The 71,816-nt window shown below is 44.1% G+C and overlaps 3 protein-coding genes across 3 annotated transcripts in view; 1 reads left to right on the forward strand and 2 right to left on the reverse strand.

The window, feature by feature from the left end:
- Positions 1-2,931: 2,931 nt before the first annotated feature.
- TMPRSS3 (transmembrane serine protease 3) lies at positions 2,932-29,235 on the reverse strand (the record flags this gene model as incomplete). Its single annotated transcript, XM_082490170.1, has 13 exons — positions 2,932-3,297; positions 13,733-13,885; positions 15,382-15,524; positions 16,668-16,763; positions 18,425-18,594; positions 20,125-20,290; positions 21,074-21,117; positions 21,830-21,955; positions 22,969-23,092; positions 24,918-25,034; positions 25,909-26,019; positions 28,012-28,156; positions 29,218-29,235. The coding sequence occupies 13 exons, from the start codon at positions 29,233-29,235 to the stop codon at positions 2,932-2,934; spliced, it is 1,779 nt and encodes a 592-aa protein (XP_082346296.1).
- A 2,106-nt stretch (positions 29,236-31,341) lies between these two features.
- UBASH3A (ubiquitin associated and SH3 domain containing A) lies at positions 31,342-55,318 on the forward strand (the record flags this gene model as incomplete). The annotated part of the gene is made up of 14 exons (XM_082498427.1): positions 31,342-31,454; positions 34,806-34,859; positions 36,463-36,649; positions 38,951-39,149; positions 39,836-40,005; positions 40,899-41,107; positions 41,964-42,090; positions 44,045-44,153; positions 45,947-46,069; positions 46,875-46,967; positions 48,034-48,178; positions 52,783-52,889; positions 53,402-53,508; positions 55,181-55,318. 14 exons carry the CDS (start codon positions 31,342-31,344, stop codon positions 55,316-55,318), a joined length of 1,881 nt encoding a protein of 626 aa, XP_082354553.1.
- Positions 55,319-68,778: 13,460 nt separating this feature from the next.
- Positions 68,779-71,816, reverse strand: part of RSPH1 (radial spoke head component 1) — a gene marked incomplete at its 5' end in the record, with an annotated part of 7,751 nt that continues 4,713 nt past the window's right edge. The window contains 3 exons of the mRNA XM_082497795.1: positions 68,779-68,966; positions 70,812-70,955; positions 71,414-71,630. Coding sequence (XP_082353921.1) covers positions 68,917-68,966; positions 70,812-70,955; positions 71,414-71,630 — 411 coding nt within the window. The 3' untranslated portion in view covers positions 68,779-68,916. The remainder of the gene's footprint in view (positions 68,967-70,811; positions 70,956-71,413; positions 71,631-71,816) is intronic.

Below are 71,816 nucleotides of genomic sequence, written 5' to 3' on the forward strand. Positions count from 1 at the left end.
AAAGGCCTGTCATTAAAAACTGAGGAGAACTGGCAGTGCTTCTGGTGCATGCTGTCTGCCTGGAGACAGGTGTGAAACACCAGGGCACGTGTGAGATGGTTGGGTCAAAACAACACATCTGTTATAGGCATTGCAACAACTGCCTGATGCCTAGAATCTTACGGTTTTCCCTTGTTTTGGGATGCACACCGCATTAGTTACAGTCTATCTAAAACAAAGGATAAGGTAAACAACATGTATATACATCTGTATGCCACGCAAACATATGCACACATATACATGCATGCATTTATATAAAAATATAGAAAAGCACAGAGATACATAAATATTTTTTCCTAAATAATCAATGCAGCCACTCCAGGGCTGCGTTTGATATTTGACCTGCCCAGTGAAATATCAAACATAGCTGTGAACTGAGAGGTATATTGCCTTCCACTATAAATAGGCCCAACACACGCCAAACCTTTAAACAAAGTGTTACTTAGTGAAGGGGGTTATGGTCTTGGCCTGCTGTCAGAAGCAGAATATGCTAATCTTCACAATTTTATAGTTTCTCTTTCTTCGCATTAGTCCCTAGCACCTATCTGTGCATATGGCCACAACGCTGCTGTGCAGACTGGTGCGCCTCTAAATGTCACCCCGAAGACACTCCGAGGGGGTGGCACTTGCGCTGCTCCGCTGCCCTGTGGAAACAGCCTGCTGACGGCGGTGGCAAGATGTCAATATCGGGCATTAAAACCTGGTTAGGTGCAAACATGAAGCAGGGTATGACTTAGCTGCACCGTGACAGCGATGACACCAAAACTGTGGGCAATGTGTCAGGGACAGCCGGTGTGAAAAGCAAAGGGGGCTCATGTGCACCAGCGACAATAGGCCTGGTCAGTGGGTGCCTTCAACCCCCTCTAAGGAAAAGCCAAACCTTTTCCCCTCCATCCGCTGCAAATGCTCTGCTGCGGCCACCTCACTGAGGATGCCCCAGGGACCAGAGGTTGGGCCAGAGCCACATGCATGGTCCGGAGGTCTGAGTCGTGACAGGTTGTCACACTCTGCCTGGGCACGAACACCCCCAGCAGGGGTCCTTTTTACAGATTTTGTAGAGTGCTGCCCGTACACACCACACTGCAGCCACCTGAGAGACACTCTGACTGGCCCTATGGCTCTCCTCTGCCAGGGGAGATGAAGGCACCTGCACAAAGAATGTTTCTGAGCTCTGTACAGAAAGGATTATACAGTGTGATGCCATAGAAACTTATTTAAATAAATCTTGCTTATGTTATTAAAACCAGATTAACTAAACATTTAGAAAATCTCCTTTACTTCCGAATATTGGCTTATTTTTGGAATTAGTTTAATTTGGAGAATGAAAATTGATTAGACCTTTTGTAAAGTAATCCTTTAGGGATGTTTCCAATGCCACTTAATTTTTCCTGATGTCATATACATAACAGAGTGAGGGGAACCCATATACAATCTCAAAGCAGCTACATATCTTCACTCCCTGAGTCTCTTCTAGTAGAAAGGGGCTGATTCCTTTGAGCTGCTGAGTGGTTTAAAACCAAAATCAAATCTGCTTTTCTCCAACTCAGGAAAGAAAAGAAAAAAAGCTGCAGTAATTCCTGATCAGATTCAGAAAAACGTTAGTTTTGAGCTGCGCAAAAAGCAGCGCTGCTGGGAAAGCAGACCTGCCTGCGACTGCACTGCCACAGCTAAGAGAAACACAAATCACTGGTGTCCCGATCTCTCCTCTCCCTCCTTCTGACAGGAACAACGTGGGAAGCGTCTTCATTTGCTGTGTCTGTCCTGTCTTTCGTGATCCCATACCAAATTACATTTTACCTCCGCACGTAGCTTTACAACTACGAGGATAACATTCACTTCATGTTTAGTATTTCTTGATAATGAAACAAACCCCCTCTGAAAGATGTTATGTAGCAGCACCCCTAAATAGCTCAGGCTCATTTCAGATGGCTTGATTTTACAGTTGCTGGATGCTGACACGCAAACTCCTGCACTTATTCTCTGGGGTGCCACCGAGCCCCACAGCCAGCGAGGGGGTGAGGAGCCAGAGCAACGTCTCCTGCACAACTGTCTGCAGGCTTTAGGCGGGATGTGTGTCCACAGAAAAAGGCCCCTTTTGAGGATTTAATTTTGTATCAGTTGTGTTTGTCCAAATACTCCCATTTGCATTTGCCTGAGGAGGAGCTTTTGGGCTGTTTTATTTTTTTTAGTCGCTCTTGATTACCGAGTTGTTGGCACATTTGGTGTCCCGTAAAGAGGCAGGCAGCTGATCCTGGGCAAAGGCTGGCAAAGATGTGTCAGGTCTGTGTGGTAGGGAGGTTCGGCCTTCAAACTGGTCATTCTCACCAGTGCTAGCCTAGCTCTCATTTATCAGTGGGTGTGTGTTTGCCAGTTGCTAAATAAGTTATCTTCAACACGGTGAATCACCAAGTCAATGCTTTTATGTGTGTGTTCAGTGATATTTTTTATTTACTTCTTAAATTATGCAGGTGATGGGGAGCCTTCAGCTCAATCCAGAGACAAAACGAACAAGGGCTGCAAGTGCTGGAAAAAAAGCAAGAAATTGGGTTTCTTCTTTGGTGAGGCACATAAGCACAGAGCCAAACATGAGCGGATTTGCAGAGGGGCTTGTTATTACGTCTCCTTTCTTTTAACAGCATCTGGGAGATATGTACTTCCAGGTAAATGGTGGGGGAGCAGTCTTGGAGCCCCTCCAGTCCCAGCTTTTACCACCTCGCTGGATAGCATACACAGGTTGTCGGTAGCACTGGGGAAAATTGGGGTTATGGGTCAGGTGGAGCTACACTTCTCTCCTTCATCCTGCGAAAACATCATCAGCAAAACAGTGCGGAAGAAGTCAGCTTCCCTCACGTGTCTGTGGTTTCTGTTGCTTCCCAGGAACTTTAACAGAACCTAAAGAAAGGCCTTTAAATTCTTACGGTCCGTGCAGTCGCAGGTGCTATCCATAGGGAGTGGGAACGTCTCAGTCAACATCGCAGAGCTGGTGACATCGGTGCGGTTAAAGGGGGGTGACACTGCTGCTCGCCGTGCAACGCAGGTGGAGGGCTTACGCTGGGCAGGGGCAAGCTGGGGGCAGGTGGCCCTTGGGGGCAAGCGGCCCTCGCAGGGCTGCAGGACCTCTTCCTGGAGGGAAGCTGACAGTGCAGGCTGGGGGCTCTCCCCTGGCTCCAGGTAGGCACTGGCCTTCTCCTGGGAGGGCCCTAGGCCTGTCCCTGCTCTGTCTTCACACTTCAGTGAGTGTGTGTGATTTATGGGATTCTAGCGAGGAACAAATCCCCCATGACGTGCAGGTCTCTGTAAAGACAGGTCTCACAGTGACATCCATGCCGCCTGACGAAAGGATGCTGGCAGTGCGTCTGGGAATTGCCGCTCTCCCTTACAGCTCGCCCATGTCTCAGGCAGGGATGAGCAGATTCAAGTCCCACGGGAGTCAGTGGTCAGCATTTGTTTACCAACCTACTGCAACATGAAGGGGAATTAATTCATCATCTGGAGCAGCACTTCTGAGACTCCAGTCCCAGTCTGTTAGAGACCAGAGGGTGATCTGCACAGCAGCTGCCATAAAAAAAAAAGGAAAAAAATTTCTTTATAAACATGAACACATCCCCATATGTACAGGTGGGTGAGCAGAAAAAGGAAATTAGCATAAATAAAGAAGCATCTCTACTTGTAAATAAAAAACATTTTGGGGTGCAAGGTGGTCCCTAGCTTTGTTTAAAAGGAGTCTGTGGCCTTCAGATTTGGGAAGGTGGGAACTGCTGATCTCAGCGTTGCACACATGCACCGTATCTGGCATTACACAGCAGGGAGGGCTGCCAGCAATAAAGATCTTGCGTTTGGCAACACGTAAACTGGGATGCTCCTAGTTTGCTCTGGCTGCTGCTGGCAGCGAGGGCAATGGCTCTGATTCCCTCTGACGGAGGCAGGGGCTCCACTCGGGGGATCCTTGCAGTCGCCCGAGGCAGCGAGGTGTGCTCTGCCTCTGTAGCCGCTGACCTGGGCTTGATCTTCTCTGTGGAGTCCAGTCTCCACCAAACACGCCCTTTGGGGGTGCTCCAGGGCTGTGAACTTTGGGGAGCAGCAAGGTCCTGGAGGGATGCTGGAAATGAACCACAACCATAAAGCTCTTCAACTTTTCCAAGGCTTTTCTCGTTTGTTTGTTTTGTTGGTTCGCTGGCCTATGTTGATTTGCAAACATAGCTGTTGTTTTGAGGCTTCATTCTTTTCTGCTTTTCATCCAAGAAGACAAACACCCTGAAGGCTTGATTCCCCGAGACCGAAGGGCGAGGAGGCCAGTAGGGCTGCGGTTGCCTGAGGAAGGAGGGGTGCATGGTGCCTGGGCATCATGGCCACTGAGGAGGGCTGTGTGTGGCCCCTCTCCCTGGAGCAGGGGACCAGGCTCTGCTGTGCATTGCGCCTGTGTGGGGACATCAGGAGATGCACTGAGGATGACCGAGGACCATCCGGGGCTGTCATGGGGACACAGGGGCAGTGTGACCAGAGGCTTTGCCCGAGGTGGGTGAGGAGTTGAGGAGCAGGAGAGGCTGTTACCTTTTGGGAGGGAATGAAGGTGTGAAGCTATCCCATGCTGTGGGGGTACCTGTAGGGTTTTGCCTGGTTTTCGCAAGCAGGCAGCACGTCTGCCCTCCTCCTGCCTGGCCTCCAGGTCCCCTAATGCTTCCTGAGCCTGTTGGACGTTTTAAATAAACTTGAGAGAGAAACTGGAAGAGAAACTATTGAAACACTCCTACCAACTTCTGACAAGTTTGGGGCAAATTTGCAGCTGGGACGCTTCAGAAAGAGATCTGAATGATTGTCCCCACTGAAGGAAAAGCAGGGAGGTTTTGGGCTTTGGTTTGGCATCAGCGGATCAGCCCCTGGGCTGACCAGCTGCTGGCTGGAGCTTGTCTCCTGCCCAGCCAAATGCCATGGGATGGGGACATGAGGGGAGCCAGCGACACTAGGGGAGGGAAGATGGGTATTTAGGGATATTAGGGATACAAGGGGTAGAGAAAGCAAAGGGCTTGTGAGGCAAGAAGGAGGTCTTGAGAGGTGGAGAGAATCTAAGGATATAGCAGAGGAGGCACTATAAAAAGCAGGGATTATCGTGGTGTGGGTGGACGTGGGGACGCAGAGCCACGGAGGGGCAGGGACGCAGAGCCTGACCGCAGCCTCCTGCTGACACGGCCATGCCTTAGTCCTCCCGCAGGGAGAAACAGGAGGAGGAGGTGAAGGAAACCTTAAACAGGTGACCGTCTTTCCCTTCACTCTCGCTGCGGCCACAGTGCGATGAAGTCATTCACTTCCGGAGAAGCTTAGTTTCCATTTGCCTACCGGCTTTAAGGGTTTCTTAAGATTAAGCTACATAATGGGTATCTGCACATGGCTGCGTCTATCACTGGGTACCGGTACATAAATATTTTTATGTGACAGTTATATTTTTGCCCTGAGGCCTGTAAGTTGTGATACCATTCTAGTCCTAGTAAAAGGAAGGTTGTTAAATCTCTGAATAAACTCTTCTTTCTGCCACTGTAAAGAAAAGGTTCTTTTTCACTGTTATTGTCTGATTATAGCTTCAGTCTCAGGTGGGAATAGCCTAACCAGATAGTTGAAGATGTGGATAATATGCTTCTTAACGTATCTGTCTGAATCAAAAACAGCTCTGCGGTGACATCTTACCGCTATTTCACTGTAATCCTTTAATATTTTAAATATGTCAAAGCATGAGAAAGCCCAAGGCTGTGATTTCCAGGGCAACCTGTAGCGTGAGGAGCCAGCAGCACCAGCACACAGCACAGCCACATGGTGTGGGGATCCGGGGCCAGCAGCCACCAGAGGAGACCTGGGGAAACTTATGGATGCTCTGACCGCGCTCCTGGGTGCCTGAGAGTCCCCTCCTCTGCTGGGGAAGCTGCATCTCCCCAGTAACCTCCCCTCAAATAGCCAAGAGAGCAATGGGGACCATAACTGTGTTCACATTACCCACTTGTGGGGGCTGAGGCAGGAACTGTTCAGTGTTTATTTATTTAATTTTAAACAGAGGATGTAGGCAAAATTTTGCTGTATGCTGCCATCTGCTGTGAGCTCAATATTATCATAAGCATTTCAAATTTGTTTCTGATAGATGTAATGGTGCTGAGGGTAAGGATGCCCAAATAAATGATACATGGCAGTCATACTGGTTGTATACAAAGGATCTAAAACGCCTTCCACTTGACCCGCTATGCAAAACATACTTTTTTATGTGGGAAAAAGTACGTACTTTTTTAAGTGGGAATGTACTTTTTAAGTGGACAAACTGTAAGAAGGAATTACAATTTACTGGTGATTTTATTTTTAAGTGCAAAAGATTTCCCCTGAGTGCTTTATGCTCTGGTGCTTCAAGACAGTCTTATTCTTTACTCTTCCCTTCTCATTTTTCACTCCCTCACTGCCCTCCCTTTCTCACCTGAAAGCTTCAGGGGGATCATATTCATTTTAAGACCACACCTCAGAGAAGGTGGTCTCATTCCCACTATTGCCATTGGGAGTCACTTCCATTTAATTCAGCAGGAATTAAGCAAATCCCTTCTCAGGAAACCCACAGGCAGTCACTCAGCCATCAGAGCTGCACCAGCCTGCCCTGCACCAGGCTCAGCAGGGGACAGTCCTTGAAAAATGGGTGCACAGGGTAGCATCCCACGTGTTGCAGATAATTTCCCATTTATTTAGTCCTCTGCTAAAGGATTAAGGCAGTCGTTTTAGCCTTATCTTCTAAGGATGTATTTTGCCAAGCTTGTTTTCACTGTGCAGCCGTATCCAGCCCTGGCTATGGGGACACACAGGTCCGTGCTGGCAGCCCCAGAGCAGAGGTCTGATGTGGGTGCCCGAGACGAGGCCGGGCTCATGGCTCAGCTACCAGTCATGTGCCTGCCTTCACCTTGCATATAAACACAGCCCAGAATTAGGAGATGGGGGATCATTAATCGTTTTCCTCGCCCCTTGCGCTTTGCACATTCGTATTGCTCAGACTGGCAGCTGCCAAGGTGCTCTTCAGGAAAACAAATCAGTTACGGAGTCAATATTCTTTTAATCAGGAAAAATCGGTCTGATTATTTTGTGCCATCTTGCCTCTCCCCTAACAAATCTTGAAGCAAACTGTTCAAAATCCTGCCCATCTAACTGGTGTCGAATCTGGGGACACAACCTGCTGTCCTCTACCGGGGCAGGAGATCCACCAGCAAGAAAACATGTGACAAAAGCAACAAAACAAACTCAGAAGCCTCTGCTCATGCAAAATACATGAAAACAGAGATATATAATTGAGTGTGCTCCTGCAGTTCAGATAAGAAACACTTCCTTGTACCTTCCCTAAAGTTAAACAGCCGCAGTAAGCTCACTTCTTACTGTGCTTTATGTAATCTCAGGCTCCGGCTGCCCACACGTGTGATACTGCTTCTCACGGGGCTATTTGTTGAAGAAAAGAAATTTGATCGGCACATCTTAAAACGGTACTGCACTCACAAAGACACTGGAGGGAGGTTTGCCACCACAACGGCAAGATCTACAGCCCAGCGCTTTTAGAATATAAGATTTTAACCTGCTTCGTTTGGATGTCGAAGGCAGTCAAAAAATTGGACGAGCCAGATCTAATTTTTTAAGTTTAATGTACAGTTCTTGAATTTGCATTTCCAGACTTACGTGAATCTTACCAGTGAGAGAGCCCCTACGAGCAGAGCTGTGCGGCATCCCCACCTCGGCGCAGAGATTGCTTCCTGGTGTGGGATGTGTTAGCATGCGAAAAGCCCATCACCTCTCAGAAAACACTTCGGTTTTCTCAGACACCAAACCTCTGCATCTCTTTTTATGCTTATCTCTGTATCTTTACAGAAATTGCCTGTTTATTTATACATCTCAAGTGAAAAAAAGAAATAATTTCAGACTGGCCAAAAGAGAGTTTCTATGTGTGATGTCTTTTTCTGGGAAAACTGCATATTGAATCAAAGTCACATCTGGTTCATCCAAACTTACCAGCTTTGTCTCAGTTTTTGGGCTTAAATATCATGATGACAGGAACAGGTGGCAAATGGCAAAGGAATTTCTTTTCATATGCTGGACATTTCTTGTGAAGCTATATGTTGGATTCATTTTTTGAGAGTCCGTTTCATGTGGATGCAAATTTGCTCCACAGGCTGTGCGTACAAGCAGGTCGTATTTCTAAGGGATACTATGGCTGTAACGTAATCCTCTGTTAGAGCAACAATTTTAACCGGCGATCTGAGTTCACAAGCTAGAAACTGTTTCGTCAGCCCTTTTAATAATGTACGAGATATACACTCCTCTAGTATAAAGATCTTAAATACTTCCAAGATGTTTACTGTGAAACTCCTAATGAGGATTAGTTAAACTAGGGCTGCCTTCAGCAGGGATGCCTCTGTACATGCATATGAGGCATAGATTATTATTATTTTCATTGAATAGAGAGAAGAAAAAAAAATAAGAAAAAGAAAAGGCTTGGTAACCTGTCATATAACCTCTTTGAAAAGTCATTTTACTGTCTACCAATTCATTCCAGCTCTAATACTGACTACCAGTAGAGACCAGCGCATCGATCCTACCTCTCCGAATAAAACACAATGCTCATCTCTGTACAAAACCCTTCCCACAGCAAATTTCCTGAAACCCCATGTATTTTCACCTGGGTTAACACAAAGAAATATGCTAATATTGTGTTTATATTTATTTTTAAACCTCTGGCATGTGTGTTAATGACATAAGTTGGGGAAGGAACATCCAGCTTTATAGAGTGACTCTTTTGTATTCTGCATATACCTAAGGCACCACAGCACGGTGCATACCAGAAATCAGACGAGATATTTGCAGCTCAGTGTGCCTGGGGGCTAGGTCTGCCCATAAGTGACTGTCATTGACAGTGGCTTCTTGTTGGGAAGTGGCTTCATGACAAGTGGCTTCTTGTTGGGAAGAGTTCACCAGCTTTCTACATTTTACATTGTGTTTCTCTTTAATATAAAGGCAGACCACAATGGATACTTATTGTACAGTCGGTTTATGGAAATAGAAGGGCTTCAAAATGAATTTTCAGGGGTGCTTTCAGAAATACAAAATAACAGCTCTGTGAGCTCAGAGAGTAGTGCCCTCATCTCCAGACTGCTGATAATACTAAAACACGAGCCACGCTGGGGCTGTGAAAATGTTATGATAACAAAGAGTGAACATTAAAACTCTTCTGAAAGTGTCTTAGTTACACAAGGTTTCAACATACTCTGTTTTAATTCTGTCGTGGTTCTGTCAAATTGAAATTTCCCCTTTCATTCCAGTCATTAGGTCAGCTTTGCAGTAATGCTTCCCTCCTCTTTTTAGCAATGTGTCGTTTCTGGAAGCGTTGTTTCCATTGCACTGCAGTTTCTTTAGCCAGGGTGAAAGGTATTGATGCAGCGTCCTCTGAGATCAAAGTTTGTATCCACGGAACAGCGCAGAGGTTGGCAGTTCATTCAGGTTTGCTGTTTTCTCGGTTCTGTCCTGACATGTTGCAGTGAGAATGCAGTTCCAATTCCACTGGTGCTTTCTTGCAGCAGTGGTGGATGACAGTGATGATGCAGACACTGATTTAGAAGCATACAGGCTGCACCCAAAACCACATTTCAAGCAGATCAGCAGCACTTGATCAGATGATAAGATCAATTTGGGCTGATATTGGAAAGCTCTGACAATATTATCCATTATTCAGCCTACCTAGTCCCTGGCAATCAATTCTAAAATTGACAACTTCCATCCCAGTTTTTTTACAAAGGGCAAGCCCAAAACACTCAGGCGTTTTCCAACCTAACAAAATGAGGCTGTTTCATTGAAATAGCTTATAAGACAGGAAACCACAACAGCACGTCAGATATTTTGTCCCTTGCCTGGCTGGCATCAGTTCCTCCTCATCACCGATGTCGCTAATAGGGACAAAGAGTGTGGGATCTATATTGTCCTGTCCACAGAGAAATGCAGGGAAAACGGGAGGCGGCTGAGCGTGAGTGCCTTGGTGAACTGTACTACATGATGTGAGCTTGGGAGTATTCAATGGCTATTGCACTGCATGGTGCATCGTAGAGAGAGCAATGCTTTTGGCTCTCTAGCCTATTGAAAGGCAGTAAAGATCTCCTCTTCCCTGTAAGACTGTTCAGTAATCTCAGAATTTTTCGGTAAAGTTGCAACCTGTGCGTTGCTCATTTCAGAGCTATTTACCACAAGAAAACACCTATGAATTCAATTTTTAGGGACTTTGTTCACAGCCACGTGATAAAAGGTTTGAATCCAGAGATTTTTTTCTAACAAGAGTTTAGCATACTTGCCAAACGCTTGCCAAAATTGCCAGCTGCTTGATTCCTGCTTGCTTTATGGCTTCAAAGAAAGCTGCTGCTGCCTGTGCAACAGAGCATGGACCTTATATATGAAGACTTTCAGGAACAAAGTCTTTTTGTAGTCTGGTTCTTGGAAGGTAAGTACTAAACTAATAGCTAGCAATCTGATCTGAATTTGGTCTAGTCTATTACTCATGATGCCTGCAAAACTTCATTGCCATAGCATCCTGGGTTATCAGTCTTAGCACTTTTTCCTACATGTGAAATTTGTAGCTGACAGTAAATATGCATGCCCATCATTCAGCATCCAGCTGCCTCTTCCATCCAAAAGAGGCTGAATGTGCCACAGTTTTCATTACGTAACAGTTACCAGTACCAAAAAGAAATGGTAAAAAGTAGTCTGTGAAGGTAGAAAGCTCAGAGCACGTGTCCAGAAGAGTGTGGTGGGTCCTTCTGTGAGGCTGGAGCGTGATGTGCATTTTCAGAAGCCGAGCGCACCGCCGCTCTCCTCAGGTCTGCAGTTCTTCTCTCTGGGAAGAGAGAAACAGTTACGCATCTATTCAAACATCCATGTTGCCGCCTATTGAACTCTGAAAAGGAATGACTTTTTTTTCCCCCCATTGTACTAAGATCACCAAAGGAACCACGGAGCTGCTGGAGCCAGTTCTGCCAGCTGAAGTTCTTCAGGAAAACACACCACCTTGACAAAAGAGGTGGGTTCCAACTCCCATTGCGCCCTGTGAAGCTGAGCAAATGCCATCAGTTTCTCTCACAGCTTTAGTTCACTAGTTCTCAGCCTTGTATAAGCTGAGACAGGAACATAAGGCTCATAGAGATACGCTCACGGGGGATGGAGGAATATATTAGTAAGAGTGGTAGATACTGCATGCATAGGACACATGAATACAGGGAGTTAAGTAGTCTTTGAAGGGGTTTATTTTTTTTTCCTCTTAGTTGTTCCATTGCTGGTTTCTATTTTTTTAGTTTTTTGCTGGGGTGGGAACCTCTCATGTCTATTCAGATTTAATAGCTGAAGCATAATATTTCTCAGACAGTAATGTATGTAGGTCACTGGTACTCCCCTTAGGGCTATAAATTTTTTGCTTCCTCCCTAGTGGGAGAACTGTTCAAAATGGGGGCAGCGGAAATTCTGTTCACAGTGCTGGAGAAATATCTTGCTAAATGACATCATCTAATTCTTACCACTTAGTGGAAAGCAATAAAAAACTCTTCTTTGCACTCACAGGAGAGACCCTTTAGGGGTCCTTTGTATCCTCTTGTAAATCTGAGAGACAGAAGTGCTTTATTCAGGTTTCAGAACTGGAGATGGAAGATCAGAAAACACAAATGCCTCCTCTTCACTTATTCTTTGCATTAGATGATTGGCCCTGACAGCTGAGCTGTTACAAAGCTAATTTCCAGAAAGAAAGCTTTTAAGGGCATGCTGATAGCCCAATTCCTTATCTTGCAGTTTTGCATCTCTTAGATCAAAATGGATCTCTTTCCTAACTCCTTTGCTAAGCCTTAGCTACGAGAGTTAATTTTGTTTGAAAAAAGCACAGAAACTTCTGGAGAGACCAAATGAACCCCAGTCCACCGTGAGCAACAGCAGGTAAGAGCGGATCAGGACTGTTATGCCACAATGCAGATCTGCCAGGTGCAAGTCATTCCCTTGGTCCCATTTTCAAAGGCACACTAGCTCTACTTTCTTTTGATTTGTTTCAGAGTTGATTAAAAGGTGTTCGTGTTTCTATGCTGCAGTCAAAAATCCTTCCTAAGAGGATAAATTGATGAATTAATGTTTACATCTGAAGGATGTCCCTGTGAAAAATGATAACGTTAGCATTTAGCTAAACAAAGATTTAGCTGTACTTTTTTCCCCTTGATAACTTCTTTATAATGGAGATCTGTGCTTTCATTGGATATGAACTCTTCATTTGAAATGTCTGGGCTTCTGTATCTGCAAATGAATCACAATGATGTATATATTTGGGGGAAGAAAATAAGTAATATTAGAGGTCTTAAAGATTTAGAAATGCTATCCTGTCTTCTTTAGCTTTGTTGAGTGGCGTATAGGCATGTGATAGCATAAATCTTTATGTGCAATATGGGTTGTGAAAACAGCGTGTGCCATACAGTATACAGATGGGGGCTTGAACTGAAATTGCACACATAACCTTATTTGGGGCATTTCCTTGTCTGTTTGGTTTGAGGAGGAAGTCACATATTTCACAAATGAGATGGGGGCAGGAGTGGCTCCATCAGGTGCCGTCACGTGGCACAGGCAGCTGTCGGGGCTGCGGGCTGTATTGCTGGTGCTGGAACAGCATCACTGCTCTTTATTCATTCATTCATTCCAGCAAACTGGGTGCTGGAATAGCAGCACCGGCACCACTGTCTGCACGGACCTGGCTAGAGCAGGATGGGACATACAGTTTGGTGCTTGGGGCGACTTCGCCAAGAGTAAAAAATTGACAAGACCCTGTGCATAGGTGTGTACCCGTGACCTATGTGTCTAGGCTCCTACCAGGGCAGTGGAGGATGGTTCACTTGCCTTGCACATGCACTATCTAGTGCCACTTGAGGTTTCTTAAGCACACTTTGCCTGACCTCCCTCACTTGGTCCGGCAGGCCTCAGATCTCCCATAGGTCCTCTATCATATCTGCGTGAGCTGTTGCAGGGTGTCTGAGACATACCCATGGGGGTGGTGGATACAACCAGGTCTACCTGCAAAGCTGTGCCTTTCTGCAGGGACACCGTAAACCAGTCAGGACAGCCTGGGGTCTCTAAAATATCTCTAGATGCCTCTGCTTAGGCAACACATCCCTGCCTGGGAGTCCACCTGAAGCACGAGGACTCTCCCTGCCCAGCTGACTGAACCCAGCATCTCTCTGGCAGTGCTGGAGGGGTGCTGACAAGAGAGGACCCGGTCTCCAGAGCGTGGGGCACCCTCGTGGCAGGTGAAGGTGGCTGCAGTGTCTCCACACTTCCTTGCCTCTGCTCTCCTCTCCTTCCAGCCAACACCATCTCCCCCCATCCCCAATTTCTTTGGCCCACTCAGCTTCCACTCCCCAGGCTTTTTTGTAGCAGCCTCACGGCTTCAGGTAAAGTCCCCTAGCATCAATTCCTTTGTCCCCCATCTCCTCACTCAGCCCTTTCACACCTCCCTGCCCCCTGCTCTGCACCTCCAGACCCCCTCCCCAGTCACTCCCACGCTCCTCTCCCCCCTCTACCCCTGCTGTGGCCTTATGACACAACTCAGCTGTGACAAATATGAGCTAAACCCTGTGTGGCACAGGCAGAGCAAAGAGACAACCAGAGATGGAGAGACAGGGCAGAACCAGACCTCCATCTGTTCGTGTATCCAGTCCAGGAAGGAGGTGGTTCGGCTGTAGACACCTGGCTTGTTCTTTTCTGCACATCCCACGCCGAAGCTGGTGGTCCCCACCAACTTCCAGATACTCATATCTTCACATGCTAAAGGGCCCCCACTATCTCCCTGGAACAAAGAATTAAAAGAAACGTCAGTGCTGCAGAAAAGGAGGGGAACGTCTATTTGAAGGGGTAGGGGGAGAGGTATAGTCCAGTAAATCAGTGTTTCCTATTTCTGCTCTGTTCTGGGTCATGGGAAAAGCATATGTTACAGCAGAAGTTGGAGACTTCTTAGAGACGTGTATTAGATCATGTTTTTCTTTCCCCAGTTAGGAGTACTGTAGAACAGAAGCAACATTGGAGCTTGCTGTTAAACAACATTTAGGCACTGAGGAGCGTGCCTGTCCTGCAGGCAGGACATCGCTAATCCTCAATTTCCGTGCTATGGCCTTGGTCTCTCACAGCTGCTTCTCTCAAAAAGCGTCTGGCTATTGAGCAGAGCTGAGCCCATGGTTGCAAGAGCAAGCTTGAACCCCACCTCCTGCCCTGCCTGCTCCTGCCTGCAGTCTCACACACTGCTTTTGTGGCCCTTCCCAGGCACTTTGCAAAGCAGATTCGACTCATGAGGCTCACATCTAAGTACTGAAAAGTCTCAATTTATTTTGCTGGGGCAGTTTCCTACCCTATGAGCATCAAAGCCAGCACAATAACAGGAAAAAAAAAGGGGGGAGAGTTTGGAACGAGCCTCTCCCTTTGGCAAGTAGGGCTCATTTTGTCACATGGATCCATACGCTGTGTGATGCCTCTGGGCAGCTCTCCCAGGCACAGTGACGTGCTGGTGCCCGGGTACCTTGCCGGGGGGGTTGTGCAAACAGGCACTTAAATGAAGATCTATGCACCTAATTGCCTTTGCTTTGTTTTGTCCCCTGTGTAATTGGGACTCAGCAAATCTGGAAACATGAAGTTCCTCCTCAGCCCTTGCTCTTCATCCATGACTATCTAGGTGAGTCCACATTAGTGTATATGGGGATGTGACCTGGCACAAGGCAGGCACTGTCATGACTCTATAAATGATTTTGAATCATCACTGCTCTGTGATGTGAAGGATCCTCTGATCCATTGCTGCTGTGAACCCCTCTACCCTAGAGTCATCACCAGTCCTCTAAGTTACTCAAACACCTCTCCCTTTCTTCCTTCCCCCCACCTCACTCTACTTTTTCCAAAATCACACACTTCTGCTTCTCCCTTGATATATGCTTTGGCTGCTTTTCACCTTGGGGTTTCTATGTCTCGCAGGTCTCTGGAGCTGCTCACAGTGCAGTGCAGTTCAGTGCAGTGCAGGGGCCACAGCCAGGGCAAAGAAAGGATGGCACATGCAAGGAATTAAAAAATGTCTTAAGTAAATTTGGTTTCAGAAGTAGGTCCACAGAAGAAATAGAAGGTGGGAATTGTAGCACATGAATGAGTGCAGTTAGTGATCGATAGTCACGGTAAACAGAGTAAACGGCACAAAACCAAATGTTTGCCCAGGAAAAGCCTGGGAGTGCCTTCTGATAACTTATCACTCATGTTTTTCCATTGCTGCTGTTAATGAGCACAGTTGCAATTTGGAAACTTCCATACCTGGCAGGTGTCTACCCCTCCCTTTAGGAACCCGGCACAAAGCATTGAAGGAGTTATGATCCCACCATAGACATCCCTGTGATTGCAAATTGCATTAGATATCAGAGGAACACCTGCATAATTCATAGTGTCAGATGTATCACCTGTTAAAAAAAAAAAAAAAACAAAAACAAAAATAAAACCAAATTCTCTATGCTTGAAACTAATCTGTAATTATAAAGAGAAAATATTTTGGTATATGAAGAATTGGCAAACAAGGGTGAAAGGAGTATGGTTAAAATGACAACATACAAGTGAGGCAACTAGATGTCTCATCACTTACAGATTCCAGCAACTAACAACTCTATAGAGCTGTGGATCATCACAGTATATAATATAAAGCTGTACATTATAAATTTCTACTTCAAACCAAACAAGCAATGACAGTGATGAACTTAAAAACTAGTTGGACACTGTATTCGATACTAGAACCAAAATTTGTTTCAAATTTATTCCATTCTGTTAATCAACAAGCCATCTGCAAATATCTAATTTATTTTATAAATATTTATTTTATTTTATTCAGACTCTGAATTAATCATTTCTACAAATGGGAGTATTTGCACAGTTTATTGCCAATTTATAGTTGACTTTTTATGTGGTACATCTTGCTTTCATTTTTTTTTTCACCTTTCACTATTATCTGTAGGTCAGGTAACATACTGTTCTTGTTCTCTGAACAACAGGAACACATTAAATGAGACAAATGAAGAATGAGAAACAATGACCTGAAAATCCAAGCATTTTCACATTAAAGTGATTCAGTACGTATTATTGACTAACAAGACCTGAGTCATGGTAAAAAAAAAAAAGATATTCCTTTTTTTTTTTGGTGACTTTATTCACAGATCCAATTTCTACATCATCTAACCTGCCTCAAAATGCATACATGCTTTCTCTGAAAAAATGGATGGTTGATTCTTGGATTCATGCTGTTTTTTCTGTGCTTGAAGTTGTAAAGGACACAGCCTGTTTGACTGAGGCCTGTATGGTGTTGCTGTCTACATGTCATTTTCAACCTTTTTGCAGAGTGTAACCATCCATTCCCTGTGATAAGGGTTTGTACAGCAATTTTGCCTCCTTTGACCCCATGCAGTTCAGTGAGAGCATAAAATTTAGGAATATGTCTTCTTTTTCCAGATATTCCAGAAAATTTTTATGTTGAACAATGCTCCAACCAAAATCTGTATCTACTGTATGTGAGATATCCTCATGTAGTGCAATTAACAGAAGACAATTTAAAATACCTCCTTCCACAGTTGCTCCCCATCCTGATACCCAACACATTTTCCCTTCTGGGAACTGTTCACCAAAATTAGGCAGACAAATTGGCTCTATGTGACCTATTTAAAAAAAAAAAAAAAAAAAAAAAGAGAAAGAATAGAGAACTGCTTTTAAAATTTAGCAAAAAAAAATTTGTATGCCTCAGTAAAACTTGAGGATTTGGCTTGCAGCGAATGTGTTATGAAAACCATCACCCACTCCCCACATAAATAGCCAGGCATCTCTGCAGGTCTTTTGTCTTATGGCCAAGGTTTGAAACAATACTTACCCCAGGCCTAATTGGTTCCAAGTATGAAGCAACAGAAGGAGGTGTTGGCAGGTCAATAAATTGAAGAATGAGCAAACTAGGACCACACCACTTTTAGACAGATGCCGGGCAGATCGGAGACCCCATGGCACCCTGCTTGGGCAGAGAAACGGCCTTGGCTAACCACGGCATGACTGCGTGGCACCTCCTAACAGGTTTAGTGCAGTGGCACGTGCAAAGAGCCGCGTGTGCACATCTCTGAGCTCTTCTGAAAGGGCAACAAGACGTTTGGGGTTCTCTGCTTCCCACCCACCAGCTCATAGAGTTTCAGGACCTCTCTCTTCTGGGGCGCTGGATGCCGTGCAATATAATCAGTGTTTGATGCTTGTGGGGATGAGCTTTTGATGCCTGTCAAGATGAGCTGGCACTTAGCAGAGGGAGGGAAGATACGAGGTATTACTGGGCAGTTCCTAGTGGTTCAGTTCTCCACAGTGCAACGATCCCAGCTCAAAGCATCAACCCCCCCGGTGTGGAGCCTCCAAGGCCCCCTGGGCTGCCCCCAGCCACCCCAGGGCATAGCGAGTATCTGGCTCAGCTGCGGAGCCATCACTGTTCTTGACAGCCTCCCAAACTTATTCCTGAGCAAAAGAAAACAGCACTAGTTGAGATATAAAACAGAACAAAATCAAGCTTAATTTTCATTCAAAGTGGAAGTTTAAAGTATTTCAAAGATAATTGATTTAGGAACTGACGATCTAGAGGCGTCAGAGAGAGCCAGGTCCCCTTTGCAGAGAGCTGACAGTGATTAGGAGGTATTGGCAGGTGATCATTTAAATTCATACAATATTATTATACATTATCTCACTTCACTAACTGTGTCAGCTGCAGGTAGCATCCTGCTGAGAAATAAAAGCAGTTTTAATTTAAAAAGCATCATTATCTTTGATTTGCCTTTTCTTCTCTTTGAAATTTAAGCTTGATTTTCAGCTTTGGACGCTGCTGGATCTCCCTACACTCACCATAAGGACATGATAAAAATCTCTGTGACCTCCAAGTAAATCGAGGTGGGATGTTTATTTTAGATAGGAAAAAATATTTAGAAAGAATAAAGTTAATGTTTGCCTATTATTGAATGCCTTCAGTAAGCCAATACCAGAATGGACTGGGAATATTTTGCGGAGCTCTGTGACCCCCTGGATGTCGAGTACAGAGGAGTTCCTGATACTAAGGCCAGAGTGGGTTTCTGCCAGTATAGTCCGAACAGGGCTTGCTGCCTTGCCATCACAGCAGCAGGCTGGCTACATCTGTGCTGCACATCTCTCATCACTTTTAGAGGAACTGGGGATCCACTTGGCTGTCCTGGGCCAAGCATAGAGCTCCAACAGATATTTCCCTGTCTGTACTGGGAAAGACCCTTCTCGCTTTTTGCTAGAAAGGTGACAAAGTCAAGTGAAAGCTAACAGGAAGAATTACCATTGAGAGCAAGCGGTGCTGCCAGTTTCATCAGCGCTATATCATTTCCCATTGTCTTGGGTTTATAATTTCGATGGTATATAATTTTTTCCACTGAATATGGGTGAACCTCGGTGTCTTGGTGAGTCACAAAACCAACCTGCACACTCCATGAGCTCGGCAAGTACAGGCTGAAAGAAAGAGGTAGGAGAGAGTGAAAAACCTTCAAGAAAACCTTCAGGTTTTCTAATTGTCTCCTGAGCTTATGAACAACATAAAACTCTACAGGCAAATTACTAGAGTCTGCTGTACTTGCCTGCCTATCTATTAATACTGGCTATGTTTTGCATCTAATTTCAAAAAATACAGGAAGGACGACTAATCTTAGCAACACACTGGGTCACTGGTTTATTATCTGTGCAGCTTTCTACAAATATATGAGAGTTTTGCATTGGTCTACCTTGAAAAAACTGTCTGTCTTCCTATATGACCCCACAGCAGTCAATGCTGCTGCCTGGCGTGCCTGTGCTTAGCCTTCTGGCTAGCTCAGCAGCACTTGTGGCAAGGCGTTTTCAAGCGAGAGGCTTTCCTTCTGGAAGGCGCTTCTGCCCCCGGTCCATGAGCAGCCACATCTTTCAGCCTCCAGCTCAGGAGCAGCTCCTCTCCTCTTGGCTTCGTCCCACCAGGCTAGCGGTGGCTTAGCGGCAGTGCTGGGCAAAGGCTCCAGGGATGTGGGTTGTGTTGCCAGCTCCCATCCCTGTCAACCTTTGAACACACCACAACCAGCTGGGTTGTGCAGGAAAAAGCTAAGGACTAAAGTCCTAAAACGCTTAATTGCTAAGTAATTATTTTTATGGCAACACGGGGCTCTAAATAAGGTCTAGGAGGGGGATTTGTCTGTCCCATCTCTTCTCTCCACTGAGTATAAAAACATCCTACAAGACTTGCTCAGAAGCAGGCAGCTGTGCTGTGGGCACCTAAAAGTGGTCAGACAAATCCCATTTTAGCTGTCTAAATCTTTGGTGAAAGTGGCCAGGAGTTTGTAACAGTGAGAAGAGCTCTCCTGCACTATTGGCAACAAAAAAGACTGCAAAGCCAGATAACCCATAAAGAAGGCTGTCTTTACAGTTACACAAAGAAGAGGAGTTTAAATAACTGTTTACCATCTATTTACAACTCCAGACTACTTTAAACAGCACAAAAAGGAGCAGTGAGTATGTGGTAAATAGCACTAAGCACAGTACAGCTCCCTAAGTACCACTGATTTATCCTGTCAACTTGGAAAAGATGGTGTAATTTATTTTGGAACTCCAGAGTATCAGAGCAGCTGAGTACAAATTCCTCCTGATGTGTTAACTCACATGCAATGTACAGAAATTGCAGATCAGGATACGTAAGATCTGACACTTAAATGTCATTTTAAGCTGATTTCTCAGGAAGCTGGGAGTGCACGGAATATCTGCAAAGTGGGGCCCTTGATTTGGACCTCTTCTTGGGGAGACTTTTTTTCAATAAAGACTTGCACTGGTGCAAGAAGAGAGAGAGATGGTTCAAAAGTTAGGGAGCAAGCCAGTGAAATAAGGACAACCCAATCTCTCCTGCAGTTTATTTTTAAGAGAAAGCATGGTGCATTAGCTCTACCCTGCAGTGCCCCCACTGCCCCAGACCTGTCACAAGCAGGGCTAGTGGGACACCCCAAGCAAGGCGATTTAGGGACTTACTCATAGACACAGTGGGCGGCTGTGATGATCCAGCGTGGGGTGATGACGGACCCTCCACAGAGGTGGTGCCCATGGAACTGCAGGCTGACCTGCCATGGCCACTGCCGGGGGGAGGATGCGTTGCCCCCCACAATCCGTGGCCCATAGCTGGCCCGGGTCCCGCACGCTGCCAGAAAGCAAAGGTTACAGTCCGCAGGGGAAACAGAGTCATGGTTTTGGTCACCTTCAGCCCCTCTACTCCCAGCCTTGCTGAGGCCAGGAGGTCTCTGCAGCAGGACTGTCCCCATCCCCATGGCCCACGTCTCCAGCTGTGGCTACCACCAGAGGTTTCTCCTCCTCCCTCCTGTCCTCTGCAGCATGCTGGCAGCCGGTATGGGGGCTGTAGGGCTCACATCTTGTCCCCTGCACACATAGTGCTCAGCTGAGCTGTAAAACCCACTGCTCTGCCCTCCTTAAATGCACCAGGGGCTCAGGGGCCCACATAGGTAGGCTGAAGCATCTCCTCCCCATCTCCTCTCACAACATCTCTGATGTTTGTGCTGTTGGTTTTTGACTTTTCATAACCTGACCTGAAAGCTAGCTGACATGGAGTAGTGTGGGATGAAAGTTCAAATGTTAAGACAGAATTTCCCTTTCCCCACCAAAATGGCAAAGGGTTGGAATAACAATATCAGTCCATGGACTCAACTCACAATCCTTGAATGTCTGCTTCCTATTGTGATTCTCGCCAAAACTCTCCTGCTACCTGATGCTCCCAATCTGTCTTCCCAGCTTATTCTCACTTCCTGAAATTCTTTTAAATTTTATATAAGAAATATAGTTTTTCTTTGGCGTGATAAATTGATGGTATGGTATGCCCCTGAGTACACACAGTTCCTCTCAACTCTTTCCCTGCAGTGCACGAAGAAGGACGGCTTCTGATTTTATTTTCACTTTTTCTGATTCTTACCCAAACATTTTAAGATGATCACATTGCCAGAAGTGCATTCCTCTCTAAGATGAAAAACAGTGCAGTATTAGTTCCAATTTAGGAATACTATTTTTTTTTTTCCAAAGCAACTCATATATTGAAAGAGACATGAAGTCAATGTACTCATCCAATCTACTTAGGGCATTTAGAGGAAATACCTAAGTTAGGAACATTTAGCTGAAATACTTAAGTTAGGAGCTTAGACACCATTGTGAGCCTGCAGACCGTATGCTGCCCTGCTGAAGAGTGGCTCACTCTTCCACGAGGGAAGGCTCATCAGCAATTTTCAACATGTGATCTGTAGTCTCCTTGGATCCATAGCTTGCTTCTCAGTGAAAGGTAACTAAGAAAACCAAGCAATTGTCAGGAGGAAGAAATGGACCATAAAGTGTTCATAAGCCCACTGGGACATATCTAAGGATCTGTAAACTGAAACAAACTGCTCCACAATGGAAAAAGATAAGTGCCTGGTGTCTATCCATTTGCAAAAAAAAAAGGATCATGGGACAAATAGACTCTTCAAATAGCTCATTTTAAAGCCTTTGTTGATTTTAATGGGCACTTAGTTCGTATTGCAACAAGACTGCTACTGAAACTTGGTCTATGATGTGTAATGTCACCAACCACTTCCAAAGTACTACATACCTGCAAAAGTAGTCAATGATCTCAAACTATTAGTAATTCTCCTTCTACTGATTGCTCTCATTCTGTCAGGATGAACAAGCTGAGGCATACCTGAGGTTTGTTGCATTGTGCAGGGATGTCACTTGATCAGCTGATAACCAGTGGCTGAGGGATACAAAATGTCTTTGAAACTGTTTTTCAACTGCAGCCACAGGCAGGTAACCTGAACTCACGTAACTGCAAATAAACCATAAACACAGCTTCGTCAGACAGCATTTCAGTAATCCGTTTAAATAATTCAGCAGTTCTGCTAGTGAAAACCCAGTGTAGCAACCACAATAATCAGATTCAGACACTGGATAAAGTAATCCTATCATCCCCAGGAAATACTTCTTATAACGTGCCCTTATTTCTGCCATAATCATGTGTGGAAGTCACACATTCCCTGAAGCACTAACAAGCTCATTGTCTCATCTTTCTAGAGTTATGTTTTGCAGCAGGGAGGATGAACAATTTGTAATTTTTTCTTGTCTTTTGTGTTGAACAATTTAGATGTATTTTATCCTAAAGGCAACAAGAATTTATTCAAAGAAGCTTTATACTGCTAACTATACTATGCAGAAATCAGAATTACCCCATCGTAAGAAATAACAGAGCATCGCTGCAAGTCTCAACTTCAAAGAAATAACAAAGCATCACTGCAAGTCACAACTTCAAACTCTTTCTAAAGTGTGTGAAAGTTTGTGAAAGAAATGGTGCTTCTCCAGGAATGGGATCAATACAGTAAGACCCACCTTGCCAGGTTCTTCTCTAATTGTGAGATGGACCTTAATTCCTAACAGATATAATGGCGTGAATTGTATATACAATTTTCCTACCAAGCCAATAAAAAGAATGTAAAATGCTTGTATGTTGTATGTTTTTAGTGCCTTTCTGACAGGCTATAAGCTACCAGAGAGACAAGTAGGATTCCGGCGCCTGCACCCCATGGGGAAGATTTAACCAAACCATTGTATTTAGCCATCATCCAGGATTTAGAGCAGCAATAAATGGTATTTGCAGTGCACAAGTATTCAGGGTTTTTTCCCACATCATCCCAAATCTCCTCAACCATGTCATTTACAAAGGTGTATTGTTAAGTTCTTTTTTCTTTTAAAGCACAGATGAATACAAGGTTTCATTAGAAAGATTGAAATCTTCACAGTTTGTTCAAAATGCCAAATAAAGTTTCTTCCATTTTTTGTTCATACCTTGAGAAACCCAGGTGTTTGCAGGTAGTATTTCCATACTCTGCTTTCCAGTCGTCAGAGCAGACCGTTCGCCAGGATCCAGAAGTGAACACTTGCAGCACTGCTTTCTTGCCACTCAACCTGACTTTGAAAGTCAGAGGAAGAGAAGCCTGAGTGAGTTGTGAAGAAGAACCACCAGGTACACAACACGTAAACAACTATGTCCATGCATCACTGTGGCATCCACATGTCTTGGCTCATTGAGTTTTTGTACAGAATTTTTCTGTGCGTTTTTTTTCCCCCCTTAAGGAAGGGAACCAAGGTACGCCGAGCTAGAACAGCCAGGATAAAAAAGTCAGTGCTCATGGGAATGGAAATGGGATGGTGCTCTAATACAGAGGGAGAAGGTTGCCTTGCCCTCTAGTGAGCCTAAGCAAGTCTTGCTGGTTGCAGTGAGTCGGAGCTGCAGATGCTTGGCACAGAGGAAACCTATGATCAAGATAAGCGATGAAAGGTGGTTGGCACCTCCTGCACTGCACAGCACAGAGAGGTGGGTGCACTTGCCCTCAGCTGCCCCTGGGCTCCTGTGGAGTTTCCTGCCCTCTTCCCTCTGCTGACATGGGACTGTCACGTCTGGGCTGATGGGTGGGTAAGGACGGGGGGAGAGGAGAGATGCACAAGTTGGGACCTTGGCTCCCAAGGACTCCCTGCCCACGCCAGCCTGGTTTTGCTCAGCTCAGCCCTTCCTCACGGGCAGCTCTTCATGCCAGCCTGGCCACAGGGCTGAGCCCCTCCAGGGAGCTCACACTGCCACAAGCTGTGCTGAGCTGCCTCCGGCCAGGAGACCAATGAGTAAGTCCTGCAGGAGGCCCAGGTACAGAGCCATCCACCAGGGTCCCTTCATCCTGCATGTCACCATGTCCTCCTCACCCCTGTACCCTGCACCATGGCTGCTGCCAGGGCACAGAGCCCTGGCTGAGCAGAAGGCACCTAGACCTGGGAAAGGGCACGTCTGCATGGTCTTCCCAGGGAGAAGGAAGGCCACGCACATCGTCACTGCTGGATGGGGGTTTCCCACAAGCGCCCATGGGCCAGTGTTATGGTGTTGCAAAGGCAGGTGAGAAAAGCATACATGTTGCCCACAGGCTCCACAGAGGCCTGAAGCTTCTTCCCTGGGGAGAACACGGCAAATGCTGAGAGCATTGTGCAGGGTTAGGTGGGGCCAAAAGCTCACAGTTCTTGTCCTTCCTCATGTCGCACAGAGGGAAAGCCCTGCTGTCTCCTTACCTGTAGGTACAGGAGTCAGAATTACAAGTACACTGATCTAAAAATCAGTTCTTCAGTTCACTAATATTAGAACCCTTTACCTCCAGGGGAAGAAAGCATCACAGTCAACTTCCATAGCGCAGGATAGGGAGGGATGATTTAAAATGGCCCTGTGACGCCCGAAACCATTGCAGAGAGAAACTCAGACATGGGGGCATACATTTCACACATGAAGCAGCAACTCTGCAGTACTCAATGCATAAAAGCCAGAGACAATCTCTCCCGTTCCCACGTCCCTTAAGATAAGAACAGGTTTTTGCAGTCTTCAAAACTGGTACAGTACAGCTGTCTGACAGTGAATACAGATAGTGCTGTATATATATGCCATAAAGCAGTGATGGTATACCTTGCTGGCAGAGGAAATGCTAGCAGTGAAAAGTATCAAAACCTTTAATAGAGAAACATGCCCAATATGGCAGTAGCAGTATTCACCAAACATCACATTTATCTTAGGAGCCATTTGATTTCTCACAAACTGTAAATCAATACATCAGAGAGATTGTTCCTCTGAAGTCATGATTTGGATAATCCATCAGTCTCTATCTTTCTTGTCTCACCCAAACTCTCTAGAACATGCATTTCTTGATAACATGCCAGATGCTACAGGAGGAGATAGGAGGGAGTTATAATCAAATTTAAATTACCACATCTGTACTCATCCTCCCCTTCTTTACAGTTGAAGACACCATTGCACCTGGCTGATTTCTGGATACACTTAAAGGATGATCGGCAGCGAAACTTCCCAATGCAGTTGTATTGGACTAACAAGAATGAAAGAAAACAGGGTGATGAAAACACACTTGGCTATTAATTTAACACTTCTTACTCCCATTATCTGGCCAGATTTCTGTCTTGCTAAGAAAAAAACTTTTCCCGTACTCTAGGAACTTTTGAAATACAACCTGGAGGTAGCTACATGGTGCTGCTAAAGTCATCCATTAGTAATGACTTGTAGGATGAGTCAGCCTTGCTGCCTCCTTCCCAGCTCCCTCAACCCAGTTTATATTCCACTCCAGGGAGAGTTTCTGCCCGACGCTTCAGCCCCTCAGCAGCAAGGCAAGGAGAGCCTCACAAAATAGGTCCAATGCACTCTCTTCCTGAGGGGACGCCTCAACCTCCTGCAAGTTTATCCCTGTTGCAGGTGTGAAGGCACTGCTCTAGCATCAATATATTTGGCACCTAGACCTGTGCAAGTCACGCTTTCCAGTCACAACTGAAATCATTCTGCATTTTCTCTTCCATTGCAGGAATTGTTTGTGATAGGGGAAAGTTCTTCAGTTCTTTGAAAACACACTTAGAGAAGTGGATTACAGGACAAAACTATGGTGTGTGTTACTTGAAGCCTCCCCCAGTTTCTAAACTCTTATCTGCAAATCAGCAAAGTTTGACTCGAGAAAGGTTTCTTGGTGCTGCGGGTTCCCAGTGTTGTAAATATTACACTAATCCTCTCATGAGTGCCAAATCTATTTTATCTTTACATGTAAATAAAATTTAAAGCCATCACATCAACAAGATTTTTTACTTCAGCAAACAAGCCACAGTAGCAGTTTAATTCCATTCTAAGTAAAAGGCTCATGAAAAATTAAGCATTTGAATGGTTAAGTGAGAACTTGATGAATAACTAATTGTACTCACCACCCAGGCCAATGGCAACTGCTAGGATTACTGCAAGGAATAAACCACAGATATATGGAAAGTATTTTAAGGAGATAAAAGCTTGGCATATCGAAGGTGGTTCGATATCTCCTAGAAACCAAACAGACAGAATAGCTTCTGTGAAGTTAAACCAGCTTAGGTTTGCAATGAGAAAGATTTATCTAACATTAAACTAGATGGCAGTAGTAACCCCTCCATACACTTTGTGAGCTGACTGGACCCGGAGGGGTTCAGATCCCCCAGCTCGGAGGCTGAGAAGGCTCCAAGTGCTTTGGGGTGGCCGGTGCTCTCAGACACTCCTCCAGCATTTGCCTCGCGAGGAGTCTGAATTGTGCCCTTACAGAGCCCCGGGCCTGTTTCCTCAATGCAATTGATAATATGCACTCTAAATTTTGATTTTTAATAGGCTACATCAAACTGAGAGCTTTAGAAATACATAAGCACCTCTCCTGAAAATGTGAGACCCCAGAGAAAAATGCAATTCAGACTTGTTTTGTGTAATCAACCCTGTACGTGCAGGGTACATGTATACTCCCTGAAGACTTCAGGACTAATACATTCTTTCAGTGGAAGTAGTAAAGAACGAACTAGTTTGAGTCTCCTCCTTACAACTGTTCCTGTCTCTGATGTCTCCTGACTTTTGTTGGTACCAAGCCCATGGTCCCGGTGCTCCCTCCAGATGTAGCCCCAGCTGGATGCTGCTCTGAGCACTGTGTCTGGGACAACAAAATTCCTGGGATGAGGCTGGAGGCTACATAGCTGGGCCTCATGCACTGGGGAGCTAAGTACCACGTGTGATGCATTCTTACAGAGCCAGGGTAACAGAGACATGGAAACAAGTACAAGAGGAGCCTAAAGGTTTGAACAGGAGCAGGGATATTGAAAAGAAGACAGGACTAGCTAGCAAATAGATATTCAAGACAAGAAGGAGGAAAGTTACAGGTCCTTTTGGACTTGGAAACAAGGTTAACTGAAAACAACAGAAAGCTAAATTTGAAAAAAAAAAAAAAAAAGACCCCCAAACTAAAAATAGCTCAAAAAAATGTGGGGAAAAGAGATCTAGTCAAAGTTTTGCCATAAAGACAAGGATTGAACTGAGCACTGGCTCAAGGCTAAGTTTTGAGTTATCAAGGAAAAAAAAAAGTATCTCAAGTTAAAACATACATCAGTAGTAACTACTGAATACATTTCATGAGCTGGACCAGTCCAGCTCACCAATAATCCCAATAGCTGACCTCAACTTAGTGGTATTTTCAGTCTGGAAGATAACATTTTCCACTGAAAATAATGAATGGCTCGCTTGTGTGAAATGTATTCTGGTATATTAAGGACAAACTATGGGAAAACAGCATTACACGGCTTGGTCATGTGTACACACAGGAACTGGCAGAACCTTGTCTTCAATTTTAATTCATGCAGCTCTTCACCCTCTCAGTCTTCAAGCTTTGAATTTGAGATTGGCAGAAAGTTACAATCAGTCAAGAATGAGGAGTGTCTCCCAGTGCTTATAGACTCACGAGCAAACCCCAGCCTACCCAGACCCTTTCAGCAGCAGCTGAGTAACTGGTTTTGGCAATAGAGTTGGTGTCTGGTATGCCAAAAATCTCGCACAGCTGTAGTAGCTAATGAACTAGAAAATTAAATTATTCTGTCTTCATCCTTGACGCTTAGCCTGCCTCTGTTGAAATTAATGGGTATTTTTGCCATGAAACCTATGGGAAGTAGCAAACATGCATGCCATTCCTCCAAGGCTCTCTATCGTATAGACAGTTTTTTTAATGGACCACTTTCCAGGTTGGTAAAATTTCAAATAAGCAATTCAAAAACGTGTCTGAGAAGTGTGGGCAAATATATGCTATGTGGCTGAAGTGTGTGAATAACCTGGCTGTGAAAAATGCTTTCATGTGCAAGCCAACACGAGATGTCATCACCTGTGAATATGCCGGGGGAGTGAGGTTGTGTTTCTTCTTTCTCTAAGTGATTGCTTTGTCTGACAGAGTGGGCAAGCATAGTTTTGCAAGGCTAAAGACCTACATTAGCCATTCAGATTACAAAGGTGAAAAAGCTGTGCGGTATCCCTACCAGATCCATCTGCACTGGGGTCCACTTTTGCTTGTGGTATGAAGAAAAATCTTTTGAAAGAAAACTGAATTTCTGGTACTGGTGGTTCATCTTCTGTGATAGAGATGATTTCAAGACTTCCAGTAGTGGGATTTGTCTCTTGTACCTGACTCAACACGGGGACAAAAAAAGAACATAATATTTAAACAAATAGTGTCTATCGACTCAAAAAAATATCTGACACCCTTCTCATGATATGAAGGGACATGCAGTTTTGCTTCATACTTCAGTTTTTATTCCATTTTTTGAGTGCAATACAGATACAATGTGAATCCACAGAGACACTTTCAAGACTCCTGTTTGCCCAAAAGAAACCACTTTGTAAAACGTTTTCTACTTCGTGTTCATGAGAGGAGCTCTTACAATTAATTAGGCAGCAAACTACTGAAGTTCAATTTTGTTCAAGTTTGTCTAAGCACCATAGCTACTTTTAATGACTTGCACTAGGAGTGTGGAACCATCCCTGTTCTTTAATTGCAACTGGAAACAAGAGAAAGACTAAAAAGCATATGACACCTGCACAGCACCTGACAGGATCCTCATGCACAGGCCCACTGAATCTTAATCTAGAAAACCTTTGATCACATTCTACACAATGATAAACAAAGAGAACGGGCTACAGTAGCATTCAGGGTAAATAGCTTTGAAATGCTAATTTCTGACTCCAGTTCTGCACACTGTCACTGGCAAAAGGAATCAGAGTTTTGAACTCACACTGGTGTGAAATAGGTCCAGGTTTGTTAAAGACAGTGGCACTGGAAAGCTGTAAAAGCAGCATAAGTGTTTGCAGAGTCAGTCCCAGAAATGACACATTTTAGGCAAAGAATATGTGTTTTGCCTGTGACACTACATCTTTAAGTCACCTGGAATATTTTTTCACCTTTCAGCAAACAACTGCAATAAGGTTTCTACTCTTTCATTTGATAAAATTTCATGTACACTTCAATGAACATAAATTATATTTTATAGAGAATCTGTTAGCTTTAAGGCAGAGAAAAAGCTTGCTGTGCATGATTTTTAAATATTAAAAATAAAAAAGGCTTCTAACTGGTGCATAAGTTGTCCATCAGGAAACAAAACAGCATTGTGAAGTATACTACACGAAAGTTAAACACTGATGTGTCGGTTATTTAGAGGATACCACATGCTCCCAAAAGCTTCACTCACCTCTTCCTGAGAAGTCATAGTTCAAAGCAAAACTGTTTTCTTTCTTCATTATCAAAAGAAACCAAAAGGAAATTCTGAGGTTGCTAAGCCACTCTGCTCTGGAAACGCTTTCCCTGTTCTGCCCGCGGCTGCCCGTTCACTCATCTGTTGCATAGGGCATTATGGCAGCAGCCTGGGTAATTCAAGCTGGTGAGAGGTATCGGGTAGCCCCGGATGGCATGGCTACCGAAAGGGGCGGATAAAAATTCAGCACGCTTTCTAATTAGCCTAAGAGAGTCAGGTAAGATCGCAGTATTTGCAAACCCTTCTGTAACCCCTCAGCAAAGGAGCACCGCGAACTGCACCGGCTCGCGCTGGCTCATCTTTTACCAAAATTCATGCAGCAGAGGACTCTGCTGCTAGCTGTGGGTGGCAGGAGCCAGAAGCCCAAGGTGCTTCATCTCTTTGGCGCGCAAGGCCCATAGGCGCACCTTGCTCTTCCTCTGCTTGGTTTACCTTTTGGCATGTGCTTGCAGCAAAGAGCACATTTAAAGAGGGTTTTTTGTAAAAGACCCATGGTTCCGTCATGGATAACCCTTACAATTAAATATAGCACAGTATTTTGGAAGTAGTTTGCAAGCAGCATTGCATATTTCTGAAATATCAACTCATTTGTACTCTGGGATTTAGAAAATGAAAATGTATGCTCAGCTTCATAAAATGTTCAAGAGTAGTAATAATTTGGCTTGTTTGGTTGGTTGGTTTTTTTTACTAAGAAGAAATATGACAGAGGGGAGGGTGGAGGGAAGAAGGAGGAGGAGACATGAAGCAAAAAGCCATGGCAGTGTAAGTGAAACAAGGCTCCTGAGAGGCCAGGGGAGAAATAAATGTTTCCCATGACAAAATGCATCTCCCTGGAACGTGGCTGCGATGACAGAAGCTGTTTAGTCCCTTTGCTGTGCACGGTGGAAACTGGCACTTCCAAAGGGCAGGACGATACATCACATTCCTGTTAACTGTTCACATCTAGGACATGGCATCAAGACTTCTTCCTCATCTCTTATGCCGCTTTTTCAGCAGCCTTCCTTGGAAATAGGAAATGCAAGAGGATATTAAAAAAGAAAAACAAAAAAAAGTAAATGAGGATGCATAAAGAAAGCTACGCTTCTTGAGCTGCTTGCAGTGCTCTGATGCTCTCTCCACCAAGCTTCAGTGATGCACGATGGGAGAGGCAGCCAAACCTGGCCAGATGCCCCAAGTGGAACTTCAGCCAAGGGGGAGAAAGTGAGGGCTCACTTCAAGACAGCAGCAGCTCAGGTGACCCTTTCAGTCCACGGAGTGACACATCCTGTCCTCCCCAGGGAGCGATGCTACCTTCAATGAGGACAGCCCAGGCCAGGGAAAGTTGTCTGCAACCATTTCACCTGCTCTGGCCATGCCAGAAACCCTGGGGACCAGCCAGTGCAGCTCTGCAAAGGCTCCCGTGGCGGGACCGGCACCACCAGGATGGACAGACTTGTGCCTGCTGCCACCCTGAGCTGATCCAAACCCATCCTCAGGGCACCATGTCTAAACGCGCCAGTGGGTGTGACCTTGCACAATGGGCTGGCTCATTGCCTTTGGCTGAGAAGACTGAAGCAGGAGCCACGTACAATAGGGAATGAAGGATGTGAAAATTGAGCCCAAAAGGAAACCCTACAGGCTGAGCTTACATGCTGTGGGATATCTCCACTCATCTCCCCCATGCTGCAGTAGCAACTCAGGTGGATTTCTTGGCTTTCAGAAGACAATTTAAAATGAAGAGTTAAAGAGACCCAGCCTTAGACCCTTCAGCAGGTCCACCCTGCCTGTAGTGTCTACCTTTGGACTGCTACTCTTGTTCTGCTGGGGCGGATGGGAAAAGCCTACAGATAGTTTTTGCTTTTTTAGGCACCCTAAAACAAAAAATTCAGAGATGCAGATGCTAAGAAAACAGGATGTCAGCTTTTGTCAGAAAAGATCATAAGAGGTTTGAGGTTTTATTTTTTTATTTTAGCAGTCCCTTTCTCTTTCTCTCTCTCTCATTTTCTTACTCCCTCCCTCCCTCGCACCCGCCTCCCAGTTTCTGTCAGCACTTGGCGCACGTTCAGGAGAAGAGCAGAGGAGATGGCGGTGGCTGAAACACAGCTGTACGCAAAGGTGTCCAACAAGCGCAGGAGCAAAAGCACCTCTGCACTCCTCGAGTCTCTCCTTGCCAAAGGATTCCCTGCTCATATCGCGTGAGTAACGTTTTTGGCTGCCTTTGCACAGTAAGAGGTGTTTAAGATATAAGAGGTATTTCTTGTAAGATCTTGAAAGCAGGCAGCTTGCTTTTTTCATCTAGAGAGTGTGCTGCTTCCTGGGGGTGATGTCCCTATACAGGGATCAGACCTGTCTTGCTTTGAGTTTCTTGCAGAGCAGTGTGTATTGCTCATACTGCAAAAACAAGTGGCTCTGTATCAATTTTTATAAACAACGTGTATATCTGAAGACACATCTTCAGGTTGAGAGGCTTCACAAAAGTCAAGAAGTTGATGTCCAAAGTTTGTTCTTGGGATATATCCTCTTTCAGTTTTTTCTGCTTATCACTGTTATTTTAAGGGAGTTAAATGTGGATGTAACTTCTATGCAAAGTATTTCTCAGGCCTGATTTTGTCACTGGAAACACTTTTAAAAGAATAAGCTGCCACATAAGCCTGTCACTTTTTCTCCTTGTCTTGAATCAGGACCTTGTTCCAAAAGCATATCATAGCAGCAAAATATAATAGTGAAGAATCAGACACTATTCTTGGCAACCCCAGTGGATGAGAGATTAACTGGTGGCAACATTTTTATTAACCAAGTTAATAAAAAAGAAACATTATGGTCACTCCTCCCCCAAACATTGCTCTGGTCGGACAGGGAAGTTTTGGGGAGGATTTTCAAACTTCTAAAGGGCAAGTACGGACACCTCAGTTCAAACTGTTAACAAAAAAATATTTTTGTTTAAATGTCAAAGAACTCCTCATAAAAATATTTTAAAAGGGAGAGCAATATCTTTCCGTTTTGACTCCTCATTGAAAACTAAGCAAGTTGAAAAGGCTCCATCCATAAGTGCTATGTTGCTTTTCTAGAAACACCTGCGTTCAGCGGAGCAACTTCAGGCACAGTGGCCACAGCTCACAAGGAAACTGTGGAGTTGTTCCCAGTTATACCCAGCAGAAAACCTAGCTCTTCATTTCTCTAGTAATACTATAAGTTTGGTCGCCCCAAAGTAATGGCTAGTTTTTGAATTTTTTATCCTGTATGTGATGTTCTTCAAAACACTTTCTGCTGTTACTGAGGCAGCTTTGTACTTCACAGGTCAAAATCAAGAAGCAGTGGCAGAAGTGCTGTGCAAATTGACATAAAACGACAAAATGTCCAAAAGCACTTTATTTTTTAATTTATTTGCTTTTATTGACTTTAACACCTTCAAAGTTTTGATTGTGTTTTTATAAAACCCTTTAGCTGTCTCTGTAGTTCCTGGATTGAACTGTAAATGAAAGTACTGAAAAGTTGTTCTTTTGAGATGTCCTGGCCTGAGAAAAACAAGGCTGGGTGCGAATATTACAAAATCTTTCATAATGTAGAATCAGCATGCCAAAGCAACAGTTCCCCAAAGAACAAAACCAAAATATGTGGGGATCAAGCCTAGCATCAGATCAACAAAATGGGCCTCCCCTGGTTCTTAGGCAGAACTGATCTATATCAGCAGTTTTCTGCTTTAGGGAAGAGCCAGTTTATTCTCACTGTAAAGACACTATTTCTGGTACAGGTTTTCAATGGTTTATTCCTACTCTCTATCTCAGAAATTTGGTATATACAGAATTTATCTTTCCATCTTCACTGCCCATTTTGGAAGCATAGGATGTCTAGCCACAGCCTAACGCTCTCCTGACACTAAGGACTCTACAAACCATGCCGGAAAGCATCCCACAGTATGTGCAGAGACAAAAGGTGGGAAGAGGCACAGGCAGGAGCACAAGGGAGCAAGGAGATAGTGCTGAGCAGCATGACAGTCCATGGTCGCAGGTCTCATTTGTCTTACTATGTTTATGATCGTGCAGGCCCTATGGTAAAAAAAAGCTGAAGGCTCTTTTTTTTTTTTGGCTTCAGGGCTGTTTGCACAGACCTTCTCTCCAAGTGGGAGGAGCAGCAGGGCATGAAGCGGTAAAACACTAGCTTTGAGGTGTAACAAGTGGCTGACAAAGTCGGTCATCATTGGCAGAGCAGCAGCAGGCACTGACATTTCAACAGCATACGGTAGGACGGGCTGCATGGGGAGAACGACAAAAACACAGGTTGTTCGTGCTTGATGTGACGGAGAAGGGGGAGCCAGCAGAGGGGCAGAAAGAAAATGTGCAGGACTATTCAGTCACAGAGGGCACAGGCTAGTTTTAGACCAGCTAGCTTATGGTTTTCCATTGAGTTGGCCATGGTAGTTGATTTACTTTACAGAGACAAAAGGTAGAAGGTAAAGCTTGAGTGGAGAGACCCACATTAGCCCTCATCCATGTGGAGCCCCCACGAAAGAGCCAGGCGTGGTTGCACATAACTTAAGTACATTTCGATGTTTTTAACAATCCTATATGTAGTTTTTGCACTAGAGAGAAGACAGAAGGCTAGGAGGAAGCACCCAGGACGAGCCTGAGTCCTGTTGCTTAATGCACTCATTGCACTGGTGGCGTGTGCTCAGGTGTCTCAGGGATGAACGGAGGTTAAAAACGTGAGGAGATAAATGAATCAATGCCCTCAAGACCCAACGGCCAGAAAGGATGGTCTCAAGGGAGAAGGAAAGATATGAGAAGATGCCAAGCAATTTAGCATGTTTTGCTCCATGTCCACTGCCTCTAGTTCCCCTCCATGTCTCTTCTGAGAAGTTTGTAGGTGGGTTACAGGGCTGGACATGAGGTTAACGGGTGCAGGTGCTACTTCAACACTGGAACCCTTCACCCATCACCTAGCGTATAGCCACAAAGACTTGTTCATGTGAAGCACATAGGGGGCATTTTGAAAGCACTAGTAAGAAAAGGAAATGTGAATCAAATCTGACCCCAGAGAATGACAGTTGCGTTAACAGAGAGAAAGATAAGATATTGTCCCTCATGTTGGACTGAAATGGTGGCTTAGATCTGGCTCTGTGGGAGATCTTCAATCCAGATTTTCAAACCTCAATATAAGCATATTTTGCTTTGGTTATATGTATGAACTTGGGCCTGGCATCTTGAACCAGAACATTATCCTATGAACCGAGCAAACCCTGCTCCTTCAGTGTGTGGATGGATGGTTTACCCAACCCTAAGGAAATCCATCTAGTCACTAGGGCTGCTTAGGAAACACCTCCAGGTTAGTAGACTTCAAGAAATAAATGAGTTGCAGTGGAAAAAGTTATCTGTAGGGCTTCAAGAATGCTAATATTTGCCAGGAATAAACTAGTTGTTAGAGGTCCTGTCCATGCAGGAAAACAGACTTGGTGACCACAGCATGACCATTCTTACTTTCTAGGAGTCTAGGAGTTTTTTCTGTTGTTCTGATGAATCCATTTTGGTTTGTTTTTTTTTTTTTTCTAGGCAAAAAGCCTTGGCTGCTACTGGACAAAAGACAATAGAAGATGCTGCAAAATGGTAAGCATCTGTGATTACTAAGGAGTGTTTTCTCGTTAAACCTTGCTAAAAGTCCTTGCTCATGTGCTGATTCTGATTCTGCCTCTGAGTTCTTTTTTTATTTTAGTTTAGTTTAGTTTATACAGAGAAAGAAATAATTGTATTTGTACTTATTCTGGAAAGTGAGGTTATTTGCAGAAGGTCGGGGGTAAATCAAAAAAGCTAGGGAGGAAAGGTCACTCTTGGACAAAAGCAGCTGCTTTTATCACAGTGACATTACTCAGTTCATGGGACGAGCTGCTCTGGACAGACACTCTTCCTCAGTTTTAAGCTTCCTGCTTATTTATGGCCATGGCCACCGAGGTCTGCTCACTGCCTCTGCAAGGGGTTCCCAGGCTCTGAGCCAGGATTGTGGGCATGTACCAGGGCATGTCCAGGAAGGCACTTGGAGGCACCCTGGGGGTAAATGTCCTCCCTGCCCTGGCACAGTGCTCTCACTTCATGGTGGGCACCCGTGGGCAACAGGCACAGGGCCTGAGAGGGGAACTTGGACTTTCCATCCCTATGGAAAAGAGGAAAGGAACAGGGAAACTATCCATAAACCCATGGTTGCACTTACAAATGCATGCATTAACAACGTGGGATTAAATGGCAATGGCTGAAGACAAACATCCCATCTTCTTCCCTTGAGAAAGGGGAAAAAATAATTTAAAAGGCTGATGGAAGGACACGTCATTAGAGTCAAAATCACTTGTTAGTCTTGATCCCTGCAAAGATTTTTCCTCTGTGCCAAGACTTCCAGAGTATTCATATGCTGATAATTTACTTTTTTGCTTTAATCCACTCTCAAATCCAACCAAGTCTTTTCTTGCATTCTCTTCTGGGTTTTGTTGTGCTTTTTTTTTTGACTTGGTTTGATGTTCTTTCTTTTTTTTTTTTTTCGTTTTTTTTGTTGTGTGAAAAGTCAGAGGAGACATTTCAGAATGGCAAATTCTTCCCAAATAATTTTTTGTCAGGGATGCCACCATGCTTTCCAACAATCACTCCCAATCCAACAGCTGCTAAGCCAAATATACACCATGTGCAGAACAGAGTGGAGTATATCATCCTGTGGGATATGAGTTTCTATGAGTTTCTGATCTTTGCTTGTGCATTTTATGATTTGTATTGTTTGCTTCTACTAGGCCCGAATAAAAATCCTAGCTCTTTTGAGTATTTTTTTAATCTTCAGTTATTTTGCATTTTGGCATTCTTCAATCTTTTCTACCCATTGCTTCTTTTTCCTCCTCCAGCCCTCTGTTTCCTGTCATGAAAAAGATGGGAAAATAACCTGAAAGACCCTAAAAAAGTCTTTTTTGTTGTCTTCCGTTTTCAGACATCGAAAGAAGTGAAGGCACATAGTAAAATGTAAAGTACGTAAAAAATAAGCAGAAGAAAAATCCATTAGCTAGTATTTCAGAGAGAAAATTTGTAAGGAGCTTTTATTTTAGCTTTTCAATTGTAAGAAATTAACAACCTCGTGTTTTCTTTTTCTGGTCTCTACTATGGATGCCTTCAACCACAGGAAACAAGAGTAAGTCAGTCGTGCACACACTCACTCCTTGTGATGTGCTCTTGATTTCAGGTTGCACTCCCACTGCAATGATCCCTCTTTGGATGACCCAATCCCTCAGGAGTATGCTCTTTACTTATGTCCCACCGGCCGTTTGTATAACCACCTGCAAGAGTTTTGGAAGGAGAGCAAGCGACAGTGCGGGAAAAACAGAGCCCATGAGATTTTTCCACACATCACTCTCTGCGACTTCTTCACAGTAAGGCACAAAAGACTTGCAAGGGTCAAATATCAACTACTGGTGAAAGTGGACCACCTGCAATTGACTTACACCAGAACTTCTCTTTGGTGATCAAACTAACATGACCTAGGTCCAGGCATGTTTGCTTAATTTTTGAATGTTCAGCCCCTGTGTAGGCACTGGGGGTTTTCTTCCCACCACTCACTTTAGCCACCCACCTTAGCCTTCATCATACCCCAAAATCGGATGCTGGGGCCCGTGGGATGCCTCAGGGTAGCTGAGTGACATGTGTCTAGCATCCATCTAGAGCAACCCTGTGACATCCAGGTTGTGCATGGACCTGCTAGTGGGAAGCACGGCTCCCCACACGCAGCTATTGGCAGGCAAGAGAGACCATGCCCATTGCTGCATCGATCTAGGATGTTAAACCTTCCTGCCCAGGGCAGCAGTGCCTGCCTTCAGCTAACTGTGCAGCAATGACAGTGTTATCATAGGATGTAGACAACTTTGATACTACGCCTACGGGAATCTCAGGGAAACCCCTGCCTCCCGCAGAGAGCCCCAGCCAGAAGGTCACTGCTATGGTGGCACGTCCCAGTCTTTACCCTTTCTATTGAAGCTCAGATGCTGTGAAAAAGAGAGAAGCAGAATGCACAGGGATGGAAGGAACAATGGGAGCTGGACTGGAGTCTGGCAGTGCAATTGAGTCACTTTGTCAATAATTTAACATGGAAATTAGGGTCCTGAGATGGACTCTGTGGGCTGTTTTCTGGTTCTGGAGGTGCTACTGTCCTCCTAGCTGGCCTTCTGAACGATGGGTAACCCTCTAGAGAACTTCCCAGCAGAGCTGCTTTTCCTGCAGGGGTGAATGTGCCAGTATCAGCAAAGACCGACAAAGGTCTGGAAAAACTCTGAAGCCAACTGGTATCCAGTTTTCGCATGCTGATGATGCTGCCCACGAACCTCAGCTGCAGCTGAGATGCACTGAAATAGACAAGAGCTAGAGCAGCTGGACAAAATTATTATGTTAATCAATCATACTTTCATGCTAAACCATGCCGCTAAGTATAGACAGTGAAAATAAGAGTATTTTGTTGCAAAATATTGAATAGCAGGTTACCTGTGGCTTTTAATCACAATTATACAGAACAAAAATCATCAATTAATAATGAATGCCATGCTCTTGAGAGGTGTCAAGTTCAAAGGCCTACCTCTGGAAGGGATGACTGAATTGCAACCCTCACCTCACGCACCTCAGCCCTGGTTCAGGCAGCATATTCCCAAGGATAAATGCACCCACCAGTGATATTCTCTGCTCCTCAGCTGTCAGCGAGAGCTGACCTGGGCGCCTCACAGGCAGAAAGCGAGACTCACTGACCTGCCTCCCACCTCCTTCTCCCGACCCGGCCCTCTCCTGTTTCCTGACTCCCCATGTCTTTTGCAGCTCCCGGACTTGCCGGTCCCGGAGGAGCCTGATGCACGGCACTTGCTCTGGTGCAGGATCCCCCCACAGCCCACTCTGCCCAGCACACCTCAGTGCATGTCTCCACACCACGCCTGAGCCTCGCCAGGCCCTGGGTTTGTGGCTTAAGCAATGCTCAAGAGAGAAAGACGGTCTAAGCAGGTCTAAGCTCCTCGCTTGTTTTCTGCTCTTCCCCTTCAGCAGCTTGACCCAGTGTAAAGGCTAAACAGAGCGAATAGCTCTGTGGAGGAGTATAAAGCAGCGTGGAAATGGAGCATCATTAATGTTTCTGTCTTTGGCTGGACAGCACAAATTTCATCGTTGCCTCTTCACTGCTTAATTGCTTAATTGCCACTTTTTGCGGAAGCATGGCTCTGTACGATCCCTTAATTTGCTGTGATTAGAGCATTAAGGATCGTAATGACAAAGATGCCTTATGAATTTTGCTAGGTATGTCGCTCAACATCTGAGATCTTGAAGTTTTAGCAGGAGCGATCTCAGCTGTGGGATAACAATAATGCAAATTCTAACTTAGAATTGAAGCGGAAAATCATGATCCGTGCCTCATTTCAGACAGGTTACTGCACACCTGTCAGATGATAAAATCTTTTGGTTCTTTCCTACCCAGGCTAGGTACACCTCCTGGTAGAAGGCTCCATCTCCTATTATAGCACCAGGATACTGTGATGATCAAACTGCCCGATATTACTGGTTTTAATACCAGGAATTTCAGGCAAGTTCATAGGTCTGTTGTCCTCTCAGGAAGTCTAATGTTTTCTGTTATTACTGTATGACAGGCTACAATAGTGGTTGTTGCACCAGTGGGTAAAGCCTGTTCTTGTTCTGTTTTCTTTCAGTGTGAAGACCAGAAAGTGGAATTATTGTATGATACCTTAAAGCGAGTCGGTGACAGCTTTTCACAGAGCTTTCCACCATCCATTTCCCTATCACTACATTCATCCACCAGCTACCTTGGCTTTTTCATTGGTGACAACCATGCAAATATCCTCAAAGAGTTTGCTCTGGCATTCTCATCAGAGGCTTCATCCCTGGCAGGTAGGACTGACATCAGAAGGAAAATGGGCGGGTTGTCACACAAATATTTGAAAGCATCTCCCGTGGCTCCAGGGAAGCTTAGCTGATGTTTTATGCTATCAAACACCCTTTCCTTCTACAGATTTGAAAATAACATGGCTAGGGGAGCATGCTTTAGACTTTGAAGACACAGTGCTTTTGTCTAGAAGCTGAAACGGTTGTCTGCGTAACTTGATAGGCCATTGATCGGGATATCCAAGATTGGGATATCCCAGATCTCCATCCCCATGGTGCTACAGCTCAGCCTGGTGGCCTGACTGCATCCCTGAGAAATAGGTCCTAATCCCCCCTCCAGTGACATCCAAGGGAAACTGCATCACCAGTGGAGTTGAAGGCACGTATCTCCAGAATAGCTTCATCTGGGAGAAATGAGTTCAATACATCTCAGAATCAGAGAGGAATTCAAACCCTGTTCGTTTTTTTTCTCCCAGCTGAAGCCAGCGAGCAAATCCAGTCCAGATTAGTTAATTATTTGGGCATGATTAAAACCATGACATTCTGCAAAACAGTTACTCAGCAAAACTATGATGTACTCTACTGCTAATGACTATGATATTTCCTGTATCATGCAAAGCATGTAGAACAAAGCAAGAAGAGCTTTAAATGATCTTCACATCTATGTTGTGACATTATTCTTTTATTCCTAGATTGCCATGTGAAGCCCTGCCTAAAGCAGCTACACCTTACCTTGGCGCACAAGTTTTACCCTCACCATCAGAAGACTCTGGAACAATTGGCCAAATGTATTAACCCAGGGGAGACCTGCCAGTGGGTAGCTACTCTCTACTCACGGGACATGCGTTTTGTGCATTACCAGGTACTGTCATCAGGCTTATTTAATTTCCTGAGCCCATGGTCAGACTCTTTGCTACAGTCATCGTGTCTTTTTTTTCATCAAGAAAATCAGTGCACATATAGTACAGTGTTTCAAAAAGCATGGTTGTTTCAAGTACCTCTTTGGGGTGAAAAACTACTTGTGAATCAGTAGAAAATGCCTTTATGGTAGCCTGCTTGGCCTGCATGTCAGCAAGGTCTAATTCCAAACTCCAGCAAAAAAAACTAATCTTACCATGACATGAAAAAATGAGAGAGATGTGAGATGATGATGTTTGAATATTTGCTAGGATTTGTCAGATCAAAGCTTTGCAGTGAAGTTCCATTCAGCAAAGTCAGCTTTCTTGCTTGTTCCAGCCATGGTAAAAACTGCACAGATTAAATACCAGTGAGCAGGGCACAGTTCTCATGGATGATTTTCTGCCTAACAGACTCCTGGTTAAAACCAGTCAACACTTTTCCAGTTCTCATTTCCAAATTTAAATTATGGAATGATCAACATTTTTTGGTCAGTTCAGTATATCACTTTGTCGTAAGTCTCGTATTGGATTTTGGTCACACTCAGGAGAGCTGCAAGTAATCACAAAAATAACTGATAACACTTTTTCTATGTCTGCTTTCAAATAAGTCTGTACTGGTTACAGGAAAAAAAGTACTTTTATGAAAACCAAGTGCCTATTTTTACACATAATGAGATTGTGGTAGCGTCTTCCTTTTTCTCTGCCGAAGTGCCACTAAAGAGCACGTTGTGGAGTGGAAAATAGTACTGGTCACTGCATCCAGTAGAGAGTTGAGCAAGCGTCCCCTGAACCGCTGCGGCACGTGCAGCAGCAGGCCCCAGCCAGCAACCTGACCCTGCTGCGTGTCCATCCCCAGACGCTGAGGGCCCTCTTCCAGTACAAGCCCCAGAACATTGACGAACTCATGATCAACACCGGGGACTTCGTCTACGTTGACCCAACGCAGCAGTCTGACGTGAGTGAAGGCTGGGTGATCGGGACCTCGCATCGGACCGGCTGCAGGGGTTTTCTTCCCGAAAACTACACTGAGAGGGCCAACGAGTCAGATACATGGGTTAAGCACAGGCAAGTTGTGGTTTCATGGGTGTTGCTTTATGTCAGCCGTTCTTCCTGCTGGGGAGCCGTAGCAGCGTTCCTCCTCACTGTGAGCTGTGGGCTGCCAGGTGGGAGCTGGGGGCAGCGTGGTCAAAGGAAAGGGCGTTCCTGGGGCTCTGGGTGGGATGCTGAGACTTCTGGAAGAAAAGACATAGGACACACACACACAGAAACCCACAGTTTGTTAGTTCAGCTGCTCAAGGGATCACTGCTGCTTGCCTTTGAACAACCTGAACATCCTAATGAATTTTAAAAGACCACGTTCTGCCAGGCAGGCTGAGCCTTCAGCCTGGCTCACTGCTTTCTTCTTTGTTCTTTTTTCTCATTTCAAGAGCTTGCAAAGTTAACTTGAAGTGAAACCACGCAAAGGTTATTCCACCACCTTGAGCCCACCCTCGTCTTGTTGATTTACCTTGTATCAGCAGGCATCTGTCTGGCTTCCTGCACTTTGCTCTGCAGCTGACAGCATGGCTGATGCTACTTGTAGATTAGAGCTGATTTTTCTTAGCAGGGAGGTATAGGTGCACCTCTTGCTGAGTCCTCAGAGACAGAGAGGAGGCAACCAGGTAGTATTTCCTGTTTGAAGCTCACATTTTAGCAGGGTTACACCCAATATATGCCATCAGTTCATATTATTTTAGCCTCATTTTTACTGGGCAGATTCTAAATCAAAAGCAAAGTGATGAAGTGGATTGTAAGTGTGGGAAAAGTATTGAATGAATCCTGACTTACACGTCTGTAGGCAAAATCGTGACTTAAAAATCCTTTCTATTTGTGTGTGTGTCCATATATTTGTGTGTGTGTGTTGCTTCTCCTTTTTCTACAGGGAATATGTATTTGTAACAGCTTCAAGATTATTCACCCAAACTGAAAATGAACCTAAAATAAAGCTTAATGGAGAGGTTCATAATCCAAGCATGTCAAGGACTGTAACCAATGTACTTTCTCTTCAGGTAATTGTTTTTTTCCATTTCTTATCTCTGCCATGTGCTTATGCAGATACAATATTCATTAAAAGCATTTAGTCAATTTAATAGTATCTTCCTTTTTCTGTCTTACATTTTCATGTTTTGTTGTAATGCACATATATATACACACATACACACTCATATGCTCATACTGTATGGTATATCTCATAAATATTTTGTAACCTATGTGATGTATATTACTTTTGCCTTCTTTCATAAAACTCTTTTCGTTCCTGTCATAATAGCACAACATATGGGCACTATGCTCAGGTTTCTCTGTGCTCAGCCTTACCGGGCAAGCTGTGTAGAGGTATGGCGATGAGTTTGACAAGCGAGACGCAGGCACAACTTCCCCTGACTTTCATATAGGTTCGTAGCAGAATTAGAGCAGAATTAGGCTCATTGTTCATTGTTACTTTTATGTCCAGATTCTATGGATGTCACCTTGGTGGTTTATGTGGTCCCAGATCTTAGCATATTTAAATGTTTCTTTTTTTTTTTTTTTGCATTTTTAGACACCTAGCTAATGCAAATAACTGCATAGAACTACAGCAAGAGAACAACTAGCTGGAAAGATTAGCAGGACTGATGGGATTACATTTTTGTTCCAGTTTCAAAATCAACATTTATCAATTTTTTCCCAGGTTTTCCACTGCTCTTGTGCTAGGAAGAACAAAACAAATGACTGTTTTTTTTACCTACAGCACGTTTGGTTCTGCATTGCCTTATTGGCTCTGACTGTCAGGGATGCCAAGATGGTCCTTTCCGGCACAATGACATGCTGCAGAAACCCCTTTGGGCTTTGCTGGCCCCGTGGTTTCTCTTCCTGTTGTGCTGGGGAATAACCCCAAGTTCATTTTTGTTAATATCAGAGAAACTTGAGGGCATCTTGAGGGATCTTCCGTCCTGGGGGCTCCCAGAACACTATGTGTACAACTATAAGAAAGAAACTTCTGCACAAGTCACATGTCCTTCCACTGGCTCTTGATTGCTCTTGGCCTCTCTTATCTAGCTGGGATCTCTGGCAGATCCACTGCTTGACCTGAGGAACACATTTTGCAGATGTGCACGTCCTCAGTCTAGAAGTTTCCCCCGCCTCTGGCTTCCTCCTAAGCAGAGGAGCAAGACCACAAAACCTTAGTTTTAAACTCTGATCTTGTGGTGGTTGATTTGTGTTTCATGGCAGAAATGCAATAATGTTTAGCAGAATACATGAATATAAATCTCATACCACTTCTTAAGAATTCCTTTCTCTGTTGCTGAAGATACACATCGTTAACCTTAGCTACAGCAGTAATACTGCAGTAGGTTACTGTTAAAAAAAGTTTTAAAGCCTTTGACCTGTTCCTCCTTATCTTCTCATCTGTATTTAATGTGCATTGTATACTAACCCAAAAGTACTTAGAACTTCTTTGTAATTCCATACAGTCTGAGTAAAAAGGTGGCCTCAGAGATCTTGGTTCACTGTTGACTTGGCCACACAGTTACAAAAAGTGTAAAAGAGTTTTCATTAGAAAAAGAACTACAAGCTTGGTGTTGGTCCTGGTGTAGAAAAGAGCATTATCACCTAAATCTTAGCTAGTTTCCCTCTTTTGTTTATCCATATGATAATATATATATTAAAATTCCTATTCCTTTCCACACTGGAATTAAAAAATCTGTTATCAGCACTACCTTTCACTAGTGTAAATAGAGCTAAACCTAATCTGTAGCCCATGAAGGTCAGGAATCTCTTTCATTTGCCTTCTCGCCAGTCAGGATTACTATTGTCCAAAAAATAGGCATCTATTATAGCAGCTCCTTTCTCCCCCACTCTGTGTTTGTTATAAACCTCCCAGGACAAGTCTGCTGTTCTTTCCTGCGTCAGGCAGCATCCAGGAATCCAGGCTTTTCATGCAGGTAATACATAATATTGTAATGAGAAAACCTTTTTACACAGCTGTCTCAGAATGCCACCCTGCGAAGAGGTGTGCTGGTGATGCGCCATGGGGAAAGAGTTGATCAGGTCTTTGGCAAATCTTGGCTTCAACAGTGCTTGACTGCAGATGGTGAGTAAGATAATGGAAGGATCTTAGCAGATCAGGACCAAAACCAATTAACCTCAGTAATGGGTACAAGATATGGGTCTTCTATTTGTAAATGGAAACACTAACACAAAAGAGTGAAAACATTGCAAGCCAGGTACAGCACTGCTTTGACTGCATGTTACCAGTATTTCACAATGTCCTGAAGTCCTCCATGTTTGTGTTGGATAAACTCTGCAGAACAAGCAAAGCTCTTCTGATACTGACGGATGTGTGCCTCACTGGTGCGTATACAAAACGCAAGCTCGCTACCACTTGTTACACAAGGTGATGGTTGTCAGATCCCTCCACCTTTCTGTGCTTGAGTCAGAATCATGGTCTGTTGACCAGAGTTACAGTACATCACTAGTCAAATCTAGGGAAGAAGAGCAAGAGCAAACTATGGTGGAAATGAGATGTCAGCACTGACCTAAATTAAAAGCTGCATTTCTTGGCCCTCTCTCTCAAAAAAGTTTGTTCTGAGGTGAAGAAAACAGAGAAAGAACAGGGAAATATGTGTTAGGAGGAAGGAGGGGAACAAGAAGGTGGGAGTTCAGAAGGGAGAGCTTTATGCTGGAAGTCTCTTTTGTTTTGCTGGAGATCTCCTATATTAAGTGTGCAAAATTCACACTAGACAGGCTGAGAGGGTTGCAGTTGTTCAGCCTGGAGAAGAGAAGGCTCCGAGGAGACCTTATTGAGGCCTTCCAGTACCTAAAGGGGGCCTACAGGAAAGATGAGAAGGGACTTTTTACAAGGCCATGTAGTGATAGGACAAGGGGTGATGGCTTCAAACTGGAAGAGGGTAGATTTAGATTAGATATTAGGAAGAAAATTTTCACTCTGAGGGTGGTAAGGCACTGGAACAAGTTGCCCAGAGAGGTTGTGGAAGCTCCATCCCTGGGGGTGTTTAAGGCCAGGCTGGATGGGGCTTTGAGTAACCTGGTCTAGTGGGAGGTGTCCCTGCCCATGGCAGGGGGGTGGGAACTCGATGATCTTCAAGGTCCCTTCCAACCTGAACCATTCTATGATTCTATAATGAGGATGGTACCTTCTGGCTGCATAATCAATTCATTGGCTTCATTTTTATTCGGTAGTAATGTTGTTTTTTGTCAATTTGGTAATAGTAAAAGAATATCGATATGGAGTGGATTTTTGTTTCATTTGAGCCCCACAAAGCTGAATTCTCACAATTTCCTGTCCTCTCTCTCCTCCCCCATTTTGCTCCTTCAGACCTTGCAGAAGAGCTGCTATTTTGTTAGGACAGGTGATTTCCCAAGCCAGTGTTGTGACTTTAAAACATGATCTCTTTAAGGTAATGACAGTCGCTGGGTTATTTTCATCAGTGAGACACTATGTCTGTAGTACTAAAATGATCCTGGAGGCATCTGAGTTCAGGCACTGCCCAATGATCCCCCAAACTGCTTAGTTATTAGCTGTCTCCTTGGCATGGTCTTGGCTGATGGCAGCTCCCCCTCTCCCACATGGTTTCCAGGCGAGGTTTGGGGAGAGCACAGGCCATAGTCAGTCCCCAGTGGACAGATAGCACAGGTGTTTGAGGTGGATGGAAGAGAGACTACCTCCTTGAGGCAGATGACCTGCTTCATCACTTGCCCTTGTGGCCAGAGAATGGGAGTCAGTCGAGATGTCACTCTGGGCTTACTTTTCAGAACCAGCCATCCAATCATTCAGAAGAAATGAAGCCATTATAACAAAATGCCACCTGTGCATTCAGCTGCTGCCTCCCTTGTGCTGCAGCAAAATGTCCCACCTTTTTTCAGGAAAATACTACAGAGCAGATCTGAACTTCCCTTCCACCCTGCCGAAGAGGAAAGACAGCGTGAAGCATTTCGAATGCGATCCTCCTTTATCTAGCTGTGGTATTTTCCAATCAAAGCTTATAGGTAAGCTGCATGATATCCTGCTGCAACTGTAAGGGTTTGGGAAGCAGGCTTTCATCATCTGCAAAAGCTCATACTGGCTTTGCAGCAGAAAAACTTCCGAGCAACACTCATTGTGGTAACCACTTCTCGATGGGCAACCACTGCAAACTCTTGTTAAATAGTATAATATAGAACAGGGTTGGTTGCTGATCTTTGAGACCCATTCTGCCAGTTCCTGGCAAAGAAAGTTAAAAGAAAGAAGCTGCAACATGACCCTTCTGCTTGTCTGCAAGGGCATAACGTCTTGTGCAGTTGTCACTGAATGGACAGTGAGGAGTGAAGGGGCTGACCAGAGGAAGCAGCTTCATGGTCAGCAGTGTGGTCACCTCATCACACATACCTGACGGGTGGGTGATATGGGTTAGTCTGACTCAATTTGCTCACCAGATGAAGTTGTTTCTGCTCTCTGAAGTTGTTTCTGCGCCTGACTGTGACAATGCAAGTCTGGCGCAAATGTTTGTCTCTGATGATTCAGATATATGGAGACAGCTAAGTCCCTAACTGCTGTTTGCAGGTTTGAAGTGAATCTTCTGTAATTATCTTTCCAACACTCATTTTAAACTTGCTGTTGCAACCAGAATGAGCTTTTTTTTAGCCTGCTCAGTCAGCCCATGGTATGAAAAAAGGACTAGAAAAGGACTGTCAATGTGTCCCATGTCAATGAAACTGAAAAGCTCCAAGCTGTTTTTTGCAGAAAGCATTTTGTACTAGTTTCTCATCTGTCATGATTTGTAAAAGAGCGACTCACTTCACTGTTCCCATCCAGGGGAAGCTCTGCTGGACCAGGAGGTGACAGTCAACTATGTGTACTCATCACCTGCACTCCGCTGCGTCCAGACAGCTCAACACATACTGCAGGGTAAGGCAGCAAAACCAGCCAGGTGCTTTTGCCATGGTGAAAATGTCTTCATCAAACTTCTGTGAAGTCTCTGGGATGAGCCATTAAGAAGATGTGCAACTTTGTGGTTATTTGTTGTTATATTTAAGCAGGGAAGACAAGGTGGGTTTGTCTAGCTGGTAATATAGGCAGTAATAAACCTGCTGCCATGTGTAAGGTCTGGAGAGTACGATCCCATTAACTCTAGTCCTTGCTAGTTAAAATGGAATCTCATGTTATATGAAGCAGAGGCGTTTCACATCAGGTTGAATTCAACATTAGTAGCTGCTCATCAAATCACCCACTGCCACCGCTTTCAGAAAATATTCTGAGCCAAAAAGTAAATGTTTCCAGTGCTCTGAAGGATATATAAGTGAATCGGGGAAGACGGCTTTCTCTTGAAAGCATTTGCCTTTGCAAGCCAAACTATTTTAATTCCTTCATACTGCAGAACCTGTTTCCTTCTCCTTCTCCCCCTGCCTCTCCTGCTCTTCTTTTTTCCTCTCCTGTCCCCACTGACAGGTCTGACAGAGGTTCACAGTTCATTACCCTGTTTACATCAGAATTACGATGGGAGCGCATTTCCTCTGGAAAATAGTGCCACTCAGTAACCTCTCTTGAGAATAATCAACAAAATAATATGTGTTTTAACAACTGAATTCCATTTCTCACACTGTAGGACAATTTATTGCCCTATTGAGGACCACTGAGGAAAATATTATATAAAGATGGTAAAAGCATTTCCTGTCTAAAGTTTATTGATTGCAACATTACTGAGGTCTTTTATTCTATTGTCTCCTGTACCTTGCAGATCATCACAAGACAGCTCCAGAAATAATAACAATAATGTAAGGATGTGTAGTGCCTTAACATTAGTCAGACACGAATATAATGTTGGCTTCATTTAATCAACACAATCCTCTTTTGTTCAAGAATAAGTCTTTTTCATTAATGAAAACATTACAGCAAACAAGGTAGAATGTACAGCACAAACATAACACTTTGAGTGTACCTTTCTCTTCTTAATAAACATTTCATGTTCTTGCAGGGCTTAAATTAGATCAAAAAGTCAAAATCCGGGTGGAACCAGGACTGTTTGAATGGACCAAGTGGGAAGCAAGCAGAGTAATTCCTAACTTCATGACTGCGACAGAACTGGCAGAGGCCTCTTACAAAATAGACACAAGTTACAGGTAATTGTTCCACATCTAGCTGTTAAAGCTGTATATTTTTTTCCTGCCGTGTCTTTTCATTTTTTTATTTGTCATATACCATTATGAACACTGCAAAAAATGGGTGATTCTGATCATATTCAACCCTGTGTGATCTGTTCCCAAAATATGATACGCTGTCAGCTATCTTGTGCCAAGAGTCAGCTTCGTTGCCGCAACACACACGCTTGGGAATGTGGGCGCTACGTGTGCACCTGCACACACACAAATATCTGATACTTGTGTATGGGACCAGCCCTGCTTTGGTGGTACCTTCAGATCTGCTGGCTCAGGCCCATGGTGTGTCACGCACAAGGACAGCTGCCTCATAGGCATCAGTGTCAGGTACCAGGAATTTTGTTTTTCCTTTGGCTCACGTGAAGCATACTTTAAGATCATAGAATCATAGAATCGTCTAGGTTGGAAAGGACCTTTTAGATCATCGAGTCCAACTGTTAACCTAACACTGCCAAGTCCACCACTACACCATGTCCCTAAGCACCTCGTATACCTCCAGGGATGGTGACTCAACCCCTTCCCTGGGCAGCCTGTTCCAATGCTTGACACCCTTTCAGTGACGAAATTTTTCCCAATATCCATTCTAAACCTCCCCTGTCAGAACTTGAGGCCATTTCCTCTTGTCCTATCTCTTGTTACTTGGGAAAAGAGACTGATCCCCACCTTCCTACAACCTCCTTTCAGGTAGTTGTAGACAGTGATAAGGTCTCCCCTCAGCCTCTTTTTGCACACTAAACAACCCCAGTTCCCTCAGCCACTCCTCATAAGACTTGTGCTCTAGACCTCTCACCAGCTTCATTGCCCTTCTATGGACATGCTCCAGCACCAAAATGTCTTTCTTCTAGTGAGGGGCCTAAAACTGAACACAGTATTCGAGGTGTGGCCTCACCAGTGCCGAGTACAGGGGGACGATCACTTCCCTAGTCCTGCTGGCCGCACTATTCTTGATACAGGCCAGGATGCTGTTGGCCTTCTTGGCCACCTGGGCACACGGCTGGCTCATATTCATCCGGCTGATGACCAACACCCCAGGTCCTTTTCTGCTGGGAAGCTTTACATCCACTCTTCCCCAGGCCTGTAGCATGAATGAGGTTATTGCGACCCAAGTGCAGGACCTGGCACTTGGCCTTGTTGAACCTCATACAATTAGAAATTTAGAAATGTGAAGAACAACCTGTGGGGTAAATAACATTCTGGTTTTCACTGACGAATAAATGTGGCTTTAGAAAAGGTCAGTAAGCCCTTTCTTTAGGGTCTGCAGGGTAGCAGCAAGTGGTCTGACCCACGGCAGAGGGTAAGCTTAGGCTGGAAGGTGACAGGGAGCACAGCTCTGTGTCACTGAAGCAACAGCTACAAGAGGAAGGGAACACGGGGGGCCACCCCTGTGCACCCCAGGGCAAAGCCACGCAGGGTCTGGGGAGAGATAGAGGTAAGCCCAACACGAGCCAGCTGTCCTTCTGGTTTTGCGGGGCAGGCAGAATAGCAGCATTTCACTAGAACTGATGTTTGTGCCAAATTCGGTCGGGGAAGGGGGGTTGTTTTCTTTTGAGTTGCTCAAAGATTAGTACTGTGCTCAGCAAGGACTTTTTGGGGCCCTCGCAACTTGCAGAGGAGGGGGTGGTGGTGGTAGTGTGGTGATGCCTTTTCTGAGCGCTTGCAAACCACAGCAGGGCAGGAAATGATAAGCCTCCAATTCAATCTAGCTCCTCATCTTGCTCACAAACCGGGCTGCTCTGCGTTCGCAGTGCACAGCCAGATCCAGGAAATTACTCAGCTAATAAAAGTGAGTGTCTCTGGGGTTTCCCATGTACACAAGAGGGGGTAAAGGAAACTTCTCATGTCTTAATGCATTTCTAACAGCCAAGCAACTGTCTTCATTTGAAATTGTGTGAAGGAATAAAACCTTCATTTTCTTGGGTCATAGTGCTTTCTGGTATGTTTTACAGACTGTTTTCCCTGGGGTTTTTTGATAAAAAATCACTTGCCTCAAACTTCCACATAGAAAAAGGTGCAAATGTAGAGTAGTGGGAAGTTCAGAGGGGAAGCTCTGAAGCAGTGCTAACTACAAGGTTCAGCCCCCTAACAGCTCACTCAGGTCCAGGCAAAAACAGGGTGGATGAGCTATAAATTCGCACATATGATGCCAGTTTCTTCCCATTACGTGCAGGGTTCAAAATCCACGGGTCCCAGGGGCTGCTTTTGCCATATTCACCCACTGCAAATGACAACCTTCTACGAGGTTAAGTCCCTGATCATTCCCTGTCAGCAGCGGGTCTAACCCAAATTCTTCTGCTTCCAGTGCCACTAAGAGGTGATGAGAGTGGTGCTGAAACATTTGCTGCCCATACGTTGTGTGCTAAGGTGAAATCACCTTGAGGTTCACTGCACCCAGTTGCATACATCTAAGGGCTGGGTGCCTAGGCTGTGATGGTTAGCCAGCAGCCTTCTTATCGGTGGAAAGAAGGGGAGTCCCAAGACAGTGATTTTCCATCTTATGGAAGCCTATATCAAACACGTAAGATAGCATGAATTGCCTTCTGAAGGGGCTTACTTGTCTCCTTTGACCTAGCCAGACGCTTGAGTTGTGGGCAGTTAAGGCTGAGTGACATTAACCCTGCCTCTTTCTCCCCTCACGCTCTAACAGAAGCGGAGGGTTGGTAGACACTGCCTATCCCACAGAATCACAGAATGGTCAGGGTTGGAGGGGACCTCTGGAGATCATCTAGTCCAACCCCTCTGCCCAAGAAGGGTCACCTACAGCAGGTTGCATAGGACAGCATCCAGGAGGGTTTGGAATGCCTCCAGAGTGGGAGACTCCACGACCTCTCTGGGCAGTCTGCTCCAGTGCTCCGCCACCCTCAAAGTAAAGAAGTTCCTCCTCATGTTTAGGTGGAACTTCCTGTGGTCAAGTTTGTGCCTGTTACCTCTTGTTCTATCACTGGGCACCACTGAAAAAAGACTGTTCCCATCCCCCTGGCACCCTCCCTTTAAGTATTTATAAGCATTAATAAGATCCCCCCTCAGTCTTCTTTTCTCTAGACTAAAAAGACCCAAGTCCCTCAGTCTTTCCTCATATCCCAAAGCAGGAAAAACTCTGCCTTTGCAGTTCCTGCTGTTAAAGACTGCCAGTCACAGTGTAAAATGATTATTTCTTTCCTCTTCACCCTTTGAGTGGAGAACAGAGCCTTTCTTTCCTCTTCACACCATCCTTTTGCAGGCTGTTATGTCCTTCTTCACCCTTTCCTCCAAGCTGAGCTCTTCCCATCTTCCCTCACAGGCTGTGCTTTCTGGACCCCTGTTCGCTGCTGCTCTCTGCATTTTTCCTTGTTGGTCCTCATCTCACTTGCCCTGTAGCCCTCACAGCTGGACACAGCACTACCAACGAGACCTTAGCCTGGGCTGAGCAATCCTGTTGCTATTTGGCCTGGAAACCACCTGGGTCAGTGCTGGGGATGCTCAGTTCTGCTGCAGGATGGCTGGTTAATAACAGGGTTAATACTGAAGGGACTGAGGTGCCAACAGGACGGCACATTAAAAAAAAAAATGCAGCCCTGCCAAAAGGCATACTAGTTTTGAGTACCCCAATATGGACCTGTCCGACCTAGTTGGGATTAATATTAGCTATGATTAACAATCCAGCATGAGCCTTTCACACAGTTTTACCACCTATTTTCTGCTTCTGCCATTTGTGCTGACTTAATGTACCGAGTACTCACCTGTGAAAATACACTGTGATACCATGCCTTACTACAATATATTAATCTAATCTCCCTCCTGCCTATTCACTGAATAAGGAGACAATCACACTGGGGCAAGGGGGGCAGTTGTTTGTAGGAAAAAAATTAACACCCTGTATTGTATCACAACACATACCTAACAATATTTGCCAACCATAGCAGTGAGCACCTCCCATTCCAGAAGAAGATAGATTAAGAGGATGACATGAGAAATAGAAGTGCTCAGATACTTAGGAGTGGTGCATTGTGATTAATGTCCTTAGAAACATATTTTTTTTTAACTCCAGGAGTCAAAGTCTTTACTATCCATTTGTCCAGCTAATACAGATATGCCTTGTTTGTTGTTGATTTTTATTTGCTTTCTTTATTAAGGAAACTAACACTGAGGTGCCAAATCTTGAAAGCATCATGAGTGTCTCGCCTGGGTTTGAACTCAGTCAGGATTGCTAGAGCTGGGTCACTCTGCAAGTCTGCAGTCCACACCTGGGCAGTGGTCCTTGCTGACAGAATTGCTCAAAGCACAAGCTGTTCTTAGGCATGAATACTACTTTAAATAATCTCTACTGTAAACTCCAAGTTTTATTAAAGCATTGTTTTCCCTGCATCTGGTGCCTTATGAGCTATGAGATTTAGCCATAAAATTTAATAGAAATTACTGTGGGGGGAAGCTAATGCTCCATGCAAGCTGAGGTAGCAGTATGTAAGCCGAGTCAGCAGATAAACCTATATCCTTTTAAACAAGTACCTTTTCTGTGGTATAGTCATTCAAGACTGCTAACAGTGTCCCCATATTCATCTAGATTAACATATATCTGTGATTTTTCTTGTCAGGGGTAACTTCCCACTCTCTTGTCTGGTGCCATCGGAAAGTTATGAAGAATATGTAAGCAGAAGCTCTGCGGTTATAAAACAGATCGTCACTGCCTGCCCCAGCAAAGGTAACGGTTTCAGATCTTCGTATATTATGTCAGACACTTTCAGTAACAGGAACAGGCAGAGATTTGCCAACAGAAGCACATTTAACATGAGTTGTTGATACTGCACAGAGCTTAAGGTAGGCTCTTAGTCCATGTCCTGAGTTACACTAAATCAAAATACATGCAATTTATGGCATAGAAATGAGAAAGCAAAATTAAACAGGAGACAGTAGAGTACTAAATTGCAAGAGTATACTCTTTGCTTGGTCTTTCTACACCGGGATATAGCTCAACATGAGATAATATACTTTTTTGGAAAGCTTTTTTTTTTTTCTCTTTTCTTAGCAAATGCTTTCTCTCACTAGCTGGCATGACTACAGCACACCAGACTTTTCCTGACCAGCGCAATACCTCCTGCCCATAATCAAAGAGGTTCGCAAAGATGAACAGACCCAAAAGAGCCTCATACTCATCTGCTGATGACAGTGCTGAAGCTCCCTTACTACTTTGCTTTGCTTTCTCTGGTATATCAGGTGTCATCCTCATTGTGGGCCATGGCTCTTCCTTGGCATCTTTCACCCGACCTCTGATTGGGCTCCCCGCCAGAGACAGCAGTGACTTTGCCCAGGCGGTACGAAAGGTAAGAAGATTTTTTTTTTGCAGCAGGAAGCTTTCTTTTTGTCTTATTATACTTTTAATAAGGAGCCTGCTTACACAACAAGACACGCATGTAGTTGCATGCCAATACCAATGACATTGGCTTTCTCATTACAAAGGGACTCTCATGTAGTTTTAGCAAAGCACTAGAGGTGAAGAGAAGGATTTTCTCCTGGTGAACAGTATGTGGTTAGCAGCTAAGTCTTTGGAGAAGATTTTCATCCAACTCCCTTGGAAAGTCAATGCCAGGTAACACCTACAGACAAGAGGCACATTTGGAAACCTCTCCATCCAGACCTAGCCTCCTTCCTTTAGAAACAAGGCTAATAGCCTTCCCTCCCCTCCCCATGGTGGTGTGAGTGTGAGTGTAACCTGCAGCTACATTCAGTGAGTCACTCTTTAAGAAGCGGTGTGTTTTTCAAGTCACTCTAAGTTCACAACTTTGGTGCTTAGCTACCGAATGAGGTGGAGAAAGGTTTTCTTGCCAGCTTCACAAGTGGGGCCTGCACTGAGACTTGGTCATCAAGGTTTTTTGTTTATTTGTTTATTATCACCCGCGGCAGATTTCTTCACCCCAGTTTTCCTTACCATCTGCCTTGGTACAACCAACCAGACAATTCAATCTTTAGATATATTTTCACTACCACTCTCTGCATAAGGAGTGAATATAATTTGATCATCAAATCCAAGTTGGGCCACAATAACCCCATGCAGCGCTACAGGCTTGAGGAAGCGTGGCTGGAAAGCTGCCTGGCAGAAAGAGACCTGAGGGTTCTAATTGACAAGTGGCTGAATATGAGCCGGCAGGGTGCCCAGGTGGACAAGAAAGCCAACGGCATCCTGGCTTTTATTAGAAATAGTGTGGCCAGCAGAAGTAGGGAGGTGATTGTGCCCCTGTACTCAGCACTGGTGAGGCCACACCTCGAGTATTGTGTCCAGTTTTGGGCACCTCAATACAAGAGAGATATCGAGGTGCTGGAGCGAGTGCAGAGGAGGGCAACGAAGCTGATGAAGGGCCTAGCAAACAAATCATGTGAAGAGCGGTTGAAGGAGCTGGGACTGTTTAGTTTGAGGAGGAGGAGGCTGAGAGGAGACCTCATCACTCTCTACAACTATTTGAAAGGACACTGTAGAGAGGTTGGTGCTGGTCTCTTCTCACAGATGACTAATGACAGAACAAGAGGGAATGGCTTCAAGCTCCAGCAGGGTAGATTTAGACTGAACATTAGGAAAGAATTTTTCACAGAAAGAGTGGTCGGGCATTGGAATAGACTGCCCAGGGAGGTGGTTGAGTCACCATCCCTGGATGTGTTTAAGAGACGTTTAGATGTGGTGTTGGGGGATATGGTGTAGGGGAGAACTTTGTAGAGCAGGGTAAGTGGTTGGACTCGATGATCCCAAGGGTCTCTTACAACCTAGACAGTTCTATGATTCTATGATCCTATGATTCTAAGTATGAAAGTGGGGTGATGACACAAGTTGAGCTTTCACCCCACAGGCCTCCAGTCCATTTTTAGTTTAATCAGAAGCAGCAAAATATCCTGGTCTCTCTTCCCAGAACAATCTCAGGTTCTGCTCTCTTCTGCAGCAAAGGTCCTTCTTTCATGTCAAAGTAACGACCCTGCTAGTAACTCTACTGGTAAATTCTTTCCTAGATCCCTTCGCTGGGCATGTGTTTCTGCGAAGAGATTACAGAGGAGAACAAATGGCAGATGGTCAACCCACCAGTGAAGACATTAACTCATGGAGCAAATGCAGCATTTAATTGGAGAAATGGTATAGTGGAAGATTAGAAGGCCAGCTCTGACTTTGCAGTTGTCAAAAATGAGCCAAAGACAGGTTACGGTTCAGCACAGTCCAGTGATTCATCCTGAAGAATTACAGATGGTGGGAAATACCCTCTCTGAGTTGTCAAAGCACAGGAAAACACTGCCAAATCTTGTTTTTATTTCAGTGGCTGAGAAGAAGTAAACTAGGAACCGGTGCACAAGTGAGAAATTAACTCTTCTGGTGTACCTTTTAACCTTTTCTGAGAATACCAACGTTTAATAAATATGGAACCATAAATTCCACTGCTAAAGGCACTAAAGTAGACAATGTTGCATTTTCCAAGATGAAAATACATCCAGTAAAAATTGCTTTTTTTCATGCACTTGGATATTTTCAGACAAGCAGAGAAATTGGGATGGAAAAAAAGTCATCTCCTACCCAAAGAAGAGAACAGCTCTACCTAAAGCCGCTGGGCTTCCTGTTCACTCCACACTCCGCCAGTTCTGCGAGAGCAAATACCACACTGACTATTTATTTAACTCTTCTACAAAGGAGTCCATTTTCTGTGACAACAACTCCCCATTCAATGATTCCCGTGTGATCCATATTGCAAAAGGGACTAAATGTCTGGTTTTTGAAGAAAACTGAACTGACTGCTTTACAGTTGCTGGGACAAAGATATCTTGTGTTACTCTACTGGTGATGAAACCATGATGTAAGCAACTCTAACTGCTGAACACTTCCTGAGACGGCACTCACAGGACAACAGCTTTGCTTTGTGCTGTTCCATGCCAAATTGTATAAAGGAGAACACACCTACCAGACAGGTTACCTGAAAGGTCTCTGTAGATCTTCTCTTGGTGATTTGTTTGATTAAGGGAATATAGCCATAAAATTGTATGCACAAACAGAAACATACCTTTCCACAGTTTTTCCTTTGTAATTTTCCTTTCCAGTTATCCTCTCAGGTAACTACCTCTGGGAAAGCACAAGTGTTTCTTTCAATGAGAGGAAAAGTGGAGGTTTCTATTTCTCTCTTAGCGTGACTAAAAACATTTTCATTTTCACTCTTCATCTCCCTGCTCCTTCTTAACATATCCCTGCATACATGCCATTAGCCAACAATCAGGGCATGCGGTAGAGCCCATTCAACATTCAGGCTTTTGGGCTGATGCATCTGACAAGCACCTTTATCTGTGAGTGTGTGTCAAGGTCCGTTCAGATCCCCTTTTGCCTAGATTAGTCTGTCATGTTAATTCACTTATTCACCATTCAAGTCATAAGATTTCAGAACTTATAACCCATAATTCTTAATATTGCGCACCTATGAGCAAAAGAAAATAATCAGTTACCTCGCTGACGGTGAGAGTGCCCATCTTTCCTCCTCCATCATGGTGCGGGCATCCCCTGTATCACACTAGGAAGCACAAATGCCTCAGCAGTCCAGCTGCTGTTGGATCCACTTCAAAAGTTTTTTGGGTAAGCTGATGTTTTATACCCTTCATTTTGTCTAGACCCTTTCCATAAGTTAGTGGATTCTGAGGAAACCGGCAGACAAAAGATAATGGCTGCAGGACACAGCAATTTGCAGGTGATCATGGCTGCACAATGGCCCTTTAGCTCTTCCTGGCCACCTGTCCTGCCTACCTGCTGCTCTTGCTTTGACCTAATGGTGTTGCTCCCAGAGTACATCAGGCCTTAGCATGAGCTGGGTTAGCCAAAATCTAAGCAGGAGTTGAGTGAAGTCACAGTGTGGAGATTTTGTGTCTCAGTCTTGTGCCTGAAAAGATTCATTTTAACTTTCCAGCTCTGGTGAAGTTGCTTGAGCCTTCACTTTTCCAACAGTGCTGTAATTTTAAAGTGAAAATCAAATGCCCCAGACCCGAGACAGGAGCTCTTAAGCTAGCAAGCGATGCAAGGAATGGTATAGGATTTCATCGCTGGTTGCAGCCTAAGCTCACGAGATAGGTGGCTACGGGCACAGCCCCAGAAAAAGGTAAAAACCCCAAGTACCATCACAGCCTCTTCTTGCTCTGGGGAAGCAGGATGCCACTGGAGTGCTGAGAAGACCATGGCTTGGTTAATTCTCCACATCTCACCCCGTCACACACTTGCTGTCATCTGAGAGGAGCAGGCATGGTGAAGGACGATTTTGCACTGAGCCCCGAAAGGCAGTGGCATGGCTCCTCTGTGGTCTTCAGGGAGGGCTGTGAGTTGAAAGTCTAGCTGAGAAAGGGGCGTACAATGCAAAAAAAACCAGCATGTAGGGGAAGAGCACACTGACAAGGGATGGAGTTACATCTCCATGTTGCACTCAGCCATGCTCAGAACTACCAGCAAGGGTCTCCTACAGTACCGCCTGCTCCCTCAGGCTGGGCTCAGGCCTGGCCGCAGGGGTAAGCCCAACCCTCTGTTAGTGAAGGGTCTTTGGGTGCCCTATGTCCTCACCAAGGAACACATCTGAGTGGAAAGGGAGCAGGAAATAGGTACAGGAAATGGGGTGTGAGTTTCTGGGTCAGCCTTTTGCTAGGGATACAGCCTCTGGATAGGCTCTGTTTTAACTTGTGGTAGTAGCTATACTTGTTATGGGGCATGCTACTGTTGTCCTTCACCTCTGAAAAATTGCATTTTGCCCCCAGAGAGACAGCTAGAGGACTTTGCAGTCTGTGTGGCAGGCCTTAGTCTGTTTTATTTCTATCTTTTAAGTTGCTCCAGCCTCAGGACTGATCCTTTCTCTCTATGTGAGAAGAAAGGCAGGCAAGTAGTGGGGAGCACCTTTCTTCTCCAGTGGGGCACATGTCTACACAACTGTATTGCATAAGGGGAGGTCTTGCACTTGATGGCCCAGGCACAGAGGCTGGTTGGGGCAAAACAAAAGCCCAGGCGAGGATAAGGATGGGTGGGAGCGACAGTGGTGCTCCAGGTTCATGAGGGAAGGGAAAATGCCAGCTGCTCAAATGGCACTCCATGAGTGGGGCATGATAGCAAAACTGCCGGCCCGGTAATGGAGCCCGGAGCAGTGAAGGAGAGGCAGGTGAGACCTGTGCTCTCCTCGTTACATGACGCACCTGCCTGCAGGGTATGGAGTTGGCTCCAACTGAGAGGAAAGAGAAAAAGGAAACTTCCTTCAGGAACAGGAGTCTTCAAAGCCATTTAAAAGTTTAGTAACTTTTAAAGCATTATTGGCATAAAATTTCAAGTGCTTTAAAGAGAAACTGTCCTCTACCTTGTTAGAAATAAGGGCTTTTTCTGTAATACTCCTATATTTTAATCCTAGATTGTGCTGCAAATACCAGTTTGGGTTAAGAATCTGGGTCTCCTTTTAAAACACCAAAATAAACCACCAAATGACATCCCGCCCTTCACCCAGTGGCATCAGAAACATTGTCAGGGTGGGTCTGTTGTGAAAAGCAACCTGTAAGAATAGCATCCTCTCTTCTTTTAACAGCTTTCCTATGCCACTGCCACCGTGTACCACATAGCAATGAAATACTTCTCTTTGCTTTTCACTCCTTTTGGTCTGCAGAAATAATGTTACTAAAAGCCATTTTATGGCACTCTTTTCCTGTTATTGTCCATCAATTTTCTATCCAGAACAAGTACGTGCAGGTTGCCCTAGAGGAAGGTGTTGAGAGGGGAGATGGATACGGCTGGGTGAAGTGCCTCTCTCTCTGGTAGGGCCTTTCTTACTGGTCAGGGGGACATGGGGGAAGGATTCAACCAGCTTACCCAATCTTGGCATGTAATCCAAAGACCCACAGAGCATGAACAACACTATTAGCAAACTAAATATGCTTAACAGGCAGATTGCTAAGACACTTGAATCAAAATCCCACTATGCTTTTTTTTCTTTCTATACAAATGCACTCCAATGAATTTAACTTCAGTGAATGAAAAGAATTAAACCTTAGAGCGCATGGAAAAGAGGGTTTGGGGGCTTAAATATTTCTCTTGTAGCGGTTTCTAATTCACACAGTGCTGAGCAGGTGAGGACAAATGCTTAGTTGCAAAATACTTTCTTTAACTTATAAATACTTCTCTATTTCTACCATCCAAATCATCTGAACAGAAAGAACAGGCAGCAGAAATAGCAAGGCTTGAAACTGTATCACAGTCTTAAGAATGAAAGGGCAAGGGCAAGCTCTTCTACTGGCAAGGACCCCGCATTTGGCTTTCCTGGGACCCCATGTGAGCACAGGTTCACCTCTAAAGAACACTTTTTAGGATCAGAGCTGAAATTATATCTTTAATGTACAAGGGTTCTTAGTTGTAAAATCTAGTGCTTAGGAGAGAGAGAGAGTTCCTAATGTGATGTGTTCATAATATGAAACTAGCTGCTGAACACAGGTGAAATGAAAAAATTGTCCTTGGAAGCTTTGAAGTTCTTTTTGTAACAAGCAAAAGCAATAGGAAATTATTTTCCAGTTTCGGTATTTTTTATGCAACTTCAAAAAATAGATGTTGCTCTACTCCACTGCAATTTTCTTTAAATGGATCTATTTCATTACAGAGTTATGTACTTTAATAGATGCTTTTAATAATACCTGGAGAATCTAAATGTTTTGTTTATCTCTTAAAAACTGAAAATACATATTCTTTTGATAAAGACCTTCAGTGAAGTTAATCTATGGTGACACCTTGTGGGAAAACACAACCTCAGATTTACATGACTAAATAAGATCTGGAGTGATTGAGGTATGGGGAGGAGGAGCAGCATTTTTTTGTGTTCGAACAGAATGCTCCTTCCATACACTTTGAAAGGACAGTAACATAGAAATTTATAGTAATGTTTGGGACTGCTTGGCAGAACTGCTTGGAGAGACACTTGAGTCCAGTTCTTCTGAAAAGCAAGATAAAAAAATGCTATGAATGTTTTGTTCCTGATTTTTCCAAAGCTTTTTCCTTGTGCCAGCATTGATACTGGTGCAAGGTGAGTGTGCAATTCTGCTGACTCAGAACAGTAGTTGTTTCTATTCACTTTGCACAATTTTAAATCATCAGGCAGGGAGTAAAGCAGTTCAGTAGATTTTCGGTTTTCTCATGACAGCTTTGTTATTGAAATGCTCTGAAATAAAAGGATTTTTTTTTTTAAAGACTGCAACTGTTTACTGTGAGTTCAGGAGGATGTATGGGTCTGATCTTGATCTTTTAGTGCTTTCTTTAAAGGGTGATTAAAAATTAAAATGTTCATGACTCTTTGAACTTGAGAACAGCACAAAAGCTTTGAACAAATGAAAGATGGTACTGTGGAGAATAGGAAGGAGTTAGTTGAATTATTTAATTTTACAGTCCGTTTTTTTGTGGAGATCACAAGGTGTCTGGAGAGCACTTCAGGCTTCTTGATTCTAACTTGTGGTTAGAAGAAAAACTTGGAGAAAAACTGTGCAAAACCTCTAAATGGGATCTCCCTGAGATTCCTGGGTTCTCGGTGAGGGATACCCAGGAGGCAGCATCTCCTACCTCTATGGGTGCAAGGAATAAAAACAAAACCATATTGTTAAAAACATTTAACCTGATCTACCTGAAAATGCCTCCTTAAGGAACTATTTGTGTAATTAAGTATTTGGAAAAAACGGCCCTAAATCTGTAGCATTTTGGTGTTCAGATACTGCTGGGCCTGGGGAGGGGGGAAGAAAATAGAGATGCTACTAACACACATATGCTTTCTAATTCACAGCAGGAATTTCTGTTGCAAACCTGTTTGTGAAAATTCATTAATCAACTTTTGACAGAACACATTTAAAATACAATTACCTTATTTCTGTCTTTTAAAGTTCAGTCATCCCTAAATTTGTCTGACACTGAGATATCATGTCCCAGGTGTTCTGCCAGGTTTCTCTTGCCACCTGTAGGCTAGAAAGCTGAATAAATAACACACAGAATGGAAAGTATATGCAATATAACCTATTATCCACTGCCAAGTTATTCAAAAGAACCTTGCCAGAGCATCAGTCTTTATGAAAAACAGCAAGCTAGATGTACTTAAGAAATGGGGCTTTGTGGTCCCACAGAACTTTTGTCAGGATGTTGTTAATTTATGACGACAAGCTGTGATGTTCAGTGTAAAATCATGGGATACTTTATTGTACTTGAGGAGGGTTCAAAAACTGCTCCAGTGCATAAGAGTAACTGTGCCACTCAAAAAACCTTCTGAGGAGTCCTTTGTGGAAATACCTCTGCCAGTGAAAAGCTCTGTGATTGTGTGGGTTGGCAAACGAATCACAACCAACTGTTCACCTTCACAAGTGGAGCTAGGCTGTGTCTTCAGGCAAAAGAATAAGGAACACACATGTAAATCTCTTTTACGGCTTTGTTTCTCACTTTATGTGCGCAATAAAACTTCAGGATCTGGGGTTGTCTGTGCTATTCTGCAGGGCTGAAATCACAGACACCTGCAACTGCACTGTAGTTTCTCCCTTCACTTGCCTGATGGCTCAGCAGCACTTCAGGTCTTCGTGTCTGTGTCACACCTGGAGAGATGCTCTCGGCACAGAGAAGCAGATTACAGATAACCTCTTTGCTGGGCCTGCAGGCTGAACACAGCAGGTTACTAAAGAGCCTTTCAAGGGATATCATCTTTTGGGATACTGTACTGGTTTTGGCTGGGATGGAGTTAATTTTCTTCGTAGTAGCTTCTATGGTGCTATGTTTTGGATTTGTGACCAAAACAGTGTTGATAACACAGGGATGTTTTAGTTATTACTGAACAGTGATTAACCACCATCAGGGCTTTTTCTGCTCCTTACATTACCCCACCAACAATTAGGCTGTGGATGCATGAGAAGTTGGGAGGGGACACAGCTGGGACAGCTGACCCCAGCTGACCGAAGGGACATCCCAGACCGTATGATGTTGTGCTCAGCAGTAAAAGCTGGAGGAAGAAGGAGGGGTGGAGGGCATTTGGAGTGATGGCATTTGTCTTCCCAAGTAACCATTATGCATGATGGAGCTCTGCTTTCCTGGAGATGGCTGAACACCTGCCTGCCCATGGGAGGTAGTGAATTAATTCCTTGTTTTGCTTTGCTTGCACCCACAGCTTTTGCTTTACTTATTAATCTGTCTTTATCTCAACCCCCGATTTTTCTCACTTTTACACCTTCCAGTTTTCTCACCCATCCCATTGAGGGGGAGTAAGTGAGAAGCCATGTGGGGCTGGGCCATCTACTGGGTTAAACCACGACAAGCACATATGTGAGGAAGTCATTGAATAAAGTCTAAAAGCAATTCCATGTCTCCTTAACCTGTTTCCTTCCCCTAACATTTGATTTCTGACATTATTTCTAATGGGGTAAAAGACCCCAGGCTGAACACATTTGAAAAGTACATGGCCAGTTAAAAAAAAAATACCTTACATCATTGTATAACAAATTTATTGGCCTTTGGAAGGGGGAAGGCAAGGCAGCCTGCTGGAATCCTTCCAGCACAATCCTCCTAGAAAAGAGGAACAATGTTCACGCATGTTCCACTGCATGTGAAGTCTTTTTAGGAGAGAAAAGGCCCCAATACTGCAAGATCTCCCTCCTAAAGTTCCTCAAACTTGCAGAAAGTGAGGACTCATAAAATTTGACAGAAGGGTTGTTTTTTACATCTTGCACATGTAGATCATAGTGCTCTAGAAAATGGCATAAGTTTCCTTAGTGTGAACTGGATGAAAGAGGGAAAATCCTGCCTTATGCAACAGCTCAAACAGGTCTTTGTCAAACAGGTCACCTGTGAGAAGGACCTTTCTCCAAATTTGCATTTTCAGGTAGAAATAGGTGCACTCCAAGACCTTCTTGGTGTGAGAACTTCAGAACTTCAGATGCCTCCTTTAGCTGCAATGAAGTCTCGTGACCAGCTTCCTTGTCAACTGTGGGAAAAGTTCTGTCTTTGGGGAAGAAGTAGCTCTGCAAGTCAAATGTGACAGGGTCTCCTGATGTCCTTCTAAGACGTGTGGAGCATAGATACTCTCAGCACCTTTTTTCATACACAGCTTTATATGTGGGAGAGAATTACCTGGCTCTTAACCTTGAACTCATAATGTCTTATATGTCGTTAATATACTGAGGTCAGGCTGGATGGGGCTGTGAGCAACCTGATATACTGAAATATGTCCCTACCCATGGCAGGGGAAGTGAACTAAAGGATCTTTAAAGGCCCCTTCCAACCCAAACCATTCTGTGATTCCATGATTCTATGATTTAAAGGCAAGAAGCTGGGCATCTAAACCAATATTAGATGCATAAGTTAAAATGGCATAATATTTTTAAATAATGCTTGTACCAACTTTGGAGTTCACTTTGGGCACCACAGTGATGACCTAAGGATGAAAAGCTGGAAGGAAAGCTTCAAAGCCTTAAGTTCAACATCTCATCCTTGCATTCAGTACATCTGTTTTTTTACTTTATTTAGGAAAAGGTCTGAAAAATGACTGTTCTAATACTATCTAAAATGGTCTTTCTTCATTACTGAAAATAGAAGAGGCAGAAGAATGAGAGAGGCTTAACATATCTTCATGCAGCAAGTTTTGGCAGGGGTTCCTCTCCAAGATAGGGATGAACAAACTACTACTAACTGGTTTCCAAATTATCCTTAAGGTATTTCTGGAAAATAGAGTGAAATGAAATGTCTCTTCCAACAAAAGCACCAGTGGTTTCCAAAAGGAGCAAGCCATCTTCTTGGGAGCACTTTTTAGCACATTAGAGGCTTCCAGATGTTCTTAGCTGTTCTTGATTGTATTCCAGACAGGATGCATTTTTTGCAGGTATGCCACTGGAGGTCACTCATGTACTAATAAACCCGTGTACAGTACTGGCTGCTGCAGAGGAGAAGGTAATTTCATAAATCACCCCAAAATTAACTCAGTTTGAACTGAAGATTACCTGAAAATGGAAGTGAGTTGGGAAATATGCTGTGTGGATATTTCTCAAATTTACGGTAGAATATATTAAAACTAGCGATTAAACTAATGATTTTTAGTTTTTTATAAAAAGACAGAAAAGCCCAACATTAGCAAGCCAAGTTTGCTTTGATCTAGCTACAGTAATAATGGAAATGCAGCACTTCTTTTTGCCAAAGAAAGCAAAAAGAGGAAAAGAAAACCACATTTAAAAATGCTCACTGAAGTCACAATTGCTGTGACAAGAAATTGCAAACAAAATGACATGTAAGATAGGAAGGGAAAGATTGTATGGGAATTGACTATGACATTTCTGATAGGAGAAAAATTGCAGGAAGAAGTAATCAACTCTATTTATATGACTCGTTTTCTTATCTCTACTTTCTGTTAATCCATTTTTATCACTACCTTTCAAACTTCTGGGCATACCTTTGCTAAAATTGTGAGTTGTCAACAAAAGGAACTTGTTAAAATGTTTTCCCCTTTTCCCCTAAACCAAAATTTTAGTATCGATTTCCTGCTCTGAGGTGAAGAATAAAAAAAATGCAGGTCTTCTTTCAGCAATATCAGTCCAACATCTCTTATCCCAGCTGGGCCAAACCCAGTTATTTTAATCCAAAAGCAAACTGCTGCTGGCTGGCAACTCTCTACCTTGGGTTCCAGGCCCATCAAGAGTCAATTAAAGTCAGACAGATACGTAAGTTAATAATTAAGGTATTGCTTACATATTATGAGGAAAAAATATGATTCAGAGCAGCTTTATTCACCCACAGAATAGGAGAAAAGATCTGTCTGTGGCATTTAGTGCTTGTACAATACTTTGTGCAGCATTGCCTTCCCTGTCTTTTTAACTTACTATTTATATAGTGCCATTTGATTCTGGTGGTTTCTAGGGGCCTTCTGCAGCTGCTGTCTCCTGGTGGCTGCTTCCTGATTGACAGGTTCTTGATTTAAAAGGATCTGCATGTTCAGTAGTTGACTGCCTGCTGATTAGGGGGTGCTGCACGAGCTTTTGTCTGCTGTGTAGGGGTGCTTGTTCAGTTGGGAAAGGGGAATACAGCAAGCAGAGCTTTTGGTAGTTTGTGTGAGTGCTGGGGAAAAGCAGAAACTCTCCTGCAAACACTGTGGGACTGTGCAACACCAGTGTTGATGAGCTACTAGGTCTGATCTTCAGCATCAGTGAAGAAAGTACCCTTGGCACGTCAGTGGTGACAGCCTAGGACAGGGCTTGGGCAGAGGGATATTGTGTTCAGGTGTCTCACTGGGCAGTGGGTGGTGGGGTCCTCCCCTGCGGGAGGTGTGTAGTGGTCCAGGTGCTGTGTATCCAAGGTCCTGCAGAAGGAGGTGTGCAGACTGTTCATTATTAAGGAGGGTAAATGGGCTATCGGCAGGGTCTCCACAGAGGTGAGAGCCTGAGCCTGAGGTGGAGGGATGTCTAGGGGCTGTGCTGGATTGATCAGGGGATGGGTACTACCCTGAGGGAGGTTGCTGAACTTCATGACTCCTGGCAGCAGGAGAAATGTTCCTCCTCCCTGCTCAGACCTGAGCAAAGAGAGTTGGTATTGAGCCCCAATAGCTGTGGGAGGGGAACAGATGCTGCTAAGGGAGGCTTCAGAGCCAGCTGTGCCCAGCTTGAGCATCAGCAGCAAGTGGTAGCAGTTGGAGATCCCATTCTGTGGGGAATGAAGGAACCTGTCTGCTGACCAGACATGCTGTCATGGGAGGTTTGCTGTTTGGTAGATGCCCAGATGTTGGGTGTTGTAGAGAGATAGCCAAGGCTCATCCGGTCCCCTGACTGTTACTACTCAGTGGTGTCCCCCAGGGGTCAATACTTGGTCCAATTTTGTTTAATATATTCATTAATGACCTGGATGAGGGGACAGAGTGTATCCTCAGCAAGTTTGCTGATGATACCAAACTGGGTGGGGTGGCTGACACCCCAGAGGGCCATGCTGCCATCCAGCGTGTCCTGGACAGACTGGAGAGCTGGGCAGAGAAGAACCTAATGAGGTTCAACAAAAGCAAGTGCAAGGTCCTGCACCTGGGGAGGAAGAATGCTAGGCACCAGTACAGGTTAGGGACGGACCTGCTGGGAAGTAGCTTGGAGGAGAAGGATCTGGGGGTTGTGGTAGACAGTAAATTATCCATGGCCCAGCAATGTGCCCTTGTCGCCAAAAAGGCCAACGGAATCCTGGGCTGCATAGGGAAGAGTGTGGCCAGTAGGTCGAGGGAGGTCATTCTCCCCCTCTACTCTGCACTGGTGAGGCCACAACTGGAATACTGTGTCCAGTTTTGGGCTCCCCAGTTCAAGAGGGACAGGGAACTGCTGGAGCGAGTCCAGCGAAGAGCAACTAAGATGATTAAGGGCTTGGAGCATCTGCCTTATGAGGAAAGGCTGAGAGAGCTGGGACTCTTTAGCCTGGAGAAGAGAAGGCTGAGGGGAGACCTTATTATGGCATACAAGTATCTAAAGGGTGGGTTGAAGGAGGATGGAGCCAGGCTCTTTTCAATGGTTCCAAGTAACAGGACGAGGGGCAATGGGCACAAGTTAGAACACAGGAAGTTCCGTTCAAATACACGGAAACACTTCTTTACGGTGAGGGTGACAGAGCACTGGAACAGGCTGCCCAGGGAGGTTGTGGAGTCCCCTTCCCTGGAGATTTTCAAGACCCGCCTGGATGCAGTCCTGAGTAATGTGCTCTGGGCAATCCTGCTCTGGCAGGGGAGTTGGACTAGATGATCTCTAGAGGTCCCTTCCAACTCTGATGATTCTGTGATTCTGTGATTCTGGGTGGCAAAGGACATGGAAACGCACAGGATGTCCCCTTGATCCTCCATGGGAAGAGGTCAGGTAGGAGGGGACACAATCCTGTGAGAGATAACAGCTGGTCACATGACTGCTGCCATAAGTAGTGCTTTGGATTTCATCACCATGGGTCCTTCTTAGAGAAACAAGGAAATCTAACAAAGTGGAATAAGAGTATCTTTGCCAACAGGTTTGTAAACCTGGTGAGGAGAGACTTAAACTTGATACTTTGGAGGATGGCAATAACTGCTTACACTAAGTGAAGGAATGGAGTTCAGAGGTAGTAAGTAAATGGGGCAGGGGGGTGGAACCAAGCTACCCCTTGGACAAGACAAAACAAGTCAAAAGGGAGCCTACCTTAAGTGTATGTATATAAATGGATCCAGCCGGAGAAACAAAGGAGGAATGAGAAACTGGTCTGTGCACAGATGCAGAACTGTTACATTCTTAGAAAAACTGAAATATGGTGGGACAGTTCACACAACTGGAGCTCTGCAATGAATGAAGGGCTCGTTAGTAAAGGCAGAAAGGGAAAATGAGATGGAGAGTTTTCCCCCATGTGAAGCAGCAGCTTAAATGCATGGAGCTCTTGTATACTATGGACAACATGCTGGTTGAGAGCCTGTGGATCAGCCAGGGTATTAAGTGTGGCATAGCACTGGGAATTTGTTACAGATCCACTTCCTCACCCTGATGGTTGACAGTCTCCTTTAAACATCTTAAGGAAGCCTACAAGGTAAACAAAAAACTTGGGACTGAGCTGCAACACGCACACAAAAAAGTAGTAATATACAGAATATACTGAATTTTGTATCAGCAATACTGAGGCCAGCAGGACTAGGGAAGTGATCATCCTCCTGTACTCGGCACTGGTGAGGCCACACTTCGAATACTGTGTTCACTTTTGGGCCCCCTCACTACAAGAAAGACATTGAGGTGCTGGAGCATGTCCAGAGGAGGGCAACGAAGCTGATGAGGGGTCTGAAGCACAAGTCTTATGAGGAGCAGCTGAAAGGAGGTTGTAGCGAGGTGGGGGTTGGTCTCTTCTCTCAAGTAAGAAGAGATAGGATGAGAGGAAATGGTCTCAACTTATGCCAGGGGAGGTTTAGATTGGATATTGGGAAAAATTTCTTCACTGAAAGGGTTATCAAGCATTGGAACAGGCTGCCCAGGTAAGGGGTTGAGTCACCATCCCTGGAGGTATTTAAAAGATGTGTAGATGCGGCACTTAGGGACATGCTGTAGTGGTGGACTTGGCAGTGTTAGGTTAACAGTTGGACTCGATGATCTTAAAGGTCCTTTCCAACCTAAATGATTCTATGATTCTGTGAAAATGGAAGCAAAAAGAGACTACAAAGGAAGAATTTAAAAACACTAAACCAGTGTATTAGGAAAGCCAAATTCAGTTGGAGTTCAAACCGGCAAGGGGAGATGTAGGGCAACAAGAAGAGCTTCTACAGCTGTATGAACAATAAAAAAGTAAACAAGGAAAACTCTGGCCTGTAATTGGTGGTCTTGTGACAGTGGATTCAGATAGAGCTGGGAAGCCCAATGCTGCCTTTGTCTTCACAAGCAAGACCCCCGGGTCTCTGTGCCCAGAGGCAGGGTTCAAGGAAGAGAGGAACTACCAGTAGTGGGAAAAGATTGACTTTGCTTCTGCGAACTTGTGAGGACACAACATCATGAATTCAGAACAATCCCGTACTGATTTCAACAACCAACTACCTGCTACATGGAATAAAGTTGTCGTGAGACTGCATGCTCTGAGATCATAAAAGTTTCAGAGAGACATATTCCAGACAGAACAGTGACAGAAATGTTTATTCAAAGTATCTCAACTCAGCCTGTTATGAATAAAAAATAATGCAGGGTTACCATAATAAATGGTTCGCTCTGAAATTTCCTTTTTTTGTCTCTTTGTCTTTAGTTGTATCCAATTACTCTGCTTCCTTTGATTCATCTTCCTTATCCTCTAAACCAGTAGTTCCTGTGGAGGTGAAGGAAAGACAGGACATAAAGACGCATTTTATTACAAAATACTGGAAAGTAATACTAGAAACCTAAAACATAATTCTAGGACTATGCGGTCTACCTCATTCATCATTCCCATTGCCTTTCATTGCCAATACTTGAATTTAACTGTTATACATTGTTTTTCAGCTGCCAGACAGACTCAGTACACACATGTTGAGTGCCAGCCAGCCCATATGTAACTCTGGAATAGCCAAAGAATGTTTCCTATTTAGACAAGTATCATAAGAAACATGGAGCAAAAAGGATGGAATTCCTATGTAGAAAAAAAATATGGTAATAAGACAGAGAATACAAGGCTGCAAGAAACCAGATTTTGTTACATCTGCTCTTCACAGTATGCATATTTTCTTCAAATCATTTCCTCTTACTATAACTTAATCTTGCTAAACATAAAGACAAGGGAAACAATATGTTGCCTAATTAATTATGGATGTAGACTTATGCTGAAAAAGGCATAAAATCCAACTCTCTAATTCTAGGAATAAAGAGCTGGAAGGAACTTTGAGAATATCTATCACATTCCTATGTTTTCATGCATTGGAATCTGTATCTATGCTGTCTTTGACAGATACTTGGGTCCATTTTCTCTTTGGGGGAAAAAAAAAAAAAAGAAACAAAAAAACAATGGGAATACCAGAACTGCTTCTTTGTGGTAGGCTAGAAAATTTGTTAGAACCAAGATCAGACAAAAATTGTTATTTGAGCCCAAAAGACTTTGAGACAAACCAGGCTCAATGAACTTTTGCCAAGTCCAAAGCAGAGCTATGCAGGAAACCAGCTTAGATTCCTGATGGATCTGATCCAAGGCCAGAGATCCCATAAGATGTCAGTCCTACACACCAGATAAGCGAGCTGTCTAGTCTGCCCTAAAGCACGAGTGCACCTTCAGAGGTGCTGGGCAAAAAATGAGAGCAAATAAAACTATGAATATTCCAAGAGCTGACCTAAATGTTTAGTGTGTATCTCCAGGCATTTTCACATGATTTAATAGTTTTTTTTTTATCCCTATGGATAGTGCTTTGCTTTGATTTATTGTAAAATGCATCAATTACAAATGGATAAATTTATCTTATGTTTTCATATGTCAGATATGTAAGCTTGTAAATGTCAACACTTAACAAATACAAACAATACAATTGGGTAGAGGCCTATAGGCTAAATATGAATAAACACAGATGCATCCTTTTGTTGCTTCTTAGCAATTTTGTATTTAAAACAGGCTTCTGAACTGCCTGGAAGAAAACCTAAGCATCTGAATTCCAAATCGTTTTGGTTTGTAAAAGAAACAAATCAACCAGAGATTGTTCAAACCATAATGCATAACAACAACTAAAATTAATTTCTTCAGATTTGTTTTGCTTGCTTTTTAACTTCAGTTGAGATAATAAGAATACATAGTTCCATTCATGACAGAAAAGTGGAGTGCTCAAAAGCCCCTGAATTTCCCAGTGTCTCAAATCTTATCTATTTTGTACAAATGAAAAAAAAAAAAAGTTTGCAAATGCAATCACTTATAAACTCAGCTTTGCAAGTGCTGTCAACTGTACATGCATGCATAAATAATGCTACACAGAAGTGTCATTTCTAATTTGTACTATTACAGTATATGAACCTGACTACTCAAAACCAGTTTACCATCTACAGAGGATTGCCCTGCTTATGAAAGGTAGAGATTCCCATGGTCTCTTCAGCTTGATAACGGACCTCTCAGCAGCAGCATGCCTGCAGCTGACTGACACACGTAATTCCAATACCTGATTGCTAACTGAAGAATGAACGTGCGTGTTCCATTCCTCACCTTGATCCTCCTCATCTTGATTTTCTTCTTCGTCTCTGCTTCCCCCATCTTCCTCTCCTGAACCTCTTGCTAGGCTAAAAGCTTCACTGGATACTTCTTGAAGAGAAGGCTCATCATCCCTACCCTCAGCAGACTCATCAGTGACTGAAACACGAGAAATTAGAAATGCCAAAGCAAATTAATTTTGACAAATACGCACTCAGCCATTGTTTTCATGCAGTAGCTAAAAACTTACTGAAATCTGCAGTCTTTACTCACATAAGAAATCCCACAAAACTTTCTGTAACTGTTTATAATCAAGTTTGTATAACAGTCCATGATATAGACTAAGGTGATCTACAGGCTTCCCAAGACAGTAGTATCTCATTATGCTATGTAAGAAAAAATAGAAATGTATGTATGTATGTATGTGTGTATGTATATATATATATAGTGCAGTTTATGAACAGGCATGGAAGTTCTCAACATTCTACATGTGGTAAATTATAGGAAAAAGAAAAAAAAAAAAAAAAGCCTCTCATACCACTTGATATTAAATGTGAAAAACCCAGTTTCAGGGGATAGTCAAAGCATGGAGTTTCCAGCTGTCCAGAAGAACAAACCTGTAATTGATGGCATTTTCTCCTTTTCAGTTACTGCTGCTGCTTCTCTTTCTTCCACCGTTTCTGCTGCTGCTGCCACCACTACGGAGACTTCTCTGGGAGAGGGTGGATTTTCCCCATGGGGGGTCCAGAGTGTTAAATTGGTAATTTCTGATGCTTTCCATTTTGGTGCAACAAGTAATGAGGGTTCCTCCTCTTCTTCTACCTCTCCTTTATCCTAGAAGACAACTCATGAAATCCAGCATCTCATCTTTCAGGTATTAAGGGACTAACATGATGGGTTTGTGTACTAAAAAATCTTTATCTGGGCTCAAAATGGCAATGACATGGCCTTTTAAAGTATTTACAAGTGGAGGAACTTCAGCAGCCACAAATCTTGGAAGAGAACTACACTTCAAACCAT

This window comes from Vanellus vanellus, assembly GCF_965231255.1.
Source record: "Vanellus vanellus genome assembly, chromosome: 1".
In the NCBI taxonomy this organism is placed as follows: Eukaryota; Metazoa; Chordata; class Aves; order Charadriiformes; family Charadriidae; genus Vanellus; species Vanellus vanellus.